Raw genomic sequence first — 72,089 nt, 5'->3', positions numbered from 1 at the left:
AGTCCTTGACAGGTTTTTAAAAAATAACTTTTTAATCCATAGAAGATAAAAGAAAATAGTGAACAGCTTTATAAAGCCCAATTCTAAAAGGTTTTTCCTCCCATCAAATTATTATGAATACTCAGATTTCTCCATAGTCACCATCTTAAGCCATACACAGTGTTTATGCCTAGATTGCAGCAATGCCAACATGTTCTCAGAAAGCTGACGGGGATGTTGGTAATCGCTTCTTTGATTCAGGCTTGGATTTCTGCCAAACACTGTGGGTTTTGTAGCATAAACTACACTCTTCACAAGTCTCCATGAGAAAAAAAAAAGGCAGAGGAAGGAGGGACCATGAGCATGATAATAGGTATAAGGCTTCCAGTTCTTTATAAACACTCAGGTTTTCCAGATCACTCCATGAAGCAGCATGCTACATTGCTGTTGAAATAAGTCCAAGCTGGGCGCCATTACTGCTTCCTGAAGCTTGCATGGATCAACCAAGGCTAGGAATAAGGCTGGTATTCTACCTTGGGGTATAAAAAAACTGAAGGGGTGAATTCTTAACCAAACAAAGAAGAGAGTTAATCACAAAGATCAAATAAATCATTTCAATTACATGATGTTGACAAGTTTTTGCATGAACAAAATAAGTGCAGCTAGGATTAGAAAGGAGACTATCAGAGGGAAAAATCTTCAGTCACATATCTCTGGTAGGGGTCTGATATTCAAGATATATAGGCAATTAATACAAATTAAAAAGATAAAGTACCATTCTCCAAAGACAAAGCACTGTTCTCCAATTGATGTGATCAAAAGATATGAATAAAGAATTTTCAAGGAAAGAATTACAAAGTATTAACCACCATATGAAAAATTATTCCAAATCAGTTGTAGTAAGAGGAACACAAATCAAAAGAACCTGAGGTTTTGCTTCACAGCTAGAAAATTTGCAAAAATGACAAAATATGGGGAAAGAGTTGGAGGGGCTTCGCAAAAGTGTGAAGGATGATTCATTTCCAATGGAGCTATCAGATGGTACAAAACATTCTAGAAAACAATTTGTAATTCTCCTTTAAAAAGTGACCAAAATGTCCCTTCCCTTTGATCCAGAGATTCCACTGCTGGGCATATGCCCCAAGAAAGACAAAAACCTCCAGAAAGCTTCAATATATACTAAAATATTCACTGTAACATTTTTCTTTTTTTGTGGTAGCAAAAACCTGAAAACAAAGTAGATGCCCAAGGATTGAGAAATGGCCAAAATTGTTACACATTAATGTAAAGGAATAAAAACTGCACTGTAAGAAATAAATCTGAAGAATTCAGAGAAACATGGGAAGACTAGCATGAACTGATGCAAAGTCAACTTGCCATGTAGTCTAAATAACTTTTAGGAAAACAATATACACGATTACAACAAATACATGGGAAGAAATAAAAATGAATTCTGTTTAATTATAATAACAAAGAGTAACCATACAAAAGAATTGAGAAAATGTACTTCCCTTGTTTACAGAGCTTGAGGCCTGTGGGTGTGGAATATTACATGCATTGTCAGACCTAACTTATGGGTTGGTTGGTTTTGCCAAACTGATTTTTCTCCCCCTCACCATTACAAAGTAAGGGTAGAGGATGAGGTGTGTTATAGTTGTAAATGAAGGTTATATAAAATTGATCAATCCATAAGCATTTATAGTAAAGTCTGCTATATTCCAGGCACTGGGAGTTCAAGTACAAAGAATTAAACAATCCTTACTCATAAGAAGTTTAAGATACAAATAAATACAAGATAAAAGTTGTTTTTTAATTTTGCTTACAAGGGATTGCTTACTTAGTAGGAACTGGGGAGCAATTCATTCAGAAATGAATGTGATGTTAAACAAAGCATCAATAAAATAAGATAAAACTATTAAAAGAAAAATATTCTGTGGGCTAAATACCTCCTAGACTGGGGTGAGCTGAGGCAAGTCCCTTTTACCCATAATCTTTTACCTAGAGACCCTATTTAAACCTCCAACCCAAAGAGATAGGTTTCTCACTTCTAACAGATGTCCACGATTTGTGTGGTACAAATTATTTGTGGTAGATGGAGTATCCCTTGGAATTTGGAAGCTGTGAAAAACAGCTATGCTATTTAGGGCCATTGAAATTGCTAATTTCTCTCTGTGCTTATGTATCTTTAAATAAAATCTACACAAGCAAATCAATCCAGAGCATGTTCCTTTGTCAGACTATGGAAATTCTATGAACCCAGTAGCTTGACTCAAAACTATGGTTTTTCCCATCTCAGAGCTATAAGAATTATTTTCCTATAAGACTATATACTACAAGTCCAAGTTAGAACCAGCTCTTGTTCCAAAGGTTCTTTTATCAGTTGGTTATTTAATAATAATAGTAATGCACATGCTGTTAGCATCTGACAGGTTATAAGACCTTCTCCTAGTGTAAGTATGATTATCTCCACTGTACAGACTAGAGGTATCAACCTTGTAGCCCTTGGGTCAGCTGGAGCTGTAAGACTCCTGAATGCTGTCCAAACTGGATTAAAATGTTATTGGCAAATATTTAATAAAAGCAACAGAAATTCAACAAGACATAGATAACGTTAATTTGTAGTTTTCCAAGTCAATCTTTTTCTGAATTTGACAATGAAACATGTTGAAACTTAGAAATAGTCATTGTATTGTGGTAATAAAAAATCTGGTTTTGGGGACCTAGTCTCTCTTTCTGTAGGTTGTCTCCATTGTAGATACACCCCCAACTTCCCAGTCCTTTTCTGGAAATTTGTGGAATCTTCTGTATGTGAGAACTTACACGCTAAAAACACTCTACTCTGGAGAACTGAAGCTGCTGGAACCAGATATGAAGGTGTATATGTGTTTTTTGGTGTGTGTGTATGTGTGTGTGTGTGTGTGTGTGTGTGTGTGTGTGTGTGTTTAAGGCAGGTGGGTGGGAAATAGGCAGCAGGGTTGGGTGGGGCAGAGGACAACACATTTCCATATTTCCATGCTGAAAGTTTCTATGCCCTCTGTTCACTGGTGTGAAGGTGATTAAAGTTCTAAACATCCCACCAATCAACTAGGAAGTAAATGGTGATACTTTGGTATAAATTGGGAGAACCTAGTTTGAGAGTTGTTTCTCATAGGCTCACATTAAACTCCATCCTTCTCCTGCCATGGCTTGAAGACTGTTATATCCAAGGTTCTAGTGACCTTTATGGTTACTCCTTCACTGCCCCATCCCTGGAGCCTATGCTTTCTGTTGTGTTAGTTAGAATGCACCTCATAAAAGCTTTTACTTTAATCTTTCACTGTCCTGCCTCCCTCCTCTGCTCTGTCTCGCATTTCTAGTTTCTTACAAAGCTCAGCTAATTCTGTTTTCTCTTCTACCCCTAATTTAAAACTTTTTACTTCTTTTTCTGATGTCCTCAGCTGTTAATGCCCCCTTCCTAAAAAATATTTTATTTACTTTTTCATGTGATTTATACATATATATATATATACACAGACCCACACACACATGTGTGTTCACTTGCTGTTTCTTTGATAACATATAAGCTTCTTTTAAAAATTAATTTATTTTGATTTATCAACAATCACTTTCAAATGCTTTTGAGTTTTAAATTTTTCTCTCCCTTCCTCCCCACCACCCTCTCTATGGCACACAATCTGATATGGGCTATACACACACACACACACACACACACACACACACACACACATATATATTCTTATTAAACATATTTTCAGATTAGTGATGTTGTAAGTAAAAATTAGAACCAGTAGGAGGAACCATCAGAAAGAGGAAACAAAACTCAACAGAAGACAAAAAAAATAGCAAATAGTATGCTTCAATCGGTGTTCAAATTCCATAGTTCTTTCTTTGGATGTGGATAGCATTTTCCATCACAAGGCCTTTGGAGATGTCTTAGATCCTTGTATTGCTGGGAAGGGTTAAGTTTATCAATATTAGTCATCGCACAACGTGGCTGTTATTGTGTACATCATTCTCTTGGTTCTGCTCACTTCACTCAGCATCAGACCATACAAGTCTTTCCAGGTTTTTTTGAAGTCAGCCTGTTCATCATTTCTTATAGCACAATAGCATTCCATTACATTCATATACCACAACTTGCTCATCCATTCCCCAATTGATGGGTATCCTCTCAATTCCCAGTTCTTTGCCACCACAAAAAGAGCTGCTATGAATATTTTTGTACATGTGGGTCCTTTTCCTGTTTGTAAGATCTCTTTGGTATATAGCCCTAGAAGTGCTATTGCTGGGTCAAAGGGTATGCACATTTTATATAGTCCTTTGGGCATAGTTCCAAATTGCTCTCCAAAATGGTTGGGTCATTTTACAACTCCACCAACAATGCATTAGTGTTCCAATTTTCCTACATCTTCTCCAACATTTATCATTTTCCTGTTTTGTCATGTTGGCCAATCTGATAGGTATAATGTGGTACCTCAGAGTTGTTTTGATTTGCATTTCTCTAATCAATAGTGACTTAGAGCATTTTTCATATGACTATAGATGGCTTTCATTTCTTCATCTGAGAAATGCCTGTTCATATCTTTTGACCATTTATCAATTGGAGAATGACTTGTATTCTTATAAATTTGACTTAATTCTGTATATATTTTAGAAATGAGGCCCTTATCAGAGAGACTGGTTGTAAAAATTCTTTCCCAATTTTCTACCTTCCTTCTAGTTTCTTTCAAAGCTCAGCTAATTCCATTTTCTACCCTACCCCTAATTTAAAACTTTCTCCTTCTTATTCTGATGTCCTCAGCTGTTAATGCCCCTTTCCTAAAAATATTTAATTTACTTTTTAATTTAATTTATATATACAAAGAACCACACACATATGTGTGTTCACTTGTTGTTTCCTTTGATAGAATATAAGCTTCTTTTTTGCATTGGCTTTGTTTGTGCAAAAACTTCAATTTAATGTAATCAAAGTTATCCATTTTGCTTTTTGTAATGTTCTCTGTCTCTGTTTGGTCATGAATTCTTCTATTCTCCATAGATCTGATAGGTAAACTGTTCCTTGCTTATAGTATCAGCCTTTATACCTAAATCATGAACCCATTTTGACTTTATTTTGATATATGGTGTGAGATTTTGGTCTATGCCTAGTTTCTGCCATACTCTTTTCCAGTTTTCCCAGCAGTTTTTTTTCAAAGAGTGGGTTCTTATCCCAGAAGCTGGGGTCTTTGGGTTTATCAAATAATAGATTAATATAGTCATATTTAACCTATTCCACTGATTCACCACTCTATTTCTTAACCAGTACCAAGCAGTTTTGATGATTGCTGCTAGCTTCTTCTTCTTTTTTTTTTTAATTTTTAGGTAATTAGGGTTAAGTGACTTGCCCAGGGTCACACAGCTAGTAAGTGTCAAGTGTTTGGTCTGAGGCCGGATTTGAACTCAGGTCCTCCTGACTTCAGGGTTGGTGCTTATCCACTGTGCCACCTAGCTGCCCTGAATACAAGCTTCTTGAAGGCAGGGATAACTTCATTTTTTGCCTTTGTATCCTCAGCACATAGTAGTTGGTGAGTTGGTTGGTTGAAGGGTCCCCCAGGAAAGTAGAATAGAAATATTTTAAGGGTCAGGATAGTGACAACAGTCAATAATTTGTAAGTTAGTCATAATTCAGATGGTGAATACAGGATCTGGAGTAAGAGAATCATGGTTCTATTATTTCCTACTTCTGTGACCTAGAACAAGTCAATTACTCCTATCTATAAAATGAAGAGATTCAACTATGTGTCTATAGGGTCCCTTCCACTCCAAAAATACAATTCCATGCTCTATATCTCTTAGACAGTCCCAGACTGAATCAGAATGAATGCTCTATTAAACATGTAATCAACTAACACAGTTTACATGGACAGTCCGGGTGGATTTTAATCCCCAGTCTCATACTGTAGTTTCTACATTCTCCTTGACAGAAGGATTCTGGAGAAGGGCCATTTGTAATCCTGGTTGACAGAACTGGCCCCAGGCAAAATTTTGAAGTATATGAAGTTTGCCTTTAGTCATCTTGGCCTTCCAGCTTTCCTTACTCTTTTCTCTTCCTTCAGGCACCCAATGTTCTCATACTCTTTCTCAGCTATCAAAACCAGCTGGAATATTCTTGATTCATACTAAGATGTAAATGACAACTACCAGCTTAGAGTCCTTTACTTCCCCCTTAAAGGAATATTTCAACTGCAAGGCATATACCACAAGGTGGTCAATGATCAAAGGAAAGGTCCCATATATGCCAAAATATTCCAGACAGCACCCTTTTTTTTTTTGGTGTAGCAAAGACTAGAAACAAATATATGCACATCTATTGGGGAATGGCTGAGCAAGTTGTAGAACATTAATCAATGCATGAAAGAAACAATGAATAAAATGAAACACGAAAAGACTTATGTGAACTGTGGCAAAATGGACCATGGATGATAAGGCTAGAGCTGGAAGAGGAAGGGGGCATTAACAGCTGAGGAGATCAGAATAAGAAGTAAAAAGTTTTAAATTATAGGATAGAAAATGGAATTAGCTGAGCTTTGAAAGAAACTAGAAATAAGAGACAGAGCAGAGGAGGGAGATAGGACAGTGAAAGATTAAAGCAAAAGCATTATGAAATTTTGAATGGCAATATCTCATTCACAGTTGGGAAACTGAGGCCCATTGAGGTTAGTGGCTAGCTCAAGTTTATGCAGGTAATAAGGGAGTAGAGCTGGGGTCCGAATACAGATTCTCTGACTCCTAAGCCTTTGTAAATTTCCTTACTGCCTCCTGCACAATAATTATAACGATATAAGTGGAGAGAAAAATAGAACATTGAAATTGAATGCTGTGAAATTATAATGACCAGGTAGTATGTGTCAGAGACTGGATTTCAATTCAAGTTTCTCTCTCTCTCTCTCTCTCTCTCTCTCTCTCTCTCTCTCTCTCTCTCTCTCTCTCTCTCTCCCTTAAGGCACACTTGACACTTACTAGCTGTGTGACCCTGGGCAAGTCACTTAACCCTAATTACCTAAAAATTAAAAAAAAAAGAAGCTAGCAGCAATCATCAAAACTGCTTGGTACTGGTTAAGGCATATGCAGGCAAATACAAGTGATATGAAAGTAGAAACTACCAATAAGATTTTTATACATACATACATACATACGTACATACATACATATATATGTATGTATATATATAATATGTATATATTAAAAACTAAGGATGTTTACATTAGGCCAAAGTGTTAAAATTCTAAACTAGGCTATTTTAATTATCAGCAAGGAGATGTGTGTGTGGGGTAGCATAGCATTTGGTGAGTAATAAGGAAGAAGTTTTAGGATATTTTCAGGTACAATGGAGGATAATCAGGGCAGCCCCCCTTTTCATCTGATGTGTGTGTGTGTATGGTAGACATATGATGATGTATGTATGATAGATGTGTGATAGAGGTATGATAGATATGTGACATATATGTATATATACACATATATTGGTGATATATACACATATATGTGATATATATATATATACATCTATCAACTGATCTATCTATCTATCTATCTATCTATCTATCTATCTATCTATCATCTATCATCTATATCTGTGACCTTTCCAATGGGTGTGGCCTCCTTGCTAAATGACAGACAAAACCAGACTCTTACAATTGGTACCTTGGTGCTCACTTTCTGGCTATTTCCTTGCCAGTTGCCTCCTAGGGTGAAGGAACTTCCACCTTGGAGTGCCTTACTCTCATAAGCGGTGACTGTCCCTCCTAGACCACTATTTCAGTAATGAAACAAAATAAAACAAGAAGATGCCAGCCTTTCTTCGCTTAACTCCAAAGTCTTTGAATATCTCCATCATCTCAGATACCTTTCCTTTTTTCCCCTCCTTCCTATCTCCTCACTCATTCTCCAGTTTTAGACTCATGAAACAGGATAAGATCAACTCTGCTGTTGTACCTGGATAGCATATATCATTCTACTCCCCTATAGCTTCACTCACCATCCATGCAACTTTCCCTGGTCACTACTCTTTCTGTATATTGTCTCCTCCTGTTAGAATGCAAGCTTCTTGAAGGCAGGAGTGTTTTTGCAAAAGTTTTACCTGTTGTATTTCTGTCTCTAGCCATTAGCACAGAGCTTGGCATATAGTGAGTACTTAATAAATGCTTTTTCATTAATTCATAATAAGCAATTGAGTGGGAAGAGCTGTCCACTCCGTAGACTTTAAAAGGAGAAACTGCTATAACTCTCTCTCTTTCCATCTGTTGACATGTTTGTCCAGACATTTTGAGTCTCTCCCTTTGATTTCCATGATGGAAGAGAGCAGGATTCTTTCTCCAAGTATAAAGTTCTGAGATCTAATGGGGGAGGTGCCTTTTCCTATGAAGGAAACCAGCTCTTGCTTCATTCAGACTAGGTTAATGTCCTGGAGGAGTGTGATCCTTCGGAGGGGAGTTCTCTTAGTACTCCTTGATTCCTTTATGCACCCACAAGTGGAATTCCAGGAAAAATCTCTTAGTCAAAGCTTAAAATTGGCTCAAGTCTACATTCTCCCCAAATGGGATCAGCAGAATCCCTTCTAGAAAGCTACTCGGGGTACAAAGTATTCAGGTATAGGGTAGTTATTTATTTTCTTCACCACAAAAGATATCTTTAAAACACACCAAAGACTCATAAACACATATTGACAAATACTTAAACTATGAAATAGTAACCCATAATTCCTCTTACACTCTCCTCAGAGGTTGGTACCTAAAAACTTTTTCAAAAAAACACTTTATGGGATGGTTGGACAGGCATTCTATTTTCCTATCAGTTCAGCACTGTCTGAGCACCTCACTCAATGTCCACATCTTTTTACGAGCCAGAGAATGGCTTAGGTTTATCTTCTGTTGGCTTGGGTTCATTCCCCTGGCAATGATCATCTTCTCCTTAAAGACATTATTTCAGAGACCATCTCCTTGTGGACCATCAGCACCAGAATCCAGGAGCTCCCAACCTCTCAAACTAATGTGGTTGTTGATACAGATCCATGTTTAGTTAGCTATGCTTAGGAAGGGAAACACCATCAAGCAGAAGAGAAAGCTATGAACTTGGACTCTAGTCTCAGGCCTACATAGGCAAGCCATGTGCATTGGCTGCCACGTATAAGCAGTTGTTATTGCTGTGTGAGATAAAGTGGGGAGGAGAGAGGAAAGGAATATCCCCTCCTTCACCACTCTCGGTAATGAAAGGGAGAGTTATGACACACTAGGTATATAGGAAGAGGGAGAGAAAGAACTTGTTTCTCCTTGTCTAAATAGGTAGCTCTTTGTCCACTAATCATTTTCAACCTAGCTACAAGTTATTGGGTGGGGGTGAGGTGGCACATAAGTGTAAATCTTTGGCTGTCCTTGTACTTTAGCAAAGGGCCAGGGCTCTTGCTCAATCCAGGAGAAGTGCCACCAGCAAAGCTGGTGGGCTTCCATGATTACTCCTGTTACATTTGTCTCCTATATCATTACACAAAGCAATTTGCCTTTTCTATTTCCTTTGCAAGCTGGCCTGGTTTGTTCGATTTCCCCCACTACAATATCAACATTCATTCTCTATGAGGAAAGCTGTTGAAAGGGAATGCTCTCTACAGTGGCCAGTTGTGTTTTGCTAGTTCCAAATTCTGAATGCTTCAATACACCAAACATGGAGATGTAACAAAAGAGTAGCATTTATGGCTTCAAATGAATAAGTCTGGTCATTGAAATGCCAGTAATTCTGGCACAAAATGAATTAGTTCAGTAACTGGGAGGTCTCGAATTATGTCACCAATGGAAATATCTCAAATGACACTTCAATGACAACTATGAAATAAGGAAACTTTTTATTCTGCACAGATTTCCCTTTCTGACTCCAGAAGCTTTTGGAGGGGAACTTTTTTTCCTTCCCTTTGTCCCATTCTTTGTTTGAATAGGACTTTAGAAGCCCTCTCGCCAATAACTCTTACAGTCATTCAGGAAAGCCAAGGTTAGCTTCTCTCAGGGGCTTGTACTCAATGTGCAAACAATCTTCCCTATGATCTACCTTTCATTAGGATAACTTCTAGACTTGTTAGACAACAGAAGTTGAGGTAGTGTTGTAAAATATTAAAATTGGAAGAGAACTTTGAGATAACCTATTTGAATCCTCCTAAACATCATGACCTTTACCTTTACTCTATTTCAGCCACATGCAGGGGTGGCTATATCTTTGACATGACTATTACCCTTAATCATTCCATCTTCATTATCTAGAACTCTGAAATCCCCTGAACTGATCATAACCTCCTATCCTTCCACTTCTCTCTATGCCTCACTTATCTTAAACCTCTTCTTCATACTCCTTAGGATTTCTGGTCCATGTACCCTTTCCAGGTTTCTTAGCCCATCACAACCAGTCTGGCCTTTCTTCCATCTCTTCACTGTTTTTAGCCTCTGATTGACTATTTCGACCATACTCTATGAGCTGCCCTTGAATCTCTTTCTCCCTGGCCCATCACCAGTCATGCATTGCCTAATGACAACCCTTGGCTTACCCTTACTATCTATTTTTTCTCTTCCTACTCACATGCTATCCAGGAGTTCACATGCAGTGGGAAGAGTGCTGGATTTGGAGTCAATCCTGGGTTCAAATCCTGACTCTGCTACTTAGTATCTGTGTGATCTTGGGCCAGTCGCTTAAACTCTCTGAGACTCACTTTCCTCATTTTAAAAATGAGTAAGTTAGACTAGATGACCTCTAAGATCCCTTATGGCATTAAATCCATGATCCTATAAATACATCTGGAGAAAGTCACATGATCATGTCAACTAGGTCACTACAAATTTGTGGTACCTAATTTCACCTTGGCTCCTTGTTGCTGCATAATGATCCTTTTACTCTTTCCAAAGTGACCTTTTCTCACACCCTCCAAAGCAGTTATCCCAGACCTTCTCCTCTCTCCTTGAACAATCTTCCCCACATCCCCCTAACCCCTCATCTCAGATTACTCACTGCTTTGTGATGTGGAGTATTGAGTGGGAGAAGCTTTAACCATCCAACACAACTGAAAAGGAAAAATCACACTTGTAATGAGGTGTTTGAAAAAAAATGTGAGTTGGCTTAAGATATGTTTTTCTTTTTAAAATCCCCCTGCAGTGACTATCATAATAATGACTTACATCGATAGAGTTAGCACTTAACAATTTACAGAATGCTTTCACATCTATTATTCCATTTGATTGATGTTAACAGCGGATTTAAGTGGCCTAACAGTATCAGTTATGCTGTTCTTTGAAAATGTCACTACTGGCCCATCATCCATTGGAAGAGGTGTTGGGTTGTTTTTGTAGTAACTGTGATAGATGTGGGCTGAACCATCCCTAAGCCAGCCCCACTGTAATAGTAATAGTTCACATTGACATAGCACTTCAAGTCTGACAAAGCACTTCGCATTTGGGACTCTGCTGGCCATAGCAGGGGCACAGTCTACTGCTCCAGGTAGGGTCAATACCACCAATTTGTTTTTCTTTACATCTGTATGATACCCAACTAGCCACAAACACATCACCATCCATTAATGCCTATGTATTGCCCAATGGATTTGACTACACCTTACTAGCTATGGGACCATGAATAAGTAACTTAACCTCCTTGAGCATCTATAAAATAGGGAATTAAATTCAACACCAGTTGTCTCCACTTCTCTCTCACCAAATGCCCAGGAATATTTGATATTTGGATCCCTTAGTACCACACAGCCTGTGAGTATGCCGTATTACTCAAAATGGCTCCTTATATTCTCATCTTTAATCTCAAAGTTCAAGCCTCTAATGAAGAGCTGTCCAGACACATTTGGAAACTGACTTCAACCTGAAGACAGTGGTCATGGATACATGTGATCCTTCTTCAACAGTGTTAAGTAATTAGCTAGAGTACCTCACCTAAATTTTCTCCAAGCTGTCTTTCAACCTCATCACTTACCTGAAACTGTCCTCTCCAAGGTGATGTCAATTACAAAATCTATCTCTAACAATCTCTATCTCTTTTTTTAATCTTTTTTAAATATTTTGACAGTGTTGACTCCTTCCCCTTGTGGATACTCTCTCTTCTCTGGGCTTTCATGACGTTGATCTCTCTTGCTCCTCCTACCTGTTTGATAATACCTCAGTTTCCTTTTTTGAAATATTGCCTATGTAAAGCCCTGTAACTGTGGTTGTCTACCAGGGTCTTAGCAGTTGCTTTTTTTCTCTTTTCCCTCTATACTCTCTCACTTTGTGACATCATGAGCTTCCATAAGTTTAATGATCATTTTTAAGAAAATGACTCCCTAGTCTCTCTCCTGAGGTCCAGTCCTGCATTACTGCCTAGGGGATATTTTGAACCAGATGTTCCATAGGTATCTTAAACTCAACATATTCAAATCCAAATTCATTGTCTCTCCCTTTCAATCCACTTCTTTTCTGAACTTTCTTACTTCTGTTGAGGACACACCATCCTTCCACTTACCCAAGCTTACAACCTCCTGTTATCTGGCAGCTAGGTGATAACAGTGATCAGTATTGGACCTGGAGTTCAAATCCAGCCTCAGGCATTTTACTAGCTGTGTGTCTCTGAGCAAATCACTTAACCTAACTGCCTCAGTTTACTCATCTGAAAATGGCAATTATAATAGCCCCTACCTCCCTGGGTTGTTGTGAGGATCAAATGAAATATTTTTTAAAGTGCTTTTCAAATCTTAAAGCTCCAGGATGGTCTGTGTATATGTACAGAGGTAAGGCTGTGTGTGAAGCATTGGGTTTGGAATATAGCTATTAATTCAGTTTGGCTGGAGCATAGAGTTCATGGAAGGCAATAGTTTTTTGATATGCTGTACCTACCTCACAGAGTTTTGAAGAGCAAATGAGACAAAGGACATAAAAATGTTTTCCAACCTTAAAACACTTTCTAAACATTAACAGTGATTGTTCCATGCTGTGACAATAATGTGGCTGAGTACCATAAGCTATGTACATTTATTTCTTTATAGTCATGCTTGGTGTATTCTATGAGTTTCCATGTCAATGCTTTCTGATGACAATTTTGAGTTCCTGGAGGACAAGGGTGGCCTCCATTTTGACCAATTTTGTGTAGTCCAACATCACACATCACTGGATGGCTTAGAATGCACCAACTGTGATCCAGAGCTACAATTAGGAATTGTGTCTAGGTCAAATTGGGGCAGGACAAAATGGGTGGGGGCAGGAGAGATAGACTTAACCTTCTGTATGAATGCTGATGAAGAAGCAGCATGAATTCTAGGAGATTATGAGGCTTCTTATGCTGCTGAAGGGTTTTTGAATGTTGAAGAGGCTAGGGATCAGGGCTGGGGTATAGCCAGAGGGTGGAATAAGCACACCCCAGGTCAATACTGGTGGCACCTTCTAAATTTCAAAATCCTGAAGGAAAGCCCCAGTTACACTGCCTTAGTTACAGCTTTTTTTTTTTTCCAGGGCATTTGCATGTTGGGGAGATGCTATTCTCTTGGTTTTCAGCTCAGCCAGTCAATTTGACTACCTTAAAAGCTACTTGGAGTAGCTTTTGAAGAGTATGCATCTTCCACTCTTTTCCCTTTGCTTCTTTTTAATCCTAAGTTCCAGGGCCACGCTTTTCTTCTGGGAATGAAATGATGCCTGTGGAAAGACAAGAACTCACACCCAGACAACTGAGGCTGTTATGTAATATGGATAAATGGTGCTCAGCTCTCTTCTTTGGCTCAGTCTCTCTCAAGGTCTGATGAGCCAGGTCACTGATTTATTTCCACACTGTACAAGTTGCTAGCTCCTCAGAAAAGCAAAATAAATCCTCAGAACATGACAAAATAAAGTTGTCACCAGCTGGGGGAAGCAACTGCTGAAGGACTAAGCATTTCTCCTGCTCACTTTGGCTCAATGGCACTATGTGTCTTTCTATCAAAAGGAGAGACACTGCATATGTCAGCAAAAAGGCAGTTAATTGGCTTTACAATTTAGCACGAGCAGAAAGAACTGGATGCTCTTAATTTGGGCCTTCCACAAGTGCTTTCTTTGGTGTCTGACATCAAAGGGACAGTGCTGTGTCATAAAGAGAGGACTGAGATTGGAGTCAGAAGATCTGGGTTCAAATCTCAACACTGACCCATAACCACAACATGGTTGACCATGACCTGGGGCAATAATATTGACACGGCTTACCTCAATAAAGTTGTTGCAAGGGAAGACCAAATGTGAGTTATTACTCCCTCTGGTTAGTTCATAGACCCTTGCTGTGTTTGGTTTACCATCTCTTGGATAAATAGGGAGATTTTTAATTTCTAGATTAGGAAAGCATTTTGAGATACTCAGAGGAGGGTTCCTAGATAAATACAATAAGCTGCATTTCTTTCTAAAGTAACTAATTGGTCTTTCAGTGGCAGAGTCAGCATTGAGCCTCTTTCTAAGATCAGGGCCTCATAACCCAGGACAGGGCTCCTGAGATCTCTGTTCTTTTATTTCTCATTTATTCCTTTTGTTATTTTGGACATAGGTGTACCTAGCACCTAAATCATCCCTCCATTGGCCAGATGATTTCTTGCCCCCTTTACAGAATGAAATTTCTATGAACCTGAGTTCTACAGAAGGATTGGGCTTCTCATTTCACTCAACATCTGTTTCACAGTTGATAAAAATTGAGCCATTCTAGGTTTTGGGTTTCAGAACTAAATGTATGAACTCACTGTAAGTTTCCATTGTGTTGGTAGGTAAGCCAGTAGCTACTAGAGAAACAAACTGAATTTAGATCAAGGACCTGGTTCAAATTCTAGCTCTGCTTATGATCTGTAAAACTTTGGGTAGATACTTTTCCTTCTCTAAGCCTTAATTTCTTCTTCTATAAAGAAGGGGTTGCACTAGATCAGTGGTTTTTAATTTTTCTTTGAATCATCAGCCCCTTTGGCCATCTGGTAAAACCTATGGAACCCATCACGGGATATTTTCATCTTAATTAATGATTGAATGAAATGCTAAATTTCAGTGTGTAATAAGTGAAAATGAAGATGTGGTTTTTTTTCCCATTCAAGTTCATGGACGCCCTGGCATCTATCCATGGATGCTTCTGCCCCCACATTTAGAACCCCTATACCAAATGATATCTAAGGTCCCTTCTTCTTTGGATCTTATGATCTTGCGTATGTGACACCAACATTTAGAAGATGTACATGGGAAGAACAAAATCTTTTCCACTTCCCCTCCTAGACCTGCCACATTGCAGAGTTCTCTCAAATCAGGGTCAGCTTTAGTGCCTCCATACACTTACTTGTGTCACAGTCTCCCACTTGGTTCCTGATGCCAGAATTATAGACATTAAAAAGTACTTTATTACACCTAAGCATGGTGCTGAGTACCACATAAAATGAGGTAAACAATCCCAGGCCTTAACCTCTAAGATCTGACAATTTAAGACAGATAAATACTAACACAAATGTAAACAAGTGAACAAAGATTAACCAGAGACATAAAATACCAAATTATTAACATTATTTTTGATGGTGGTGGGGAGAAAATGCAAACTGTCAGGTAGGAAATGAATGGGGTCAGAGTAAATTCTTTGCTTTTCCAATATAAGGCATAGCAGAAACATCATGGTACTCAGAATCAGGCATCCTTGACTCAGATAAATCCCAGTGCTGCCATATTCTAGCCTGACAACTCATTTCTTTATGCCTCTTTTCTCATCTGTGGAATGAGAGGATGGACTAAATCTCTATCTCCGAGATTCATCTATCTCTGAGATTCTATGATTGTAATTAGCCAGGAAAAGCAGATTTCAAGAGTGATTTGGGGATGGGAGTGATGGCGGGACAGAATGAGCTATCTAAGCATTCAGTATAGATTTCAGTAAGGCACAAGAATGATGATCTGAAGGACAGAGGAAATTGCATAGAGGCAGGTAGGTGATGCAGTAAATTGAGTGTTGGACCTGGAATCAGGAAGAACTGAGTTCAAATCCAGCCTCAGATACTTACTAGCTATGTCACCCTGGGCAAGTCATTTATCCTCCACCTGCCTCAGTTTTCTCATCTGTAAAATGAGGATAGTAATAGTACCTAACTTTCAGGGTTGTTGCAAGGATAGAGTGAGTTAATATTTGTAAAGTGCTTTGTAAACTTTAAAGTGTTATACTTCTCTTCCTCCTCCTCCTCCTCCTCCTCTTCCTCCTTTTTCTTCCTATTATATTATTATAGAGACTGAGAGATGAGGGAAATTACATAGCCAGTGGTAGCCTTGAGCAGACTTAGGGACAAGATTCTGCAGGAAGCTGTAACCTTCATTCCCTGTCTTGTTACTGAAAATTTGTACAAGAAGGACAACAAACATAACTTTATAAACTGCTGTCTTTTTGTATTCACAATCCTTGTCCCAAAACTAAAGAGAAGGAAATTGAGGGGAAAAAAAACCTAAGCTGAGTCCTTCCTTCAGTTCCATGTCTTGTTCTCTCCTGCCAGAACACTAGATGAGGTACAACTACGGTTTTGTGTGTATGTGTATGTGTTGTATGTATGTATAAAAAAGAGAGAGGGTAGATGTTTTATTTAATCTGTTTCATAAATTATAAGACATTATTTTGTTCCCTCTAAACCTTCAAAAAAGGTTTTTTTCCTTTTACAAACTGTATTTTTTCTTTTTGCAAACTCTTTCTTCTTTTACAACATGACTAATACAGAAATAGGTTTTACATGATTATACAGATACAACCTATATCAAATTGCTTACTATCTTAGGGAGGGGGGAAGGAAAAGAGAGAGGGAGAAAATTTGGAACTCAAAATTTTATAAAAAATGGATATTCAAAATTATCTTTACATGTAATTAGAAAAAATAAAACACTATTAAGAAATAAGCCTTCACAAAAGTCCTTCAATGATACCTCATCTTTAGCTGGAAACAACCTTAGGTCCTTATTGTCTATACCAGCTATGTTCATGTTTACCAAGTGAGAAAGCTGTCAAGTAGGAGACTGTCCATGGACTGTGGCTCTGTAAGTTCCTTGAGTGCAACGATTGTTTCATGTTTTTCTTTATATCTCTAGCAACTAACAGAATGTCTGGCATATAATAGGTGCTTAATAAATGCTGATCGATTAACTGAAGGGCCAACCTAGCCAAGTTCTGAGAGGCTTAACAACATGTTGATGGTGAATTTTCTTTTTGGCAATAGTGCATCCTGAAGAATGTTTACTAAGGCAAAGATGGGTTGAGATCAACACAGGAGGGCAAGTAACCCCAAGAAAGAAATTATGGATTCCTTTCATATAGTAAGTATCTATAAATGTAGCCAAAGGTTATTTGGTAACTTGCACACCTCAAAGGGTTGGAAAAGTGAGAAGAGGGGGCAGCTAGGTGGCGCAGTGGATAGAGGACTGGACCTGGAGTCAGGAGGACCTGAGTTCAAATCCAGCCTCAGACACAAAATACCCACTAGCTGTGTGACCCTGGGCAAGTCACTTAACCTCATTGCCTAGAGCAAAAAAAAAAAACCAAACAAAACAGAAAAAAGAAAAAAAAGAAAAAGGAGGAGAGGCAACAAACAACAAAGCCCAGAAATAAAGAGAACTTGTTGTATTATAGTCTAAAAAGCACATAATAGTTCAAAGGGAAGAAAAGGATAATCATAAAACAAATTGTATGGAATAAAGGCTGTCTTGTGAAATGAAGTTGTGTATAAGCTGTTGAAATCAATATGAAAATGACTTCTATTGTGTTAGGCAAAAGAAATGCCCCTAGATACTATAGCTCACAAGAAAGTCAGATTTTGTAAAATATCTAAGCTTCACATTGATGAATGTATGACCTTTGCTCTGTCTCCCCCTCCAAGTTACCCATTTTGGACTATTTACATTTGACCAAAGTTAAATGATGTACTTCATTTGAGAAATCCTCAGTGCCTAAGGGACACCACAATTCAAATTGCTTCGGGGGAAGGTCTGTGGAGCCAATGAACAGAAATATAAAGGGCCAATTATGATTTTTTACAGTCAATCCTTGGAGCTGAGCTGTAGAAGAAAACTAGCAACAGGCTCCTTGTACACTGATCTCTGGCATCTGATCACAGTCACTCAGTCATGCTCAAAATAATTGTCTCTGGCTGATGCTACAAATAGAGCTTACCTTCTTATACTTTTGTCTACAATGAAGACAAAATACTCTGGTGTTTGTCATTTAAATAAAGTGCCCTGGGACTTTATCATCCCAAGGAAAGGGGCAGCCCTGTCTTCACCTCCCTCACCTTCTTTATCCAGTTTTGACTAATTTCAAAGGTTAGCCCACTGATTTAGGGAGCAGGAGTAAGTGGTGGTCAGAGCTTTGTAGCTTTACAGCGTCTTTACTTAATACCACATTCTTTTGACCTATACCTCAAGTGATTCATTTTGTGTGTTCTCAAGGGACTGGACCAACTTCTTTCTGTTCCCTGAATAATATATTGAGTTGAAAATGCCACCACCACTAACAATCAATCCAACATGTGATTTGCCCAGGTGATGAGGTAGGTAGCTAATATTAGTCACTGTAATTTATCAGGAGAATAACTCACTGATGATACATTTCATGAATGTATCATCAAACCATCTATCACTCTAATGATGAATTTTTCTTATCTAAGAATCCATTGCGACTGTCCTGAGAGGGAACTGAGGGAAGTCAAATCCATTTCTATTATGCTTCTAGAAAAAAAAAGGAAGCAGATATTTTACCCTTTTGAGCAAAGAAGCAACAAAAGTAGAGGTAATTATACATTTCTAGGCCAAGGTTATTCAAAACATCCAATTATTTTCTTGTGCTGTGGAAGCTTAGTCCCTCAAATCTTCTTTCTCATACTGTCCCCCAGACTAAAAACAGAGATATCTTTCCTCATCCTTTCTCTTTTGTTAAGCACACACACACATATATTGAAAGAGTTATTATGAGCACCTATCATCATACCTACATGGAAACATACTTTGTACTCTAGACAATTGTAATTTATTCTTCTGCCAAATTAGTGGAGCACAAATTGGGCCTTCAGAGATATATCTATGCTGGGTTGAAGCTATCGCTCTTTCCTCAGGACATGATCACCAGGAAACTAGATAAAAAGGGAGAGGAAACTCTAAAATAATTAATCAGATAATTCAGGCCAAATAATCATAATCATAATTGCTAACATTTATAGAGATATTTAAGGTTTGCAAAGTGTTTTTCATAGAACAACCCCAGGTATTTCAAGAAAGTGTTTTGTTTTTCAAAAAGTCAGCAGCTCACATTTATATATCTTTAATATTTAAAATGGGCTCCTCTCTCAGCTCTGATTCACAGAGATAAAATCACTGGCATATCATCTAACTCTGTGCTTCGCTTGTTCTGGATAGACCCTGAGTAGGCCTCCCAGTCTGTGTTATGCTCAGAAAAGATCCACAACCCACCACATTTCCAGTTGTTTCCTTGTTTCTGCTGTTCTCTTCTCTCTTTCTCCCCTCCTCTGCTTGCCTTCTACAGCAGACCGAGTAGGGTTCTATGCTCACAATGTCAGGCAACAGCTACTCCCTACTCCAGAGGCGTTTATCTAATGGCCTAACTGGTGGTTGAAAGCCAGCCTGTAGTAGACCCAGGCAGGGCTGTCTGTAAAACATGCCCTGAGGGTGGGGGAGGAAGGATATATATATATGTGTGTGTGTGTGTGTGTGTGTGTGTGTGTGTGTGTGTGTGTGTGTGTTTTGCTCCCCAAACTCCAGCTGAGCTGCAGCTCCATGGCCATCAATTACCAGACCTTGATCGCCCAGCTCAGCCTGCTCTGTCAGCTCTGAATGGTAATTTGATTAGTTTAGTGAGCATAGGGCCAGTGTTTTCCAAGACTAATTACTGCTGACTTTCCATAAAAGTAATTTCTCTCCCTGATTCAGCCTCCCTCGCAAGGGGAAAGCCCCTGATAATCACCAAACATGTGGCCCTCGCCTTACACTTGATTGGGGCTTCCTTCTCCAGATCTGGAGGAGATTATTCCTTGGGCCCATAGGTCATTTCCCCAGTGAGAAGAAATGAAGGAGTGAGAGGAGGAGATGAACAGAAGGAAAAGACCTTTTCAGAATGCTCTCAAGAAATTCTGGAAGTGAAGTTCCTCAACATCTTTTCTCACTAGTGGACTGCTGATACAGCTTTGGACTTGGAGTGTTTCCTTGACATTCCTAACTATTGCTCACCCTGATGAGGCCCCTCCAGTTTCATTTGACAGCATTCCCACCCCAGAGATCCTTTCTGAAAGAGGGCTCAAGACACTTAATGGTCAAGTCACTCAAGCTTTATGGGCCTCAGTTTTCTCTTCTTTAATGAAAGGAATTGAACTGAATAAATAATCCGAGGTCCCTTCTAGTTCTAACACTATGATTCTCAAGGCCCAGCATTCAATGCTCCCCATGATTTGGCTCTGACCTACATTTCTTGTACACACACACACACACACCACCACACACACACACACACACTCACACACACTCACACTATACTGTCTACTTTGGTTCCCTCAGATATAAAATGAATATAATAACAGCACTTACCTCCCAGCGTTGTTATGAAGATCAAATGAGATATTATTTATAAAGTGCTTAGCACAGTGGCTGATATATAGGAGGTACTTAAATACTTCTTGTTTCTTTGTTTCTTCTCGAAATTACTTTGCATGACTATAAATGTGTTTGGGGTAGCTAGGTGATACAGTGGATACAGTGCTGGACCTGGAGTCAGGAAGACCTGAACTTCAAATCCAGTCTATGTACTAGCTGTGTGACCTTGGTCACATCACTTAAACTCTCTTTGCCTTAGTTTTCTCAACTGTAAAAAATGGGGATAATAGCATCTATCTCTCAAGGCTGTCACAAGGAGAAAATGAGACAATTAAGCATAGCTCCTTGCACACAGTAAGCCCCATATGAATGCTAGTTATTATTATTATTAATTTCAAACCTATAGGACTTGGTGTTCTAGCCAAATTGGCCTACCTTAATCTCATTCAGCCCTCAGAGCCTTTGCTGAGATGGTTCCTCAAAGCTTAGAAGACCACCACCCCAATCTTCCTATTTCCATCTATTAACATCTTAACTATCCTTTAAGATGCATCCAAGATGAGACTTCCATGATGACTTGTTTGATCACAGGTTTTAGAACTGAAAGAGCCATAAGATTTCATCAAGCTCAGCCTTCTCCATTTACAGATAACTGAAACTGAGCTATCACTACCAACCATTACTACCACAAGCATCATCACCATCTGGGAGTGATCCCTCCCCACTTGAACTTCTCAAGCATCAGATCTGGAGCCTAGAGGACTGGGGTTCCAATTCTGGCTTTGCTCCTTGATAATTGTTTCACCCAGTCTCTTGGATTCAGTGCCCCTATCTGCAAAATTATAACCTTAGAGATGAGTTCTAAAATATCCAGCTCTAAGTGCTATGAATCCCATGCATTTAATAATTTTCTAAATTGTACCATAGCAATTTCTATTCTAGTTTCATCCTCAATTTCAAACTCCTTGAGATTAAGGATGAGATCAGGAAATTATGTCCCCTCTCTTTTTTCATCGTTGTATCCCTATGGCCTAATACAATACCTTGTACAGAGTGTTTAAACAAATGGGTTTTTTTTGGTTAAATCCAACAGCCCAAAGGAGAGAGGAGTTCCTTTTGTAGGTACCTGGAGGAATTGAAGTTCAAATATAAGAAAAAACAAACAAACCTGGTAATAAGATTGGCACACCTTTAGAATGGGTTATTGGCTAATGAAACCTTGAAGAACAAAAATATTAATTAGCCTAAGCTCATTGAAGGCAGGGGAAAAAGACAATGAACTCTGGAATATTTATCTCAGCCTAGAATTCTAGAGTGAAGAAACTGATACTCAAGGGTAAGCTAAAACCAGGTCCAGCTGGCTTGCAAGAACCCACTGTTAAATTTTCAGTGTGAGCATTTACACCTCAGAAATCAACACCATGAATCAGGGCTTGATTTATTATTTTGTTGATTGTTTAGATTTAAGAATGCATTAATAATGCAGATTGGACTTAAAGGCATGTGTGCCTACTTTTCTTTCAGAGAACCTGGTTGTTAAACATTTACCAGCATACCCCAGTATTGCTTGAGATTATCAAGAGTGCGGTAAAAGGTTTAGGAAATAAAGTCATCACCAGACTGGAGGCCTGGTGACTCTAGGACGATGCTGCTGCTGCTGATGACAATGACAATGAAAATGACAATGACAACTGATATTTATATAGTGCCTTAAGGTTTACAGAGTTTCATCCATTATCTCATTTGAGCTTCACAGTATCCATTCCTATATTTCAGCCTTACCTGCTCTCTATCTTCTCAAAGGAGACCTTTTGGACCAGGGGGAGGTAAGTACAACTGTTTAGAACAAAGGTCAGAGGGCTGGGGGAGCTCTCATTTGCTCCTCACTTACCTCCTGAACTGGAACCAGAGTTGGTAGGTAGAGCCCTGAGGCCAGTGTTCAGAATGCCCCTATGTGGGCCACTGAGATCACCTATTCCAAAAAATAGCCTTATAAATACAAAGGAGTTCTGGATGGACTGGGAAGCAAAATCTGTTAAGACTGAAGCTCCTTTTTTCCTTACCTTTAGAAAAAGGAAATAAAATAGAAAAAAAATAAATTTAAATTGCCTCAAATATGTCAGTCTCCTGTGTTTAGAAAGTTGGGGGGAACATTGTTGACTCAGGGACATATCCTTGGGACAATTCTTTTCTGCCAGGTCACTTGAAATAGTGAAGAAGAGCCTTTATCTGCGACCAACAGCCCCAGCTTCCACTTTCTTCTGGGAACATTAAATCCTGATGCTATTTTTACTCTACCTCTTCTTCCTCTCCCCACCTCTCCCAATCACAAGGAACCCCTCCCCTGGGGAAGAAAGGCATTACAGCCCATGTGCTTCTCCTCTTTCATGTGTGGGGTAGGGGAGCAGTTGGGCTGGCTGGCAGTTGCACCTTCTGAGATCCACAGGGTTAGCAGGCCACTAGGAGTCAGGTAAGAGATGCCAGGGGTCCAAAGACTCAAATTTTAGCTCTTCATCCAAAATGTGTGGGTAGAAGAGTGCAGCTAGGTGGTGCAGTAGAAATAGCACCGGCCCTTAAGTCAGGAGGACCTGAGTTCAAATCTGGCCTCAGACCAAACACTTGACACCTGCTAGCTGTGTGTTACTTAACCCCAGTAGCCTAAAAGGAAAAAAAAATTAAATGTGTGGGTAGGGAGGATTTGTAAAGAAGCAGGAGATACCTCTGTTTGATTCCATTTTTTTCCAGGGCCAGTTTTGGGCAGAGAACCAGAGAGGGGAAAAGGAAGAGAGAAATTGTGGGTGCAGCTATGGATCAAGGGCATCCATTTTGAGAAGACAGGAAGTAAACTATCTTTCCCAAGCTACCTATTAGCACTTTGTCAGAGGTGCTTAGAAAACTCTAGGCTAAAACAAAGAAATAATTTGGTAGATGGGCAGACATAGAGACAATAAATCCATAGATGGATTTATTGATGACTTTTTCTGTCCCTTTGGTTTAATGATAGATAGAAATCTGTTTTTTTTCTGAATTCTTTGAATTCTTGTTTCTCTCCTCTCCCTTCTTGTCTTTCTTCTCTCTTTCCCCTTTTTCTTTCTTTCCCCTTGTCCTTTTTCTTCTTTAGCTCTCCTCTACCTCTTCTTTCTTATCTCTCCCCCTTCTTTCTCTCCTATTTCTCTCCCTTTCCCTTCTTTCTCTTCTCTATCTCATTTCCCCTCCTTCTTTATTCTCTCCCTCAAGTCTCATTGTCCTATCTCTCTCCCCTAGTTCTTTTTTCTCATCTTCTTCTCCATTTCTTTCTTCCCTCACCCTTGTCTTCTTTCACCTCCCTCTCTCTCTTCTACTTCCCCTTTACCCCTCTCCCTTATGCCTTCTTCTTGCTCTTCCTTTTTCTTCACCTTTTCCTATGTCTACCCTACCCAGGTGAGAAGGCTGACAACTCTCTGGGGGGTTAAGAAGCTGGCCTTTACAAATTTAATAAGAAGTGAAAACAATTACTAGCTTAAAATAGAAAATGAGGCCCTTTGATTGCTCCCCATAGCCATTTACATCAGAAAGTGAGGTGCCACTCAAATCTTTTCCACTTCAGAAGTCCCATAACTAGTTTCCCAGAGTTGCCTGACCCACGAATTCCTGAATTCTGAGATGCCCCATGAAAATTTCACATGTGCAGAGAGATGAAGAGGGAAGGAATTGGGGCAGGGTGGGAATAACTTTAGAAGCAAATACCACTTCCTTCCTTGCAAAATGAGCTCAGAAATTTGCAGAGCCCAGTTGGAGCTGTCTATTTTCACAATATACATCTGGGATGGAAACAGAAATAACAGTCAAGGCACTCAAAAACAATAATATCGATTAAATAGCATCTGGAGGTATCATCATCATCAAATAGCAAATTAGAATATGACAGTATAATTATAACAAACAACCATCACAATAAGAAGAAATGTTCTGGAATGAGCCAGATGTTTCATTAGGCGCTAATTGCATTTCCAGGGGTGGATCCTTTGGGATTCTTCCTAGACACCCAGAAATGTACTCTCACATGACCCAGAAGGTGAACTTGATCAGAGGCTCAGCTGAGAATGCCAGCCACTTTTTAGGACCATATCCCTCAGTATTTAAACTCAAGCTTTGTCTGTTGCCTTAAAGGAGGTAAGGTACCCGAATAGAATAGACCTGGTTTAGGTAGAGCCAGCGGGAAAGGTGTCCATCAGGAAGACGCAGCTGTACATCGCAGACAGCTGCAGCTGGAACCGCTGGGGCACCTTGGGTTTCCCCATGAGAGCACACCTCTACTGGAAATAAGTCAACAAATAGATAAACGAAAGAGCAAACAACCTCGACCCTTTACCACCCTTTCGTGGTTCCCCGCTCCCTCCCTTGGGCAAGTACCACGTGTGCTGTCTGGGCTGAAGAATAAAGGCCATCTTGGGGTACGGGGGGGCGGGGCTGTGACTGTTCCCTTCTTTTCAGAACCTTACCTTTCCACAAGCAGCCCATTCCCTAGGAGATAGTCTTAACTAGCAACTTTCTTTTCACTTTGAAGGATCTTATCACTACAGTAACACCAGGAAAACTGGTTCTTATTCTGCTTAGGGGCAATATGCTTCTAGGACTAAAATGAGGAAAGAAAATCCTCTTCTTCCTCTCCTCCCTTTCAGAGGGATTTAATAGACATTTATTTAAAACAAGTTCAGTCTTGTTTAAATGGAATGCCTAAGGCTGCTGCTCAGATTAATGTCGTGTGATTTACCTTTGGACAAGAAGGAAAAAATAAACCCCAGATAACAACCCTTTGCTTATACGAACTCTTACAAACAATTAAAATCTGATGATATAACAAGAACAAAGATTGGGTTCCTCTTCTCACCTTTTGTGATCTTCCAGTATAAACCTCTGGATTCTTCTTTCCTTCCCCTTGATGGTGGGCATGAGGGACTTTTGGCTGGTGAACGTGGCATGGACAATCTGGATCAGAATCCTACCACTCAGAAGATGCTGAACTTCTCCAGGATTCTTTACGTATAATCTGTTTTATCATTAAAAATTAACATTGCTTCCAGTGCTCGAAGTTCAGAGCTCCAGATCAAGGACACATGTGTTTCGGGGATTCAATCCGTTGGGGAAATGCAGATTGGACTGCAACCTACTGTGTTTGATTTATGAGCTGTTACCCAGCTATTGTTTACACATTACATTTCGCAACTACTGTACAGGACTTGGTTGAGGGGGAGAATGGGGGAAGTTAACTACAGAGGAAGGCGGCACACAACCATATAATCTCTCTCTCTCTCTCTCTCTCTCTCTCTCTCTCTCTCTCTCTCTCTCTCCCTTTTCCTCTCCCTCTCTCCTTTAAAAGCTATGATCCTTGGCTAGCTCCCTTCCATCACTCCATTTCTCCACACCTGCCTCCTGTATCCTTAAAGCTCCCTGAATTCCGACTTAGATTTCTCTTCAAAAGGGAAAAACAAAAACAAAAGAAAAAAAAATCCCAAATCCTAAACTAGCTTCAGATTCACCCAGTCCCTCTGTCTGACAGATTTCAGTGCAGGTCCTTAGAGGCCTTGTTTACTCTTCAGTGTTTACTTCTTTATGAAGACACAAGGAACCTATAAACAGAAGAGGCAAAAGCAGCCACTGCTGCCAGATCAATAGGGCCCCACCATTTCAGCTGAGTTCTCTTATTAATTATGAAAGGATTCATCTGATCCCTGCCAGAGAAGACAGCCTTTCTGTCCCCCTTCTGCAGCCCTTAATGGTGGTTCCTTTTCTAGCTCAGAACAGCCTTTTCCCCACCACAAAGCATTCTATCTTATCCTGCACGTGGGCTTACAGAAAAGTGTTTTGAGTTCTACTGTGTAGCTATTGCAGTGCCAGCTATTTTAACCAATAGTGTTAGGCCCTGGGGAGATGGGGAAATATAAGCTCAATACTCTAGTCTTTGTGGGCTGGGTTTTGTTTTTCCCTTCTTAAATCCTGAAAAAACTTAATTTCCTTTAACCTCTCCTGTTTATATTGTTTCTTTCTTTGTTTTTTTTTAATAAACCAAACCCCTAAAAAACAAGTGTTGTTTTTTTCTTAATTGAATTCGCAAGGAAGTGTTTGACCCTGTCGAGTCAACAGATCACAGCATCTCTTTTTAGGAACTGTTGTGACTTTTTTAAGAGTAAAAGTTGTTGAATAGACAAAGCTTTTAAATATTTGCCTTTCTACCCTAGACAGTAAATAAACTGCATTTTTCCAGTTATGATCCTCTCCTCCTGAGCCCTGGCGTCTCTTTAATCAGAGAAATCAGTGTAAAGAAAGCAGGCATGATGTAGGAAACAAATGACACCCTCATTTCAAACAATAATTTTTATTTTATACTTCTCTATACTTTGTAGCAAATCTTTTTTTGCTGAATTTAATTTATAATAAACTTTTTAAAATTACATCTCTCTTTTATTATTATTTTTTTAAATCAAGGCTCTTTATGTCAAAATTGTTATACTGTATTTTAGGATAACATTTAAGCCCCCTTCGTGATCTATACCGTTGGATATTCAGGTATTACTGTATGTGTAACATCTAAAACAAGAGAGGAGGGAAAATAAAGGCAGTGAACTTGGAAAGATGCATTGACAACAGCAGGTAAAGCTAATCTCCCAGCAACCTTAGCAGCATTCGGTTCCTGTGGTCATTTGATACATCTCTTCCCCTCCCTCCCCTTCCCCCATCACTTAAAAAAATTAAATCTGTCCTTTTTCTTTTCTTGAGAAGAAATTCGCAGTGGAAATGATCAAAACAAGATTCTATGGAAGAAAGATGCGATAGAGACTGTGAATTATTCACTAGATGCTTCGCACGTGGACATCGATCTTGAATTCACTCCCTGTGGCATTCTCTCCACATTTTCTTTCCTATTAAGAGGAGCCCACCATTTCTCACGTATTATCATGATTAATATATTAGGCGGCCCAGGGCCGTTCCTGAGATTCTTTTGGAAAAAAAAAAGGAAAAGAAAAAGAAAGAAAAAAAGCAGGGGGGGGGGCGCTTTTTGTATTTCCGTTTGAAGACTTAATAAAGCTGAGGTCCGGTTTGGCTGTTGTTGCTCACTGTTTGGTAACATTTGGCAAATAAAACACAAGCAGGGGGAAAAAATAAAAGAGAATAACGTGGTGCTTTTTCCCCCCACAATCCTATATGAATGTTTTCAGCATCACAGAGAATCACAACGTCCCCAAAAAACGGATGGATACTTCCTCTATAAATCCAGTAATATGATGTGAGTGTGTGTCTGCCGGGGGCGCCTGGTGCCCCTCCCTCAGAAGGAAAGCCAGGCTGCTAAAGCTGCAGAGAGAGACGCCAAGAGCAAAGGGAAGGTCGGGAGCAGGAGCGAAGGAGCCGACCCATTGCTGTTTCCGCATAGTTCAAATAAGCTGCCTTGGATATTGAGGTTTTTGGATTCTTTTCTCAGTTTATCCCACATATCTTTCGCCCCTTCCTGGCAATCCGTAAGGGCTGTGACGGTGCAGCTGTGGAAATCCTCCCAGTATCTGGCGAGGAGCAAAGCAGAACAAAGCAGGGGAGAACACGTTCACTTTCGGTACCTTGAGCTGAACCCACAGCTACCAGCCAGCTCCCCACCCTAGGCGGCTGCTCAGTAGCTTAACTGCTCCAACCCCAACCCTCAGTCACCGAGCCTCCTGTTAAGCTCGCCCTCAAATTTTTCTGTCTCTTCAGCAGGCCCTAGCTGTCTTCACTGCCGTTTCCCCAAATTTGGGAGCGGTCCGTTCACTCACCCAGCCCGTCCCTTTTCGGCTTGCTCAGGAGCCGCCTCATCCCTCACCCTCTCGCCTCTCTAACTCCCACCTTCCGCAGTCTAGTTGCAAGAGCTCAAAGAAGTCGTGACGCCTGGGACTGTCACAATAGTCACAGCATCTTCCTTTCTTTGTCGCACGCGCTGTGGTTTCCTCCACCCCACCCACCTCTACTCGATTCTGGGCTGTGTCTATCAAAGAGTGCAGTGTAGGGCAGGTCAGGACCAAACCAATCGCGAGGCTCTGGCACAGTGGCCTCGGCAAACAGATTGCTAGTCTTCCTTGGGGAAAGCAAGGAAAACATTGCTAAGCCCTGCAAGCTGGCTCCTATTAATGCCTCTTAACTCTCAAGATGTGTCGCTCACTCCCTCACTCGCCTGCTCTGTGCGTGTCTCTCTCCCATGGTTTTTTCCCCCATCTCCTCCCCCTCAACTCCCTCTGCCTCTCTCTTTCGTTGTCCTTGCTCTTCTCTCGCCTTCCTTCCTTTTTTCTATTTCTCTCTCCTTTTTTCTTTGTCTCCCTTTCTCTTCTCTTTCTTACCTTCATTGATCTTCCCTCCCTGATTTCCGACTCCTCCTCTTTTCCCTTTCCCTCCCCTCCCTTCCCCTACTTTTTTCCCTCCCTCTGTCCTTTCCTCTTTCCATTTTATCCTTTTCTGTTCCCTTCCCTCCTTTCCCACCTCTCTCCCTATTTCTCTTTCCTCACTTTTTTTTTCCTTCCCGGATTTCTCTACCTCGTCTTTATTTTCTCCCATTTTGTTTCCCTCCTTCTCTCCTTCGGTTTCCCCCCACCTTTGCCCTCAGCGTTGCTGTATTTCTCGACTTGTTGCTCCTCAACTCTTCCATTTGTGTATTCCATGAGCTGCCAGACTATAGCCTACTTATGGAAACGGGGGCCATTGCAGATCATCTTCCCAGCTTCCCACAGATTTTAGATAACAGGCCATCTCCAATTCCTCTGAAAAAACCGGGATTCCAAAACTGATAGTCAGAGGTGATTATATCCCTCATGTCTAGAAACCTCTAGCTACCCCGGCTGGGTTACCTTGGGACAGAGGCTGTGCAGGTCCTTAGAGGGCTTTCGCTCTTCCTCCCCTTCACCTGTCCTTCCTGGACACCTTTCATGAATTCATAAACCACTTCTCCCCCCCACCCCCAGTCTGTCCTTTTTCGTTCCCCCCCCCCTTTCCTTTGAAAACCAAAAATAGATCAAGGAACCAAATATAATCCCAACCCGTGATCGATTACTGGAGCGCTGTCTCCTTAAGGACCTGGATCATTTCCATCTCCCCAACTCTAGGGGTCTGACAGCCGACTCTCCTTGAATGCATCAAATAGCATTGCTTGTCTGTATTTTCATTCCACTCTCCACCGTAAAATAGCCCCCTCTCCCTTAAAATAATTGTACACCATGTATTTACATATGTGCGTACGCATACATATATTTATATATGTGTGCATATATGCATGTATACGAAATATTCTCTATTTGTGTTAGAAGTCTGAATAGTTCTAGCCACTAATTTATGAGCACTCCATGCTTGGTAGCGGGGGTGGGGTGGGGTGCAGTGGGCTTCAACATGAACTTTTTTGATTTCTCAATTTACAATAAATGAAATATTGAGATGCCGGAAGGGCCAAGCCTGTACCTCCTGCGGTGTTTTTGCAGTAATTGCGCCTCCCATAGGGCTAGTAAATCTCTCCCCATCTTCTTTTATTAATGCTGGTGGGGAGAAGGAAGACATCAGGGACTGGGTCTGTGGGGGAGTAGGTAGGGCAGACAAGGGACCCCTGGGTGAGATAGGGACTGGAGGTTATGTGAGTGCGTGTGTGTGTGTGTGTGTGTGTGTGTGTGTGTGTGTGTGTGTGGTAATTGGAACCAAGTGGAACTCAAGTATTCATTGAAAGAAACCAGCTCTTCTTTAACTGAGCTGTATTTAGGACCCCAAACAAGGCATTAGACCTCAGGGTAGAACGACAACATTCATTTCCCCATTTCACGAAATAGCTAATGAGGTCGTTGTCCTACTGAATAATTCAACAGCCTGGCAAATCAACGAAATCCTTGAAAATAACCGAGGATTTGGGCTGCTCTCTATATTTAGTTACTTGTCGATAGAGCTATAGATAGACCCCATCTTCCACTATACGTTTGGAGAGAGGTGTGTGCATGTGAGGAAGGAGCCTCGAGTTTTCGTCCCTTTCCACTTTCTTAGTTATAGCTTTTGGAATTACTGTATCGGGTCTCTGTTGGCACTAGGGATATTTCGAAAAGAACGCAGCGATTTGGGGACCTGGTTTATTAGTAAAAAAAAAAATCTCAGGCGTGGGGGAGCAGAGGAGGTGGGGACGGAAGGATAGGATTTGATTTTTGTAGAATGGAAGAAATCACAGACCGCTGCGATTTTTAGCGGTCGGATTCTACCTCTAGGCTACATTACTGTTATGTGAAAGGGCAAACTCTACGGATGCATGGAAAATTCCCTCTTTAAAAATGCAGGGGGAGGGGGAAGCGAAGATGTACAGAGCAGCTCCATCTAACGCATTCCCTGCAGAAAAGCGCAATCCTTCAATTTGTTACGAGTGCTGTCCGAGCTAAAGGAAAAAGCTACCCCAGGAGCCACACTTGATTATCTCAAGGGCAGCGGTTATTTTATAAAGAAAAGCCCTTATTCACACTCCAGGTTCTAGACCTTGTTGGGGAGAAAGAAACGGGAAGCTAAAGTGAGTCCAACAACCTGGTTCTTCTTCCTTGGAGAAATCTCTACCGAGTTCGAGTTTGTTTTCTCAATCAGTGTTTGCACACCCTCCCCCACCCCCACCTCACTTCCTCTCCTTATTAGCGAAGCCTACGGCAATTACTATAGTACAAAACAAAGCTAAACAGACAAAAATGGAGACCATTTGGTAACAACAGATCACAAAACAGGAGGGAATATCAGATTATTTCCTCTTTTTCTCCCTGTGGCATTTAACATCCTTTTGGCCACTGTTGTAATAATTAAATGGTTATACTTTTTTTTTTTTAATGACCTTAAGCAGCTAAACAACAGAAACACTAGGCAGACACCGTTATAGCTATGCGGGAAGACAGTAGAAATGGAATTTCCCACTCTCTACGTGGAAACAGACATCCTAATAAAGCAGGGCACCCTCATCTTCACATATACTCCTGGATTCAAGCCTACCTTCGAGCTGGTGTACTTCCCCCTCCCCTTGAGATACAGAGAATGCACGATACCCTGAAGAGGGCAGTGAATCAAAAGTGGGAGAAATTCTAATGACTCTCTGAGTGCGTTGTACTACAATCATAGACGGAAACTTCAAAGGGCGTGGGGAATGATCAGTTGGACAACTGGACTCAGGACCTTAGCACTGTGTGGCACACCTTTTCTTAAAGAAAAAAAGGAAGGGGGAGGGGAGGAAAGAGAATGAGAGAGGAAAAAGAAGGAGACATGGGAGGAAGGAGGAGAAGAGAGAGAGAGAGAGAGAGAGAGAGAGAGAGAGAGAGAGAGAGAGAGAGGAGAGAGAGAGAGATTGGAGGTAGGAGAGAGAAGGTTGAGAGATTGAGAGAGGACAAGGAAGAAAAAGAAGACGGAGATAATGGACAGGGAGGGGAAGAAATGAATTTTGTAGTAGCAGAGAGAAGGAGATGGTTGGATGGAGTGAGGAGTAGAGTTTTCAAAGTTATGTGCAATGTTTTGAAAGTAAAGAAAAACAATAGCAGGGAAACTTACGCGCAGACCGTTTTGATGTTTGTCTTGTCGTCCAGGCCCTGCGGGTAGTTGGCCATGCTGTCGCCCAGCTTGAGCAAACAGTCGGAAAACCCCTTAAAGACCGCATCGCACTTCCCTGCAGCTCTCACCGATTGCACCAGGTACGCTGCGGGGGAGGAGGGGAAGGGAAGGGGACACATATCAGCACCTCAGAGGCGGAGACAGCTTCCAGCACAATCAAATCCCGCACTGCAGAAGCAGGGGCCTCGGTGCCCCCAGAGGTATGCCCCAGGTCCAAGGTACCAATCTCGGAACCTTGCTTCTGGATAGGGTCTTGCAGCCGCCGCTGCTGCCTTAAACGCCAGGGAGAGGTCCCAGGCTCTCTTTCTTTTTCCTCCAACTCATCCGTATAGCCCGCTCCCATTAGCATTCCAGCCACCAGACCGGATTAATTTTAAATGAGAAACGTGTGTTGAGAATGACAGATTTGAAAACCCAGACAGGGACCAAGCCATCAGTCTTATTCAGATTTGGGGCTAGGGTGGGAGATGTAGAGAAACGCTGGAGGTGGAAGAGGAATCTTTTTTTTTTTTTGTAGACTCTCCCTCAAATCTCGCTTCCTGTTTGCCTCACCCGCCCAACCCCTCCCCCCAAACCCAGCACCTTCACCCCTAAGCCACTATAACATTTTGTTAATTTTTGTTTCTGAAGCCTGAGAGAGGGGTCTAGAAAAGCTGGGGATATATAACCTATTAGTGGGAAGAAGGGAGAGACAGATGGAATATACGAATATATGGAAAGGACTCCCATCATCCAATTCATCTCAACCTTACAAATTTCTTCTTTGAACAATGAAATGTCGGAGATGTCAGATCACATTTCTAGACTTGTAAGGTCCTTACGAACCCTATGTTCCTAGTTGAAAGGATGCTTTCTGCCCAACTAAACGTACAATTAGTATATGGCCCACCTAATACGGAAAAGAGGGCTCATCAAAAATAGTGTTGATGTGGTTTTAAATTTTTCTGTGAACCAATGTGGCATGGTATGTGTGTGCGTGCGTGTGTGTGTGTGTGCTCGAGGGTGTGAAGGAGGGGGGAGATAGCTCACTCTCTCCGTCATTCACTGGACTTGACGTTAAAACACCACCACCAGGGTAAAGCTTGGACAGATTCAAGTCCTACCCAACAACTAGCTGCGTGACCTTGGGCAAATCACTTCACCTCCATCTATAAAAGGAGGGAGCTGTACTACATTATCTTAGAAATCTGAGAGATAGACATAGAAAGACCTGGATGCTACAGTATATTCTGGAGAAAATAAAAATTTCTAATTTCATGTCCCTAGTAGGCTTCCATCAGAAACGTAAAACACTTATTTTTATTATAAAATCATTTTCTGCAATCAAGCCTGTGTGACCGCGCGTGCGTGCTTTTGTGTATTTAGGTTGGAGGGGGCAATGTTTACTGGAGGGTTAAGATGTGTAAGGAGAGGTTGCTAGGTGCTTTGGGTTCACAGCCTTTGTATGTGTGTCTCCTTGGGACTCCCTGGTGTCAGGTCCACCGAGGCTAGTACTGCGGTCATGTGGAAACAAGGGTAGGGTGACTGGTTTACCCATCTCACCTCTACGTAGTGCAGAGGAAAGGATTTTATTTCTAGGCATTCCCCACTCTCACCCCGGAAAAACAAAAACCTGCCTATCTCTACAATCCTAACATAGGTCTATGACAGCTTCCTCTCCCAGGGATCCTTGGCGCCGCCGGCAATCCCATTTGAGCTCAGAAAAACCTGGCTACAAAGGGATGCAACGTGTCTTCCTTCGCTCTTCTCTGGTCTATGCACATAGTTCCAAAATCACTCATAGAAGATGGAGGAAGGGTCCGCAACTCGGAGGCGAGAGACTATGGGAGCTTTTTAGCTCCTTGGAGTGGTGGTTTGGGGATGGATGTGTCTGGGGTTGGAAAATCCCCGCAAAACAGAATGGAACAATAGCAGCTGATGATACATCCCAAGTTCTTTCTCTCTCCAGAAAAATTGGAGTGGGGGGAAGGTCTCTGTGGAACGAGAGGAGGGGGGAAGAATCTGCAGAGGAAGAGAAAGGCGGTTTTTTTCTCCCACTTTGGATCACTATTGGATCCCAGGGAGGCAAATTACAATAGGTGAACCCCAGAATTTCAAATCTCTGGCTTTCATTTCCCGGTGGTCACCACCGCTGCAAACTGAAAGTGAACTGGAAGCTTGTGCCTGTAATTTAATACGCTTTGATTCTGGACAACAGAAAGAAACCAGAGTCCCAGAGGGTCTCCTGCATCCACTCCCACCGCAGCCCCTGCTGTGTTAGTGTGGCCTTGTGGCTGGAGGGTACGGTGGATTTAGAAGCGATAGAGGTGAAATGGAGGTGAGAACCCTAATTTTCCAGGTCACAAGTAAAATCACCCTTTAGGGCAAACTCGGAAGGAACATTCCTAGGGCTTCAGTTTTGACTCTAGTCATACCTCTCGGAGCTCGGAGCTCTGCTCCTTACCTCCTCTTTTCAGAAGGACTTTCCAAGATTTTCCTATTCCCCCACTAGGAAGCCCCTTCCTTGTCCCGGACTAACCCACTCTCCTAGCATTGGGCCTAAGGAGACGGACATAGCTGACAGGGAACTGTCCAGCTTGGAGCCGGTTATCTAAATCAGACTAAGAATTCATTCACACTGCTGGAAAGAGACTGTGACTGTGGGACAAATAGCCCTGACCTCTAGGAGAAATAGAGAGAGGGAGATGAGAGAGGGGAGAGGGGAGAGGGAAGGGGAGAGAGAGAGAGAGAGAGAGAGAGAGAGAGAGAGAGAGAGAGAGAGAGAGAGACAGACAGACAGACAGACAGACAGAGAGACAGAGACAGAGGCAGAGACAGAGACAGAGAAAGCGAGCGCGTTGGGGCCTAGGTTTTAAATAGGACTCAGCAAAAATGTCACGAATCACCCAGAAATTCATCAGAACAGAAAATGCCAGGAAATGCAACGCTATACTTGAAAGAAAATAAAACATTCGTTCTTCTCTCTTCGTACGGATACCTTCCCCTCACTTGGACAAACTCAGTTGAAAAACAGCCAACTCGATTTGCTTTTATCTTTAAAGAATAAAGTTAGAGGAGAAGGGGGATGGCGGGGGGAGAGGGAGGGCACTTATCACATTAGCCAGAGCTGCTGCACGAAAAGACCCACAAGAATACACATGTTATCTATTTAAAATAAGAAAGCCCCAAACAATTCTCTGTATTTTCTTTTCTTTATTTGAGCATGAGAAAATTAGAAAGCCCATTTTAGAACAGGTCAATGGACTCTTCTTAGTTGAGCCTCTAATTGGGTTTCCCCAAGCCAAAAAAAAAAATTGCTTCCCTGTGTTTAAACCTTTTGCCCTCTGTCTTTCTTGATTCTTAAAAAAAAATCTTCATTCATCGCTTCATTCGTTCCAAGATTTTTCATTCTTAATACCTCTCACTCCTCATCCCAACCCCCTCCCCTCTGTCTTTTCCCTCCCACTTCATTTCCACTTTTCTTGCCAAATGTCAAAGATTCCGGAGAGCCCCCAATCTTGAATTAATAAAGAACAAGGATCTACTGGGGATAAGGATATACATTTATGATCAAATATTAGCCCAGATTTCAATTCCAGTTCCAACATATGGTCATTTCTGAGCAGTTACTAATACACTCGAAAAGCATTTGCACCATCCCATTTGAACCCCAACCCTGTCCATTTACAAAGGTCTTTCCCCACAAGATTTCTTAATAGAAAGCTTGCAACATGTGATTTTTTTGGAGGGGATACAGGAAACAGATTCTAAAATTGCCTCCATATGATGAAAACCAACTCAAAATCAACTGCCTTCTCATGCTTTTTGAAAATTCATGGGTCTAACTGGAGACTGACCGATGCATTTATTTTTAGCTTCAACAAATTTCCTCACAATTAGAAAAGCTCCTTATTGTGGATATGTGAAGGAATGGCAGGATTTTAAAGCATCAAAATTCTTAGAAGAAATTGACATAACCCACAGGACACACACACACACACACACACACACACACACACACACACAACATCCCTCTGGCATTCATCCACTCTCCAATCCCAAAAAGCTTTATGAGAAAATGGATTAGTAATACGAGACCATTTCAAACACTTTAAAACATCCATCTGAAAACAGTTTGTCTTCGTTTACAAATTGCACACAACCAATGTCTCCTTCAGATTTCTCCGGAAGACAAAATGTTATTTATCATGTGAAACTTCCCCCTTCCTCGCCTTAAATCCTACTCTCTTAACTCTCCTCATCACCCTCCTCCCAATACTGCAAAGATCTGTCTGCAAGGAATGCTTCAGACTGCAAAGATCTGAGGCAACGAATCCCTCTGTCTGCAGAAAACCCGTTTGAAGAGTTTTTTTAAAAAAAATCTATTTCTAGGTCTATTAGTAATCTGCTTCCCTTTCACTTTAGATAAAATTTAATTAATAATTGAACTAAACAGTACAGTCCGGGATTCCATTAAATCTTTCTATAGCATTTTCTTCATTGTGGATGCCAAAATGTTTGACAAGTATAACTACGGAGAAACATTCCTTGACACAAAATGGTGAACAAAGACATCTCACCTCCTTAAACAAGAGGGTACTTTAGAAACTCAGGTACCTTAAACTCCTTTCTCACATATAATATAGAATACACACAGATGTGTCTGGAGAGACCATACAATAACAGGCATATATGCAACTAATCCAATTCTTATCAAAAGCATATTCAAATGTTAATTATATTTCTAAATGCACATATGCGTTGCACGCAACATTTTAATATATTGAATGGTACTCCTTTTCTGTTTTCAGTCTGTGAAATTACCTATTATTTTAACACCCCCCTCCCCATACAGCACTGTGCAAATACTGCAGCAAGGATAAATAAACCGTGCACCTAATGTGGTTCCCTGGGCAAACACTGCAGCTGGGAGATGGGGGCGGGGAAGGAGGGAATGACAAAGTTCTATATGCAGCAGCTGGAACCCCACATATCTTTGCTTTCAGGCACACAAACTTTCCAATTCTCTCTCTTCATCTCCTTCCTTCCCTTTCTTACCCGTTTGTCCCGTCAAAAATTTGCCTTTTCGTATGCTGGGGAATCAATGCCATTCCGCCAGCGTTCAAGACATACCATAAGAGTCTAGATACAGAAGCAAATATAGATTACGAGATAAAAAGAAGAAAAGCAACCAACCACATACAAACATTTCCTGGCAAGCCCAAGGTAGCCTATTCATCTAGGAAAAGGGGAATGGGACAGAGAATATCTAAGCAGCGAACTGATGACCAATTTATCCCTTCTGGATTTTACCAGCTCTGCAAGAAAACCCTAATGCAATCAGCGGAGTGGGAGCTACCTGTCACCTCTGCACCCATCAAACCAGTCCGATTAAGTTATTTAGACAGTTGATGTCTTACAAGTACCGATTGGGTTTTGGGTGCATAAAACTCGAGACATTATTTTGCCGTCCACTTACCTATTTGCACAGCGAGGATCAGTGAAATGTATCTGCCGTTCAACTTAAGTCCCATCCTACATTTAGTAAAACCATTTGCGACTGCAGATCTTTAAATAGTTAGTTTGGAGAACGTGGGGGAAAGCTGAAAAATAGGCATTGCCAACAAGTTCCAGCAGCAGCAGAAGACTACTTTGTAGAGAGGGGAGGCAGAGGGAGGAGAGAGATGGAGAGAGAGAGTGAGAGTGAGAGAGACACAGAGAGAGGGAGAGAGCTGGGAATGGTTCACTCCGTTAGGAGGGGGCGGAGGAAGTACAGCCTCACGCCCACGAGAAGGCCTGACGTGGGGGATGACACGGAATGATTTTTTTTTTTATATAGGCACCTTGGAAGAGAATCGCCATTTATAGTCATCAGAAGCTGGAATTATCCAGATATCTCCCGTTAATGTGCAAGTCGAACGAAATCTCTCCTCCCCATGGTGAAAATGTCCACGCTACCACCACCACTATCCACATCTTCCATTTTCACTTTCTCCATCTTCTGCCCGTCATTGCGCCAGGCGTGGGCTGTGTTACCACCCCCCTCACACCCACCCCCCTCAGCTGGGGAGTCCTTGCGCTCCCAGTTCACTATTTCTTGATCGTTTTTTAACCTGCCTCTTCATTCCTCCTCCCTCCCCCATCCTCACTTTCTTCCCTCCTCCCCAGTACACACCAGTAATTTCGCTCATCGAAAAATCCTTTCTCCACCTTAGCATTTTAATACTGCAGGGGAGTTTCTAGAGAAAAAGAAAGGAAAGGAAAAAAGCCAAGCAAGCTCTATTAATCCTGGAGGGTCGTTCCTCCTTTCCTCTCCGCCTCCCTCACCGAACAAACACGAACTGGCCTACCCCCTCCTTTTCTCCAACTCAACAGCTGAGCTCAGTATGCAGCCTGGAGCACCAGCAAGCACAAGGCACGCATACACACGTCCACACACACACACACACACACACACACACACACACACACATACATGTCCCCACACACATCCACACACTCCCACGAGAGCGCGCCGGCATATTCATGCACGAGCGTGCACTCACACGCAATCTGAAGTATTTCATCTTTGGGCTAATAAATACACGAATTCCATCCAGTTCCCTCAGCAGAGAAGAGGGAGGCCTCATTCACTTTTTTTGGGGGGGAGGGGATAGAAGGGATAGAAGGAGAGAGTGAAGGGGTGATAGGTTTTCCGCAAAGATTATTTTCTGGTATAACAGATTTAATAACTATTGTGACGCTGTGAAATTTGAAGGGTAGTAGTTTGTAGTTTTTTGGGATTCAGATCAGTTTCTGAATGCTCAAGTATGCTTTTTTGATGGGTGCAATACAGTGTCCAGTTTGTTATTCAAGTCAACGTTTCTGCAGATACATCTTGAGCTAGGCACAGTGTGAAAGATAAGACGAACAAAGGCAGGTCTGTAAATTAGAGATATTATAAATGATCAATATAAGTAGGCCATTTCACTTCTCCAGTATTTTCCCCCTGCTTTGGATACAAATCCATATCTATTTGAGATCAAATGAGATATTTGTTAAGCTCTTAGCGCACTGCCTGGCACAAAGTAGGTGCTTAATAAATGCGTTTCCCCTTCTTTTCCCTTCTCCATATATTCCTTTCCTCTCTTCTCTTCTCCTCTCCTCTCCCCTTCCTTTCTCTCTTATCCTCTCCTTTTCATCTCTCTTCTTGTTTTTCAACAAATAGGTTATATAGACTGAGATTTTATAATACATACAAACTGGGGAAAAACAATTTCATGAACGTACGTATCACAAAGGTAACCAAAGAGGATAATCTAATTCAGTCTTTCGAGGAACTATCCGCAATCTACCCCTGTACCTAATTCAGTTTCTTAAGACTCAGTTTTTTAAAGAAGCAGAAGGTGGGGGAGGGGGCAATGTAAAATAAAGGAAGGGGAATGAGTGGCTGCAACATGCTCTAACTGTGGAAGTGGAAGAGGAGACACTTGCAGTGGAGAAGGGGAACCAAGGTATATAATTTTGGGTTTAATACAATCTGTCCTGTTGCTGTTCTCCCTTCCCTTTAGGGATAGCTCTAAAGAAAACTCTCTCAAGGTGCTCTGTCCAGCAGGCTAAGATTCTCCGGGTGTGTGTGTGTGTGTGTGTGTGTGTGTGTGTGTGTGTGTGTGTGTGTGTGTGTGTGTGTGTGTGGTGTGTGTGTGTGTCCCCGTCCTGGTGTGTGTGTATGTGTATATGCGCTTGTGGGTGTGCACGCGCGCGCACTCGCGTTCTGTTTGTTGCAGGAGGAGGAGCCGGGAAAGGAGGCAGGAGGAGTTGGCTTCTCTCCCCACCCCGTCTTACATGACGTCACCGGGGCGGGACCACTTGACCTGGGTCTGCTCCCCCCCTCACCCCTGGCGGGGACGTGGGCGGGAGAGGAGTTGGGGGATTACCTTCTCCACATCCAAATGCAGAGCAGCAACCTAGGGTGTTTCCTTTGCCTGAACTCTGGAGGTTCTAAGAAAGGCAGGAACCGGGGGCGGGACGCGGGGAGGCCGGGAGATGGGGGCGCAGGTAGCTCTCAGATCCACCTCCAGAGTTGGGGCTCACCGTGGGATCGCGCGGGCCCTCTCTCCGCTCCGAGGCACTAACCCTTCCCTCTCCTTCACCCTGGTATAGGGGCTGCAGAGCCTGAGCTTTAGAGCTGAGGGGCACCCACCGCCCCCCAGCCTCTGCCCCCTCCCTCTGCTGCTCCAGCCTCAGCGGACTTTTAGGTTTACAGTATTTGTTTAGCTTGGGAGGAGGGCGGGGTGAGGCTATTGGTACCCTCGGGCCAGCCCCGCGTGCCTGTTCTCCCCTTCTTCCACTTCCCAGCCAGTATTTGGAGAACATCTCTCACTTGCCCCGAAGCTGCGGCTTCTAATGCCGTTCAATATCCTGACAGGGCACGGGAGTATATTTCCCCAGGCACAGAGGGGTGTGTGTGTGTGTGTGTGTGTGTGTGTGTGTGTGTGTGTGTGTGTGTGTGTGTGTGTGTGTGTGTGTGTGTGTGCGCGCAGCAGCCTGACATCTGCTCATTCTGTACCCCAAACACGGACGCACATGCGCACTGAGATGGTCCGAGCCGCTCCAGCGCAGGCTGCAGGTGTGCAATGCTGCAAGATCAGTGGGACTGCCTTCTGTCCAGCGTCTAACAAATCCGTCTTTCATTAAATAGTTTTCACTCTGGCAGTACTGCATAGCGCAGCTCCTAAAACCTGTCACCTCGCCTTCTCGTCCTCCCTCCCTCCTCCTCCACTCTCCCCTCCCCACATAGGTTCCCCGAACTGGTTTTCTCTGGTTGGTATTCTCACTACAGAAAAAAAAAATTGAGAAAAAGGCTGCACTAAAACAGGGAAGGAGCAGAAGGCTACATATACTGCAGCCTCGTCTTGCAGAAGAGCTCCCAGGGTGAGTGATGGGAAGCACATGCCAAATGTTTTAAGGCACAGGTCCTTCTTCGGCCTGAACACTAATTAGCTGGACGTAGTGCTTTTGGTCTTTGTATACAAGGAAAATGAAATCCCCTTTTGTCAAAGCATGCCGATTATTTGGGAATTTTGGGAGCAGTTCCCATTATTAAAGGTGTGCCCAGAAGATGCTGGAGAAATTCCTTTGAGGAAACACAAAACAAAGCAAAACTAGGAGCTGCTTTGAACAGACTCAATACATAAGATCAGACTCTCTGACCAAGCTACTGATAACAATTCTTCTAACCACTGGGACAGAAGGGTAGTCTATCACATCTGCCTTTAATAAGTAATTTTCTTTGATATCAATATGCTAATACATAAAAATACACATTTTCATTGTGCTTAGTATTTGCAAAATCCTTTGGCGCTATATAATTGTTTTTAACCATTTTAGACTGTAGTGAGTGGTCTGCATAATCAACTCTTAGAGATGCAAGATTTCTTTGAATTACTGAAGAGATCATGTTGAATTCTGAATCTGTTTGGCACAGGAGATAGGGTACCTTTTACACTTGTGGGAACTGTTGCTTTGCTGCAGTCTCAAAATCACCAACTGAACATTTTAAAGGATGCAGTGTCATTAACTAAGTCAATCCCTCAGCTAACCCTTCCAATCAGAACTAAACTTGCTGAAAGCTATCTCCTCAGATAGCATCACTGGCCTATCAATGTGTCTCTTTCTTGCAATTGTCTGCCATTTCATATGCCTTTAGCTAAAAACTTTTAAGTCATCAACATGAATTTATAAAGCTCATTTATTTCAAAGAATCTTTTCCTTCCTTCCTTCCTTCCTTCCTTCCTTCCTTCCTTCTCCTTCCTTCCTTCCTTCCTTCCTTCCTTCCTTCCTTCCTTTTCTTTCTTTCTTTTTCTCTTCCTTCCTTCCTTTTCTTTCTTTCTTTCTTCTTTCTTTCTTTCTTTCTTTCTTTCTTTCTTTCTTTCTTTCTTTCTTTCTTTCTTTCTTTCTTTCTTTCCTTCTTTCCTTCTTTCCTTCTTTCTTTCCTTCTTTCCTTCTTTCTTTCTTTCTTTCTTTCTTTCTTTCTTTCTTTCTTTCTTTCTTTCTTTTTCTTTCTTTCTTTCTTTCTTTCTTTCTTTCTTTCTTTCTTTCTTTCTTTCTTTCTCCAATTCATTTATCCCAGTAATCACTATGTAGGCCAAGGAAGAGAATAGCTCAGAATGATGATAAACTGAGGCCTTTACAAGTTAAGTAGCTTGCCCAAGGTCACATAATCACACGATCAAGTTCAGAGAAGAATCAATGCTCCTAATTTCCTAATCTGGTGTTTTCCTTTTCAAAACACACTAGATTTAGTTTGGGACACTTTACTAGATCTCATTTTCCTTGTTAAAATGGGAGCACTGCTTCATCTCTAAGGTCCCTTCCATCTCTAAAATTCTATGACTATGAGTCTCATTGTGTCCTCAACCATCTTTCCTTTCTTTTGCCTCAGAGGAAAGGATGGTTGTCCTTGTCAGGGTTCCCCCCACCCCTTTGCACTTATGTTATTGATCTTGTGCTTTTCTGCCTCCCCTAGAACTTTTCTCTATGAGTGTCCTCATCTCTAAATGAGGGGGTTGGAGTAGGTGATCTCAAATATTCTTTCCAACTCCAGACCACATGATTTATGTTCTTTGAATCACCTCTCTATATGACATCTTTATTCTTTCCCTCTCCACTGACTCCTTCCCCTCTGTTCACTAACATCTTTCAGTTTCCTCTACTGTAAAAAAAAATGTAGGCTTCTCCTGACTCTACTACCACCTTGAACCACTATCCCCTCTTCTCCCTCACTGATGATTTGAATGAATAATCTCTCTTCGCTGCCTCTACTCCTCATTCCTGAGCCTTCTGCAATCTAGCTTCCACTTCTACCACTTTACAGAAACTATCCTTTCCAAAGTCACTAGTAATCTAGTTACCAAATACAATAGCTTTCAATCATTCATTCTTTCCTGGAATAGGATCAGGAGACCTATGTCCTTTCTCATTATTATCATAGTGCTATGAGTGGAAGGAAGGGGATGAGCTTAATAGATGTTGTGAATGAATCAATAAGACTTGAAAATTGATTGGACATAGGGAATGAGGGAGGGTTAAGGATGACTGAGGTTTTGATGACTCTGCGATTAGGACAGTGGTAGGGTTCTCCACAGAAATAAGGGATATGGAGTTGTCTAGCAAGCAGTTTAAGATAACATTGGGTTTCAGGGGAGAAATCTGGGCTGGATATGGAGTTTTGGGAATCTTCTGCATAGAGATAAGTGGACCTATCTATGGAAATGAATTAAATCACCAACAGAGAGAGTGTAGAGAAGATGAGCTTAGGGGAATATTTATGCCTCAGGGAGATGATCCCACTAAGGGACCTGAGAAGGAAGGCTCAGAAAGTTGGAGTGTGATAGAAGCTATAAGCTGTGTCTAAGAGGAGGAAGTAGTCAATTGTGTAAAAAATTACAGAGAAGTCAAGGAAGATATGGACTGAGGAAAGGCCATTAAACTTAGCCATCAATACTGGGGCAGCTAGGTGGTATAGTAGATAGAGTGCTGGGCCTGGAGTCAGACTCATTTTCTTGAGTTAAAATCTGGCCGTAGACACTGACTAGCTGTGTGACCCTGGGCAAGTCACTTAACTGTTTGCTTCAGTTTTCTCATCTGTAAAATGAGCTGGAGAAGGAAATGGCAAACTACTCCAGTATCTTTGCCAAGATAATCCCAAATGGGGTCATGAAGAGTCAGACACAATTGAAAATGGCTGAACAACAAATGTATGATCTTAGAGTTGGGACATTTGACCAAGGATTGGAAGATTTTAGCTTTATGACTAGCATTGCCTCCTCTGGCAGATTATCTAGAATGGGACATTGTACTTTATCACATTTTGGTTTCTTTCTCCATTTATTACAATGGGAATTTTACACACTGGATCCTCAATATCACAATTCATAGACATAGAATTTAAGTGTTACAAGAAACTTTAGATAAAATGTTAGAGCTGAATGTTAGGTCTTAGAGACCATCTATTCCAATCCCTTCATTTAAAGACGAGGAAACTGTTGCTTATCTTATAAATGAAGTTGTCTTCCCAAAGGTCTTACTGGTACTTCAGTAACTAATCTCCTGTTTTTGGCTTAAAGACTCGTTCTTGTGTGTGAGAGACATCCATCACACAGCTCTTTCAGCAATCAGAGTTCTTGAGTACAGTTTAGTAAGAAGTTGGAGGAATGAAATGGGAAAAGCTAAAGCCGATGTGGTGAACCAGGGGCTTAGCAGAGGCACAGAGGAAGTTGTTGTTGTTTGTCTTTTGTTCTTGAAGAGGACTATGACATCAGCAAAGGCCATGATTTGCAAACGAATTGGATTTAAGTCACCAGCCTCATTTTCTCCTCTGGAGCTATCTGGGTACAGCTGTGAGGTATAGATCAGGATGACTGGAGATGGTCCCCCCTTGGAGGAAGTGAGAGATTCCTGGAGGGTCTGGATGGTCACTCTTGAAGGAGTCAGTTGGTCTGATTTGGAGGAAGTGCTGCATGGACCTCCATAATAGGTGTGTGGGTGGGGTTTCAGGACCTAGATGAGGATTACAGGCTCAAACTGAAGGAAATCCAGGAATTTTTTGCCCACTCATGGTTTGTGTAGGCTTGGGGTTATTTTTCTTTTTTGGCTGCTTCTAAAGGAATGAGGGCTAAGACCATTCTCTAGGGAATCCTTCTATCTTTGTCTTAAAGTATTTTCCTTGTGTGAATGAATGAATGAAAGAGCACTTATGCACTTATTATGTGCCAAGCAATGCTAAGCAGTAGAGATATGACTAGAAAAAATGAGACAGTCTCTGAGTTCAACTGGTAGAGTGAACTGAAAGGCCTAAATGTCTTAAGGGTCTAGCTGCAGGACCCAGGGCACATCATCAGGTCAGATGACAATGTCCTGGGGTTTGCAGGGCATATGTACAGGGCAAGCAGTAAGAGCTTCAGGACTTGAGCTCAGAACAGATGATGGTCTAGGGTTCCCATTCTCAATGGAAAGCTTGTAGTTGGTTCCTTTCAGCTCATGAAAATGTCAGGAGGAGTCATATCACTTTCCTCACCATGCTAGGATCCCCACCAGCATCTAGGCTCCTAGGGCCTATGATAATCTTTTATTAATATCTATTAAATATGATATAATATTAAATATATTAAATATTTATCTAACAATTATAAACATATATATAACTAAATATATGAATAATAATATAATATTAATATTATAAATAAATATTAAACTATATTAAGTATGATGTTTAACTGGCCATTTCTTGTGAAACCTTTGTATGGGGATTTACTCTCTCCAGTGCTCTATAAAGATTTAGCCTGTAGTTGAGCTAACGTCTGTGATTAACACTTCACAAATACATCTTCTAAGAGTGGAAAACTGTACATGTGAGATGTATGTTTAAAATGAATATTTTTTTTGTTGATAGCTTTTGGTGATGCATATATGTTAGAGCTGACCGAATTCAGGAAAATGTTTAGTTATCTAATTAGGAGAGAGCTTCTTACAATGGATTTCTGTCATAATTTTCTTACAATGCATTTGTGTTCCATGGAGTGCTACATTTATTTTTAATCTGGACATTAGTTAAATTTTGCCAAATTATAGGGCAAAGGGAACACAATGGGTTAGGGTCCTAATGTTTCCTGTAGACAGCCGGGGAGAGGGGGTTTCTGTGGATGGTTGAGAGGGAGTCTGAGGTAGATTTATTTTGTGTCAAAAATTCTGCTTGATAGCAGACAGTGTTTCAGCAAGATTCCAGAGTCCAGGATCCTACTGCCAGATGATGTTTGTGAAATCCTTAGATGAAATATTCTATGTAAACACCAAAAATAGCTGCACAGCTTTGGATTTCTTCCTGAATGTTTAGCTAAAATAATGCTTTCTCTAATGCAATCTCCTCCAGTAAGTGGTGAAATGATAAATCTCTGTCCTCTCATGTTCATATTTCCTAGTATCCTCTAAGAAGAATAGCTTCTTTTCAAGGCATGTCAGCACCTTTTCTCACTCCTCGGTCAGGGGTGTGGTAACCTTCCTCCAAATGGAAGCCTACCTATTTGTGTCAAGTCTGTGATTCTTGTTGAAATCCTTGAACAGGAAATTTCAGGTGCAGAATGAATTATGATTAGAAAGATGACATTTTGGCTTTTTTAAAAAAATTTTACCACATATTTTATCTTTCACAGAGTATGATGTTTATTCTTCATGGACATGATAAACTAAAATACTGAGCTTAACTTGCAAGATAAGTATTTAGACATCATCTTTCTATCTGGCCAATGCAATTAAAATTGGAGTCTTATAAGTTCTAGCTGCAATGCATGGACTAATGTTGAGTGGACTAATGTTTTCAGATGCTTTCTTAAAATGTTTAACATTTTGCTCAAGTTGTATTGATACCTCTTGTTCTTACATCATTTCCAGATCTTTCTTTCCTCCACAGTGAGCCTTCCCTTATAACAAAGAAAAACCAACCGAACAGGTAAGTAAAACCAAGTCACATATCCATCCTGTCTGATATGCATACTCAATCATTTTTTTCCCCAAGAAAAGAAAAAAAGGTATTTTCCTATGTAAAGCAGCAGTATGGCACAGTGGAAAGAACTCTGGCTCTGAAGTCAGAAGATCTGAGCTCAAACCTTGTCTCTGACACCACTTGTATGACACTGGGCAAGTCACTTAACCTTCCATGGCCTCAGTTTCCTCACCTGTAAATTGAGGGGTTAATTAAATTGCCTCTGAGCTCCCTTCTAGTTTCAGATCAATAATTGTGCTTGGGACTTCCCTAGGACCAAACAGTCATTATAATTGCAAAGCCTTCAGCTTTGTTGTTAGAAAGATGTCATTTCTCAGAGTTGCAGCCATATCTTTGCACTGGGTGATTGAGGTACCTATGGAAATGAGCCCAAAAAAGCTCACAGCATTCATTCAGACAGGGAATACTACCCACCAAAAATATGTTTGCTGCACATTGAATGCAGGTTGGTAATGGGTAATTGGAGTAACGAATAAAGGACAGTAAAGTTGTCCCTCAGCTATGTTCAGAAGTTTCAGGGAAGCTAGATTAGCTTGTGCTAAAGTACATTCTCAGGAGAACAGATTTCATGAGTATAGCAATAGGGAAGTGTCTTTCTTTTAGCAGCTCTTCCCCAGATGCTAGTGTGAGCAAAAGCTGCTAGAATTTTTCTGTCTTGGGAACTTAGAGGAAGGGGAAAATGCAAGAAATGGATGTACACGGTGTACAGGGTTGGCTGATTAGGGCCCAAGACATAAAAGGATTGCAGATCTCTCCTGTGACTAAATGCATACCTCTGATCAAGAAATTCCACATAGGATTTCTATAAATGCTCTCCTATATAGACAGTCCAATTTACCTTACAATTTAAGAAAGCCTTTGCTGTGTTGGATGTAACTGGGGCATTGCTACCTCCTACAATTCCCAACAAAAGGAATGTATGATTTCTGAAAGGTGAAATAGGTCTGTCAAACTTTCTCTTGCTTAGTAATAAAGGGTGGGGAATCTGCAGCCTTGAGGCCACATGTGGCCGGGATTTGTTCTGTGAAGTTTGGATTCAGTCAAAGGGCTGCATTTGAGGACCTAGAGGGCCACATGTGGCCTCAAGGCTGAAGGTTTCTCACCCCTGATCTTGTCATATCACCAAAGATGATTTATCTTACATAAGACGGAAAACACTGTCCACAGCCAAGCAAGGATCCTAGTAAGCATGAGTCATACATGTCTTTGACCCACTGGTCACATATCTATTTGGGTTCCCCAGGGGTAATGTGTAGTCACATGATGATGCAAAACATAACATATCCATAGATGAAGACAACACAGTTTTCCAATCCTTCTTTATCATTTAAAGCTTTTTGATCTTTGCTTTGGGCTTCTCTGCATTTTAGTTGGTGAGAAGAAGAGGAGCTGTGTTTGTTTCTTGCTTTCAAAAAGAGCTAGCATTTATATAGCATTTTATCTCCTATGATCCTCACAACAATCTATGAAACAAGTGTTATTATTATCATCCCCATTTTATAGATGAAGAAACTGAGGCTGAGAGAAGTTAAATGACTTGTCCAAGGTCACACAGCTAGTGTCTGAGGTGGGATTTGAAGTGAAATCTTTCTGACTTAAATTCATTATGCCACCTCAATGTTCCTAATCTTTAGATCTATGCTTTAAGACTTTTTGCCTTTTTCATTGATTATGGCCTTGTTTGGGGGATGGCATAATGACACACAGTCTGGGTCTGCATAGCATAGCCCTGTAAAAACTTATTATCTTTTAGAGGATGGACCCTCTTGACTATGTCAATAATATTAAATTCAATTCATAAGATTATAGATTTAGGGTTGGAAAGGCTTTTATAGGTATTCTAGTCTACCTCGCCCATTTTATAGATGAGGAAACTGAGATCTAAAGAAATCAAATGACTTGCCCAAGATCACATAGTTAGTCAGTATCAGAGATGAACTTCAAAATCTGGCCCCAAATCTGGCTTTCCATTGTATTATAATTCCTCTAGCATTTATTAAGTGCCTACTATGTGCAAGGTATGATGTTAGGCACTGAGAATACAAAGGTAAAAAAACCCATCCCTGCCCTCTTGAGTTTACATTCTAATGGGGGGAGGAAAATCTTTACCTACATAAATAAGACTACACAATCTACTCAGTAAATGCAAAGTCTTTTTTTTTGGAGGAAGAGTGCTAACATTTGTGGGGTTCAGGAAAGGCCTTGTGTAGGAGTCACCTGAGCTGTGAATCATAAAGGAGAGCTAAACATTCCAAGAGGAAAGAATGAGGAGGGAGACACTTCTTTGCATGGGAAACAAGCTGTGCAAAGGCATAAAAAGAAATGGAATCTCATGTGCATGGAAAAGTAGGTTGGTTTGGCTGGAGTTTGAGCACACTAGGGGGAATAACATAGAATAAGTCTGGAAAGGTAGATGGGAGACAAATGTTGGGGGGCTTTAAACTTCAATGCTCTTATTTGATGCTTCAGGACTAGCTCATCAAACAAGAAGTGGGCGCATTGTGTTATTTCTACACAAAGAGGAATGTAGCATCCTTTGGTGGTGTAGACCCTGAAGACGGGAGCACATTGTTTCAACTTGATGGAACACTTATCCATTGTCACAGTGGGCTCATCGTCCCTAAGCATATTCTGGCAATGTCAGTGCTGATAGCCGAGAGAGGTGATTTCCAACCTTCCCCCATGTCTTATCATTGTTTGATTTTGTCTTTCACAGAAGTCTTGTGTGACACATATGAGGTTAAAGTGTGACCATAGGGCAAAGAGACTGATTTCTTTCTTTTTACTCAACAAACCAAAAGGAATAAATCCAACTGAGTCTTATCCTCTTCCAAGTAGTCCACCTAGAGGACTGGACACTTATTCTAATGAAGCTGCTATTGCTCAACATTTGTTGAGGATTTGTACATTAGGAACATTCCTCTTCCGAAAGTCCTTTTGGAATGGTTGTATATTCTTTTTAGTAACCTCAGTGGTAGCAAAACTTCATTCTTTGAGGGTAGATTTGAAATTTTGGAAAGGACAAAAGTAATTTGAAGTCAAGTCTGATGAATAAAGTAATGATCAAACTGGCTAATACTGTTTTGGGGAAAAAAATTATGTGTGAGCATAAGGTAGTGAGGCTCATACATTGATTCCAAAGACAGTTCCAAAAGAAGAGTTCCAAAGACATGCACCTGTTGGGAAGGTGAGCTTGGCTAGTCAGAGGGTGTCATAGTGTGATGTCTTAGTCTGTTGGAGGACAACCAACCAGAATTTTGTTGTCGTTATCAAAAAAGATAATAGCTTTCATTTATATTTATCTCCATTTATCTCCATAGAAGGTGTCCATGAGAGCAGAGGGGTGAATCCTTCCTTCTGTCCTCTTTTTCTTATCTCTTTGTGAGGAATTGGGGAGAAGGAAGAAGAAAAGGGTGTACTACCATAGATATTTCCTCAGTAGAAAAAAGATTTTATTTTCCAGAATACTAGGCTAAAAGAGGTATGCTTAGAAAGGACTATTGCAAGGAATGCTGGGAAAAGACCCAGAAACAAGGAGAAGAAACCATTCTGGGTACTTTCTAAATCATGCCTCTTATTAAATACAAGTGATCAGAAGTATGAGATGCAAGTTAATAATTATGGAGCAAGAAATGGAAGTAGCAAGGGTCACAGTAACCTGTGTGGCCTGTGTTTGTGAATGGCTGAATGATGGAGAATACAGAACCTCTACTGACCATGGGACCAACTGTCACAGTGCACTCGAGTGGTTGGGACTTTCCACAGACTTCCTCTGTTGTTGAAGTGAGCAACAAGACTTGTTCTGGGGATAGGAAAGTAAACAGCATTATGTATATGGAGGAGAGATAGATTTCTTATTGCTTCACTAAAGGGGTTATGACACAAACCCCCTTCCCTGTTCATTACTGTCCTCAAGGAACATTCTTTGTTTAAATGCTGATTGAAAGCCTTGGGTTGTTTGCAGCAAGGGAGTCTAATAACCTCAGCAAAGAGCTACCCTGAGCCCGGTTACTATTTTCTAGAGAGAAAACCTGGCTAGATAAATGATATCATCACATTGTTAGTACCAATATGTTTCCAAGATTGAACCTAGTCCATCTGGTCTCGGCTGACGCAGGGATTCATCTCATTGTATCCTCACAACAATTCTGAAAAGAAAGTAGTGAAAATATTATCCTCATTTTACAGATGAGGAAACTGAGGGCCAGAGAGTTTTAAGACACTCACCCAAGGTTATATAAGTTGCAATAATTGAAATCTTCAAAGGCGGATAGTGGTCCAAGGGGCTGGAGGAAGATAGAGTGAAAGGAAGTTCTGCTTTTGTAAGTGAAAAAGACAGGACTTTTTGATATTGCTGTGCTTTGTATAGGGAAAAAGTTATAAGGGTATAGGGTAGGCTTGAGTGGGACTTATCTCTCTCCAATGCTATGGACAATACATGATACCTTTCATAGGCATTATTATCTTTCAACTAGGCTTGTAAGACCTGGAAGGGATTGGATAATTCAATCCATTCATTTTACAGATGAGAAAGCTGAGGGCCAGGGAAGTGAAGTGACTTGATGACGTCCCAATGTCAAGGTCGAAGGCATGTCAAAGGCTACAATTCATACATACTAATCTATAGTCCTGTGTTTTTCAGAGATGACAGTTGTGTGCCAATTAAATGCAATAGATTTAATCATCTAATATCTTTGCCATCTCTCATGACAGACAGATTAGTCAGCCTCCCTTCTGCAAAATGTAGATTTTATGCCTTGATAACCTTCAAATCATTCAACATGACCTTAGTCTGATGGGGAAGAAAGTCAGAAGGAACAAGTATTTATACTGGTATAGAGTGGGTAGTCTGCTATTTGATGGAAGGCAGGAATAGAAGGAGCTGCATAGTTTCACAGACTGATCAGGCCACTGTAGGGTGTATTCTTGAGATCTTTATAAAAGACTGGATGAGAGTTATATGGGTTGAAAGGATAATCCAGACTGAATTCCATCATCTGTGGCATGTTGGTAACAGCAATATGAATGGCTTGCAGCAAGGCAGCTAAGAAAAAAAAATCATCATTGCTAGATCCTTCTCACTAAACACTGGGGTAGAAACTTCTCAGGGCATCATTAAACAGATTCCATCTCTCTTGCCCCAAGCACAAGCTGCCAACATCTCTGAGCTATGGAATGGCACTCATCTGTTCATCTTGGGGTAGCATGAATGCCCAAGTTCCATATCTATCTCTAAGCTCTTCATGGGGCCTAGTAGGCCAGTGGCATCTAATGAATGTTAAAAACAAAAACATCTGAGTTAGTGACCTTCTCATAAAAGGCTTCAGAGCCTGCTGCCAATATAATTTCTTCTCCACAGGACCAACCTGATCCATTCCAGGCAACGCTGGCCTGAAAGAAAACCAGAAGGAAGGGAATTTTCATGTTATCATGCAGTAATTTTCTGCTTAAGTGTTTTGGAAAAATTTAGATCATTAAAATCACAGATTTCTATTTGGACACCAAAGAAGTTTATCCCATTCTCAAATTATAGCACTTCTACTCTTCCTTTTGCTGAGCCAAGAAGAAAAGACAGCATTGGCCAGTGAGAGGAACAAACAGCTTTGGAGCTTTCTTGCCATCATTCATTTGCATCCACTGGAGACCAGTACTGGCTAGGAAAAAAAAAACCAACAACAAAAAACAACTTCTTACTTCTAACTTCTAAAATTTCTAACTCTTTAATGAACCAAGTCATCTCAGGCTAAACCTGGACTTAAAGCCATAGGACTTTCAGAATAAAACTCTTCTTTCTTTGTCCCTTACTTCTGTTGTCCCAATTTTCAAGCTCAGCTTCCTCATTCCATTCTTATCATGGCAGGGGAGACTGGGGTTTTCTAAGTGGTCAGCTTTTGGAAATTTTAGAAGTTCATCCACTTTTCCCCTTAGGCGAATCTCTCAAATAGGTGGCAGAATCATAGAGCCCTGGGCTCACTCTCTCTCTCTCTCTCTCTCTCTCTCTCTCTCTCTCTCTCTCTCTCTCTCTCTTTCTCTCTCTCTCTCTCTCTCTCTCTCTCTCTCTCTTTCTCTCTCTCTCTGTCACTTTCTCCTTCTTCCCCCCCCTTTCCATTTAAAAAAAATCTTTATTCTGCTTTCTGATTCAGTACATGTATCAAAGACTAATAAACACAAAGCATCAAAAAAGCCTTATATCTTTTAAATTCTGACCAAGCAAGAATATTAATATTGCCACTGCATCTCCAAATCTACTCAATGTGTAGGGCCAATCTGTAGTGACTTTGGTGAGTCACTAACATTGGGCACTGAGATATCAAGTGAGAAAACATGATCTTTTCCTTGGTGAATTCCTTCCACATCTCCAGTTTACTTTCTTATAACTTCTTAAGGACCAAAGAAAGTCCAAAAGACACTTGGGGTTGACCTGATTAAGTCATATTCTGAGGAATCCATTCTTTTGTTGCTGTTCCTGAAGCTTTTTGTTTTAGGGGGAAGGGAGGCAGTTTGGCCAGAATGAAGTTCAGATTGAAAAAAACCATACAAACTACTTGACAGGGCAGACTAAGTTGAGAACTAAATTTGAGCAGTAACCAGAGTTAAGGTGTGAATGAACTCATAGACACACAGAGACACCACACACGCACATGCACACATAGCTCCCACATCCTTAGGAATAGTGGATACTCTCCATCCCCTAACAAGAGGCAGTCCAGACTTGTTAGTTCATCACTACAAAAACTGCTAAGCACATGGGAAAATGCTCACCATGACTTTAGGCTGACAGCTGTGTGTAATGTTTCATTTTTTGTTGTTATTGTTGTTAAAAAAAACTCCCTTAATTTGTTATAATGGCTCTTGAGTATGAAACTCATGTAGCAGCTGAAATGGCTGGCTCACTAATCATTTGGAAATAAACTACCACTTTGTTATGTACTGCTTTGGTAGTCCACATAACAATGTTTTCAATGTTGGTTACCTATAAGACAACACAAGCTACACAGAGACTTCTGTACTACTAAGCAAAAAAAATGAGATCTCAAAGCACAAATAACTCTTTGTCTTTCTTGAGTCTGAGACTTTCTTTCCTGGCAAGTCTTCCGGTGGAGAAAAAAATCTCATATCTTTGGGAGGGGGAGGGGGAGGTACAACATAGAATCTCTAATTCCTTACAGTTGTGTAACGTTTGGGGATACTTGACAAAACTAATTTTGGTCCTACTGTAGAAAGGCCAATCAATCATGGGAGGATAGCACTTGGTGTCAAAGTCACATTTGGGTCACGTATGCATTCCATGATTGTTGGTAATTATCTTCTGAGCTCATCAGTTTAAAACTCAAATTTGACAGGATGGCAAAGGGCATGAAAACATAAGAATTTCTACCTTCTACCAAGCCACCAGAATTCTGCAAAGGGAGACAACACAGAACCCTGATACCTACTAGACCACTTCTCTGCCATCTGTAAAAAAAATATGATGACATACATTTATCTAATTGTGATGGCTACACTCTCAGTATGGTGAGTATCAAGGGTCTGTTCACATATGCCACAGGTTGTCTGTAGGAAAAATAGCTCTATGACTAAAAGAGACGTTTGTAAAGTGCTTATCACAGTGCACGGCACACTGTAGGCTTTTAATCAATACTTGTTTCCTCCATTCTGTATCTCTGCTGATTCCCTGTAATTCAAGGGAGGAGGAACAATTTCTACTGTCCATCTTCTTGGCTCCTTTGTGCAGCTTCTCCTCTACTGCAGTAGACTGATCCAGTTTTTTCACTTCCCACTTATAGTAATAATAGTAGCTTACATATGTGTGTGCATGATTATATATATATTTATTTATAATGCTATATATAGTATAGCACTCTACAAAGTGAGATGGCCATGTAGGGTGACAGATTGGAGGAAAGGAAAGAGAAAGTTTAGTTAGAGTCATGGGAAGAGGTGTGTGTGTGTGTGTGTGTGTGTGTGTGTGTGTGTGTGTATGTAGGAAATAGCTAGAGTAAAAAAGTGTTGGGAAGGGACCAGAAAAGGGGCGGGGGGAATGAGAGGGTCTTGGGAAGACGTAGGAGAAGGGAGAGGGAAAATCACTTTTTAATAGGAAGTAGGCTGTAGAAGATGAATTCCATTCCCAGAGACTACTTAAAATACTCCCTTCTCTCCAATTCTGTCATTGTTCTTCTCCTTCTCCTGGAGAATGCTGGTAGCTGGTGAGATGGGTTGTTTGGTAAATTAACCAAAAAAGCTCCATGACCTTGAAATAATTTTACTTACACAGCTACAATGAGTTCCAGAATCATAGATAATAAGTTCACATATTTAGAGCTCAAAGTGCTCTTAGAGGTCATTTAGTTAACCCCCCTTGTTTTATAGATGAGGAAACTGAGGGCCTGGCTGGAAGTGCAGTGGCCCATTCATGGGTCTCATTTCTCTACTGATTGGCATAGGACCTTTGCTAGCTCCATTTCCAACCTGGAATTTGTCCTTTTTTTAAGCAACCTAGTGGCCTCACCCCTTTGCCCCACTCCAGAGGGCTCACCATGTTGGTGTTTGTCTTATTGCTAACACTCAATCAGCTTAGTCTACTGAAGCTCAGAACTCTTAAACTCGAGTGATCCACCAGCCTCAGCCTCCCCAGCAACAGGGATCACCATGTGTTCCACTGTGCCCAGAGAGAGGAGTTCATCTTTAGCAAATGTTGTTTGATCTTGACCATTAGGTAAGACTATGACTATACCACACCCTATGACAGATTTTTTCCCCACATCTTCAGTCTTTAATGGCATAAGCTACATTGCAAATGGAATTTTAGAAAGGGATAATCTTGTGATTTAGGCTTAATAAGACCATACTTATTTAGATTCACATGCGTGAATTTGATGAATTAAAATAAGACTTTTTTCTTGTAATTAATTAAACAAGATAAGAAATGACCAACTTCTTCAGTTCAACTTTAATGAAATCCACTCTTGACCTAAAGAAACTTCTCTAATGTTTGGGGGTAGAAAGTGACTTGGTAAAATTTTGGAAGTGAATCTGTCTGGCACTGGGAAAGTAACAACCCCAATACCACCTCTAATTGCTTTTCTATTCCTTATGATTATTCATGAGTCATTAATTATGATAAAATGGAATCATCTTGACTATGCACATTTGTTACAAGGAATTTCTTTTCTCTCTTTTTTTTCCAATGGAGTGAGGGGCAAGAGGTAGAAAAATATTTATGTTAATTAAAAACACTTTAAAAATGGAGAAGTTGGGGAACTACAGTTTAGAATGTTGTATGCACTTTCAGATGAAGTCACTCATGGACAGACATACATATTTTGATTCAAAATCCAGTATACACTTATGCTATCCCTTGAGATGACCTGAAAAGACATCTAGTTCATTCTAAGCAGCAACTCCCCTTCACAACAGCCCTAAGAGGTGATTTAAACCACTGGTTAAATACTTCTAGTGATAAAGAATTCATTACTTTCAAGAGCAGCTAATTCTATTGCTGGACAGCTCCAACTGAAAATGTCTTTTTCTATTGAGCCAAAATTAGCTTCTACCCATTGGTCCTAGTTCTTTCCTAACCCTAATCTACCAGATAGCTCTTCAATTATTTCAAGATAATTGTCAGCTCCCCCTAAGTTTTCTCCTTCAAGTAACCATGGTTAAATTATATCTAACATAATTTAAGGAAAATATGTACTAGGTTTTAAGAGAAGGTCAAAGTCGGAAAAAACTTTGCTGGCACATATACATACAGCCACATACCACACATACATACATGTATGCATAAACATAATAGCTAACATTTATATAGTGCCTACTACGTGCCAAGTGCTATGCACTTTTCCAATATTATCTCATTTGACTCTTACAATAACCCTGGGAGGTAGGTACTATTATTATCTCCATTTGATAGATGAGGAAACTGAGGCAAACAGTTTAAGTGACTTTCCCAGGGTCACATTGTTAAGGCAGAGTATGGTGGGAGCAAAAGAGAGATCCAGACATAATTCGGCTTAAATCTGAAGAAGAAGAAAACACTTTCAGTTTTGAGGGATCAAAGAAGGCTTTTGTGAGGAGATAGCATCTGAGCTGAATTTTGAATTAGAAGTATTTTGAAAGGAAGAGATGAGAAAAGAGTGCACTACAGTTGTGTGGGACATCTTGGTGAATGTCTTGAGGTGAAAAAAGGCATGTTGAGTCCAGTAATACAACTTGGCTTGAAGATAGAGTACATGAAGGAGTATGTGTATATGTGTGTGTATGGAGTATAGGGGAGGGATAGAAACATGTGAAATAAAACTACAAAGGTAACTTGGATACAGACCAGGGAGAGCTTTAAATGTGAGAATAAGCAGTTGGCATTTTATTCTCAAGGTAATAGGGAGCCACAAAAAATTTTTGAGTGAGGAAGCAATGGGGTAAGATTTAAAAATACAATTTTTGACAGATTTACAAAGAATAATTTGTAGAAAGAAAAGATGTAGTCTGAGACACCCATTATAAGACCATTACAATAGACTAGGTTGAACTAGAGGACAGATGTGAGGCATCATGGATGGAGAAGTAGCAGGTTTTCACAACTGATTGGCTATGATTGGGGAAAAGGGAAGAGTCAAAAATCAGTCCAAAGTTCTGAGCTTGAGTGACAAGGAAGGAGGTAATACCACAGAGAGAAAGAAGTGCCTTATTAGAATGAGAATAAGAGCCCATTGAGAAGGAGGGAGTGAAAAGGAGAGAGAGGGAATGATCCATAGGGTAAAGCTTTGAAGAAGATGACGACAGATGAGCAAGGGCACAAGTGGAGGGTTAATCTTGCCAAGAAGAAGGCCCATAGCACACTCTGAGACTGGAGCAACGGGGGAGAGAATGGGTGGAGATGTAGGAAGTCTTTGAGGTGTCAAGGAGGGGAGATAAAAGAACTCATGATGGGCATTCTTAGTAAGTAATATATATAAAAAAGATTTCTACTAAAAAATGATTAAAATAAATTTCTGTTACTTGGAAGACCCAATTATGTGGCATAGCTCTCATTTACATAGCCCTTTAAGGTTTGCAAAAGCACTTTCTTCACAGAAATCTTGTAAGGGGTTTGCATAAGTATTATTAAACCCATTTCACTGATAAAGCAGCTAAGACTCAGGGAGGTTATATGAAACACTATGGTCATACCACTAATAAAAGTCTAAGGTGGAATTTGAAAATATATTCTTCCGCAAAACCACATAGAGGCTATACTATTGTAACTATGATTTGGGTCTATTTCTCATAAATGGTTCTCAGAGCAAGCTCATTAAATCTCTAGGTACTTGTTCTGTCAATTTAAGAAAATCTTGCCTTGGAATAAGAAAAAAAATTTTGGAAAAATTCAGGAGAAATGAAAGCCTGATTTTATTTCTTCAAGTATTTGACCAAAATGATATTGAACTAATTCTCCTGTCTGTCTTCTAAAAGATGACCAGGGTGAGTAAACCTGGTATTCTGTTGACTTTGTCATATGAATAGTCCCTCTGCAGATGCAGATTATGATGTTTTTGTGCTTAGCACTTTCATGAGTTTGTGTAACTAAAAAAAAAGTCCCTTTGAATCCTCATCACCTTTAGGTTCAAGTCTTAGGTGATAGTGAGCCTCTTTGAACTTAGCTAACATCTTTTATGTACATGTATGGATTTCTTTACATGTTGTTTTCTCATTGACCTGCAAGCTCCTCCAAGTTAGGAGCTGCTTTTTCCTTTCCTTGTATTCCCCGTGCTTAGCACAGTGCTTGGCATATATAATAAATCGCTGTTGATTGATTTACTGATAATCAGGGTTGAACTGGGAAAAAGTGGCATTCATGGACTCCATTTGGTGATGAGGACAATGGTATGGTGGAGGTCAAGGGAAAAAGACTTTGCCTAAAATGGAAAAGCAGCTGGTTCGCGGGGGGGAGAGGCAGTGGCAGTAGGATTTATAACTATATTCTACCTAGACTAAAAGTTATTTCAGATTCCTATTATATTTAGTTATTTTTGGGGGTGGGTGGTGGAATGGAAGGCCAGAGAATGACAGGATCTGGTTACTGGTACATCCTAATTCTTGTAATAATGAGCCATGTTATTTTGGGATCCACTGTATTTCTGGCTGTTCTCTTTTTTCCCCCTTTTAACCTGACCTTGGTTATAATGAAACTTGACTTTATCAGGCACCCCAGAAACCAGGAAAATTGGCTGCATGCTAAAGGCATGTCTTTAGTACAAGGTCCCCAAATTGGATGTCATGGAAACATTTTAAAAACAGCCACCAAAGACCTAGAGCTGGCCAATCAGTGTAGGTTCTCATATCACAGGCTGGCAGGGGACAATGGGGAGAGAAAACTTTCTTTTTCTTTTGGGCAGTAAGCCAATGCCAGTTTTGACATCTAAATAAATGAAATCATTTTGGGATTGCTGAGGGTCTCCTTTCCTTTCTTGTGACACCCCTAGCTAGCCTGGTGATTTATTACAACATATTTCATTAGTCTTCTCCAACTCCCACCTTCTCACCTGGCTTTCTGATTCCCCTAAAGAGATGATTTTGGAATGAAAGTGCCACCTCTTGCCAGAAAAGGCCTTGAGCCAGTCCAGCTGCTAAAAGGCAGGGATTACAGAAGAATTTCTCAAAGGAGCTTCAGCAGTATTAAGAGGTGGTTCTGCATCACAATGAGTCTAATTGAAGCAGAAATGTCATTGATTTTCTCTTCTTCCCTCCCCATTGCTTGAAGCAACAATTCTGAAAGTCCTTTATCCAAGCCAACTAGCAGAAATTTAGGGTCAATTACAGATGGGAGAAATCTTGGGGAGAGGGTGCAAGGCATTCTTAGAGATTAGAATTAGCACTCCCATTTTCCATAGTTGAAGACAAATAGACTTTGTTTGAGCTTGGAAATCTAGATGCAGAAAAGTATGACACTTTGTAAAGGGACATTTTGGGTACAGTGCTAGAAAGATACCAAGTGAATCATGGGATTGGAGTTTAATAGGCATGATGGAAATAAACCACTAACTAACTTGGCTGATTCCAGGAGGCACCATACTTGAGCTACTTCTAAGGACACATGTACTCTGGTCCCTTGCTAAAAAGCATGTGCAACCAGAGGGTCTTGGTTGGTCCATCCCCGTGAGGAGGAGAGATGCCAAAAAGGATTGGCCACTGAGCCAGAAGGAGTCACACACTTAAAGTACATAGAAATGGATCACTTTCTTCTCTCTTCCTTAGAAGGGTTAAATTCACTACATATACATGCTAATGAATACATAGGCTTACCTGAGACAGGATCTTGAGTGTCTAGCTGCCTCTTCTGAGTTGTGTTTCTTTCTTGGAACACTGGTGACCAATCAGTGACCCCAAGATAGATGTGTTTAGCCTCAGAAACAATCTTGTGAGTATAGGAGGTTCTGATTCATTGAAATGTCTTGGTGATGCTAGAAGTAGGTATTTCCTACAATAGTGAAGAGAAGATCACCGACAAGAAGTTAAGTTGAGTGAGTTGCTCTGACTACTTCTGATCCTATCCGAGTGACCTTGGGCACATCATTTTGCTTTTCTGGGTTTCACTTTCCTCACTGGTAAAATGAGGTTTTGGACTAGATTACCTCTAAGGTCCTTATGCTCCTACCCTTTAAAAAGTGAAAACTCAGAAATATTTACCAGAGGACTTAAAAATGCTGAGATGACAGATTTCCAAACAGTTAAACATTTGCTTAGAGGCCAATGAAACAATTGAATAGAGAAAGTACATAAATTAGGTGGAGAAAAGTACATAAATATATATATGTGTAGGTGTCCTCAGGGTTATGTTTTGGCCCCTCTTCTCTTCTTCTTCTATACTACTTGTTTGGTGATGTCATCAGCTCCCATGAATTTAATGACCATCTCTATGCTGATGATTCTCAAATGTATTGTTCCTCAGTCTCTCTGCTGACCTCTAATCTCACATTTCAAAATGACTTTCAGGCATCTCAAACTAGATGTTCAGTAGACATAAACTCAATATGTCTGAAACTTAACTCATAATCTTTCCTCATAAACCCTGCCACCTGCTGCCTTCCCTATTACTATGGAAGGTAATGCCATCCTCCCAGTCCCTCAGGCTTGCAAGCTAAGAGTCACTTTGAATTACTCAATATCTTTCACCATCCCTTCCTCCATATCCAAATTGCTGCCCATTTCACCTTCACAATATCTCTTGGATATACCTCCTTCTCTCCTCTGACACTGCCACCACTCTGATACAGACCCTCATCACATCATGTCTTGATTAATGCAACAGCCTTCTGGTTGGCTTGCCTGCTTCAAGTCTCTCTCAACTCCAATCTATTCTCTATTCAGCCACTAAAGTGATTTTTCCAAAAATGCAGGTCCAATAATGTCACTCCCCTATGCAATAAACTCAATAAATAAACTCCAGTGGCTCCCTATTGCTTCCAGGATCAAATACAAAATGGCCTGTTTAGCCTTCAAAGCCCCCTTCTACCTTTCCAATCTTCTTACACTTTACTCCCCCACAATACTCATTGATCCAGTGAGATTTGCCTTCTGGCTGTTCCATGAATAAGACACTCCATCTCTGATCTCTGGGCATTTTCTCTGGCTGTCCTTCATGCTTGGAATACTCTCCTCTGATCTAAATACTGACCTCCTTGGCTTCCTTTAAGTCCCAACTAAAATCTCACCTTCTGCCGCAAGCCTTCCCTAACCCCTTTTAATTCCAGTGCTTTCCTTCTTTTAATTATTTCCTATTTATCCTATATATGGCTTTCTTTTATATATATGTATATATATATATTTTTTTTGCATGTTGACTATGCCATTAGAGTGTAAGGTCCTAGAGCATAGGGACTGTATTTTGCCTCTTTTTGTATCCCTAGCACTTAGCAAGGTGCCTGGCACATAGTAGATGGTTAACAAATGTTTATTGATGTATGTATATTTATATGGTATGCATGCATAATATAGAAGCTAATATATATGTGCATATATGGGTATAGATATACTAATATATGCAGACATACATATACACACATACATATATGAATACACACACACACACACACACGATTGATCTTGTCCCTTCTAGACTTAAAGCATATATAATATACATATATGTACACATCCACACACATATACATCTATCTATCTATATCTATATTTATATCTATATCTATAGCTATCTCAACAAGTACCCGGCACATCTAGGCAGTAGAGGAAAGAGAGGAGAAGTTGGGAGAAGAGAAAGACAAGATATCTGATTGCCCTCCTAGAGGAGTTTTGTAATCTTGCTTACTATGCAAAAACTGACTAAATAGCCATATAAAGCCACATGCCCTGGTGGATAGAAAATGAAGGCAAGGGAGGCCTGAATGCAAGTCCTGCTTGTGAAACATACTGGCTGTGTGACCTTAGACAAATCACCTAACCTCTCAGTGTCCTAAAGCAATGAGAGAGTATCAGTTTCAGAGAAGGTGCCAACTGGCATTGTGGTAGGGTGGGTTTCTTCACCCAGGGTTCCCTATACTAATGAAATCACAGGGACAGTCCCTATTTCTTCTAAGACACATAATTTAATGTTGGATTATGTAGGATGAATAATAGAATCCCATTTGAGTCATAGAAGGAAGAAATCAGTGTGGGCTGAAGTAATTGAAGAAGGAATTTTCATGGTGGAGGCTGAGCTTGAACTGAGCCCTTGTGCAGGGTTTGAGGAGATGGAAAGATCTGGAAAACATTCCAATCTCAGTAACATGCAAAGACATAGAAACAGTAATATGCTTGGAGTATACAGAGGATGGTATGGAGACTGGCCGGGCTTGAATAGAGGGTCTGTGTAGGAGAGTAGTGGGAAATAAAGTTGGATACATTAGGTAGAAATAAGATTATAGAATGCCATAAAAACCAGGCAATAGAATAAACAATAGACAGCCCTTGTAGGTTCTTGATCCAGGTAGTGGTATGATCAAAGTGGTATTTTAAGGAAGATATGTCTATCCGTCACCTACAGGATGCTGAAATTGGGAAGCAAAAAAGACACTGGGTTTAGAACAAGAAGACATAGGTTCAAATCCCTCATTACTTGTGTGGTCTTAGACAAAGTCATTTTATCTCTCTGGGCCTCAGTTTCCTTACCTGTAAAACTGAAAGAATTGGACCAGATAACCTCTAGGATTTCTCAAAGTTATAAATCCAATGAACATCCAGGTTATTGAAATGATCCAGTTGTGAGGTGATGAAGTCTTGGATGAAAGTGATGGCAGTGAGAACGGAGAAGAAATGACAACGGTTCCTACTTTGATAAGCTTGATTGGATGGCTGGGTGGCTTTGGTTGGCAGGAAATCATCAGACCCACTGATGTTGACACATTAAGCAGTTGGTAATTTTCAGAAGCAAGTTGCCAGAAGCACAGCTGACTTTGCTGATGCCATTATGATTTTTATACATATCTTGCAGCTTTCTTTTTCTTCTTCAAAGCTTCTTTGAAGTTAGAAAAACAGGTTTGAAAGTGCAATGGGAGAGGATGGCAAACTCCTTTCTAGAACCTATTCAACATCCAATGTTAGCCTCTATCCAATAAACAGAGGCTTTCAAAGTGAAGCCTGGTTGGTATTAGAGTTCCTGGATGACACATTCTTTCCCCAAAGGTTGAAACCTACAGAGAATTCAGAGTTCACACAGACGGCTCCAGGTGAGCTGCCTGTCTGCTCTTTTGGTCCCTTCTTGGTCTGCTATTGATGGTGCAGCAATATCTTTAGTCACAGAGGAAATTCTGAAAGACACTGAATTTTAAAGGACAAATCCACATGTCCATTACTTGTCAATGGACTACAAACAGAATTTGAATGACAATTCTTTTAAAGGCATATCAATTTACTTACATGAGTTCCCATCCCTTCTCCCCCACCCCAATAGAAACACAGGATTTTATTGCGGGAAGAGACTATAGAGATCATTAGTTCAAATCCCCAACTTTACTAATGAGGAAATGGAAGCCCAGAGAGGTTACACTATAACTTGCCTACAGTTAGCAGCAACAGTAATAATAATGGACATGCATATATGTTTAATGTTTGCAAGCCTTTGGGAAACTGTCTGGTATGGTGGAAATAATTCTGGATTTGGAGTCGAAGGAGCTAGGTTTGAATGTAGTCTCTGCCACATCATAACTGTTTCACCTAGAACAATTCATTTAACTTTTCTGGGCTTTGGTTTCCTTATCTGTAAAGAAGAAGTTTAGACTAAATAACCTCTACTGTCCCTTCCAGCTTTAAATCTCTGATCCTATGTTCCCCATTTGATAGATGAGTAAACGGAGGCACAAAGAGGCTAAAGAGGCATGCTCACAGCCATACAGCTAATCAGTGTCTGAGGTAACCTTGATCCTTCTGACTCCAAGTCACATCATTTACTACACCATGTCACTTCTTAGATTGAGTCTGGCTTCATTAGGACCGTGCTCCAAGCACCTGAGGCAACCATTCAGCTTTATTAGACAAATATCCCATTTTCTATGACATTCATTCTTGGTTACTATGAAACCCTCCCACACAAATCCCACTCAAGTGCACTGGTTTTTAAATTATTATTACTGTTATTATTATTTTCCTGTTTAATGGGCTTGGTCTGATATTCATCCCCCTTCTGTCATCTTCTGTCCTTCGTTCTCCAGCCCCAATTCCCAAAGAGATGAGTTCGGAAGCCCAGATGGCCTTGGTTTCTCAAGAAGCACACCAACATGGTGAATCTGTTTGGACAGGCCCATAATTCACAAGTGCCCTGCAATGAAGCCTCGCCTCTGTCATCCTTCCAAGCAGCAAACTCTCTCTTCTGTGAAGCATTCTGGCTGTAAAGGCTATGAGCTAGCTACTTTGTGTTTGTCGAGATCTGTTTGGTGCTGCCTTGCTCTGTACTGCACCCTTCCGTGCAGTTGGATTGAAAAGGCTTTGGGGGAGGCATTTGTTTGTTCAGCAGGTGCTATGTATAGTAAATTGCTGTATGCATTTATGTTGCTATATAAATAATGAACGATCCTGCATTCGTAGGCATTTTGATAGCCATGGTGATAATATATGTATCCCTTAGGTTGGAGGAGAAATTTACATGAAATTGTTATCTGGCTACAGCAAGTAAGGCATAGCAAGCAGGTCAGCACACCTGAACCTATTTCCCCTCTTAGTTTTTGGACTGTATGCTCCTTGAGGGTATGGATTGTTTCATTTGGGGGGTATCCAATCCAATAAACCTTTGGTAAGTGCCTACTAGGTACCCCATACTGTGCTAAGCACTGGGGATTTGTTGTTGTGCAGTCATTTTCAGTTTCCTTCTCCAGCTTATTTTACAGATGAGGAAACTGAGACAAACAAGTTAAGTGACGTGCCTAGGGTCACAAAGTTAGGAAGTATCTGAGGCAGGATTCAAACTCAGCTATTCCTGATTCTTTTTTTCTTTTAAGGCGATAGGGGTTAAGTGATGTGCCCAGGCTCACACAGCTAGTAAGTGTCAAGTGTTGTCTGAGGCTGGATTTGAACTCAGGTCCTCCTGCCTTCAGGGCAGGTTCTCTATCCACTGTGCCACCTAGTTGCCTCTAGCTCTTCCTGATTCTGAGATGAACATTCTAGCATGCTGCCATGTTGTGGTTGTTTGGTCATTTCTGACTCTTTGTGACCTCATTTGGGGTTTTCTTGGCACAGATATAGGAGTGGTTTGCCACCTACTTCTCTCGTTTCTTTTACAGATGAGGAAACTGAGGCAAACAGGGTAAAGTGATTTGTCCAGGGCCAAAAGCATTAGGGATACAATTAATAAAAAAAAAGTCAATGCCCTCAAGCATCTTACATTCTAATGGGGTGAGGGGGAGGAGGAGATAACACATAGAAAGTGACAGGAAAGGGGAGACAGGAAACCAGGGAATACCTGGCATAAGGGCATCTTCTTCCTTGGAGTTGAAACCAGGTAAAGCAGCAGATGCAGAGTGGGCTGAACCAAAAAGTCCCATTTCTGCCCTGTATAAAGGAAGGTATTGGGAGAAGTTTGGTGCTCTACCCTCCAGTCCTCTAATCAGAAGGAAGAGGAGGCTGAGGGAGGCCATGTAAATCAAAGCTTGAGTTAGCAGTGTAGCGATGAGAATAGTGATGAGGGGCTTAACTTGGTGGAGCAAAGACCAGGCAGAGCTGCAGATGCATTGTCTAGCTAGCACAGTGCCTGGCATATAGACGATATTAATAATAGCAGGCACATAACCAGCTGAAAACTCACAATAGTAGGCACATACCTAGTCAGTTGCCAAATCTTGCTATTTTTTCCCTAATATATTTCACATCTGACCCCTTCAGCTCTACTGACACAGACATCACTTTAGTTCAGGCCCTCATCACCTCTCACCTAGATTATTGTAACAGCCTCTTAATTGGTTTTCCTGCCTCCACTCTGTCCCCTCTCCAGTCTATTCCACACACAGCTGCCAAAGGAATTTTCTTTAAGCATGGATCTGACTACATGATTTCCCTACTGACTCAAGTTCAGTGACTCTCCATTGCCTCAGGGATAAAAATATGAATTCTTCCATTTGGCTTTTTTAAGCTCTTCTCACTTGTCCTTACATATCTCCCCAACCTTATTGGATGTGAAATGTTCAATATGGATATTGGAAATATCCATATGGATATCAAACCTCCTTCACTCTGCAATCCAGCCAAACTGGCCTTCTCTCTGTTCCTCACTAATTTACCATTGCCTCTATGCTTCTACATTGGTTGACCCCCATGCCTGGAATATGCACCGTCCTCATCTTTGTAAACTACAGTCCTCTTTTATGACAAAGCTCAAGCCTCATCTTCTACATGAAACCTTTCCTGCTCCTCACAATGGCTAGTTACCCCTCCCCAAAATACCTCGTGTTTAACTACTTTGTATTTATTCACTTTATGTTTATTCTCTATGTAATTATACACGGCCTTGTTGTGTCTGCCATTAGAATATAAGCTCTTTAGGAGTAGGGATTGTTTTATTTCTTATTGTCATATCCCCTCTGCCTGGCTCATAGTAGGCATCTAATAATGTGTATTAATTTATTGATTAATAAATTCTTGAATACCAGGTATTCAAAGAGGACTAGCACCTTTGGTGTAAAGGCTTGTGAAACCCTTTTCAGGCCTAGCTGCTTATCCACCTCTGGTGTCCAACTCTCACCTATGGCTCCAAAAAGCAAGCATGCAATGGCCACACTCCTAAACCATCTTGGCAGATGGACTAAACCAGGTTGAGTGTAACTGACAGGCCTTAAACCTGTCAATGAGTGAGGGAGGCGTTTACCCCAAACATGTGAAAACTTCCTCAGCAGAATGGGCAGATGAGAACAATTTGTTCCAATGAAGATGAAGGTGGTGGAAGCAGGCTCTGTGCAGCACTTAGAGCTCAGTCAGACATTGAAGCCACCAACATCATCCAATTCATCCCTGGCCATCACCAGCCGTCCTGACTTTTGTCTTGTTGCTGGACTGGATGATTCTGGAAGAGAGTGAAGCTGATGACTTTGTGCAACTCTGCCTCCCTTAAATCCAATTCACTCATGAGTTAAGCCTTCGCCCTGTGTTGTCATTCTTTACAAAGACTGGTCTTCAAAAACAAAGGACGAACAGCAACGCCAACAGCAACTCCTTGTTGCTTGATTAAAATATGATGATTCCTTTCCAAGTGAGAGTGGTTTTTACCCATTTAGTCCCAAAGACCATCCTTGCTTTCTCCTCCTTGTTATCAACCCAGTTTGGAATTAGCTAGTGGGCGTACTAATCCATCCTCCATTGAGCTGCCAGAGTGTTTTTCTCTGAAGTATGGGTCTCTTCACATCACTCCCTTAATAAACTCCAGTGGATCCTTATCATCTCCAGGATCAAATGTCAAATCCTCTGGTTTTTACAGGCATTCACAGCTTTCTTATTTTCTCCAGTCTTCTTGTGCTTTATTCTCCTCTCCATGTGTTTTACAATCTAGCAACATTTGCCTCCTTCCACTCCATCTCCCACCTCCACACCTTTTTACTGACCATCCCTCACGCTTGAAATGCTCTACCTTGCCACCTCTGCCTCTGGGATTTCCTGGCTTCTTTTAAGACAGTTCAAATCCTACCTCATGCAAGAAGTCTTTCCTAGGTTCCCCACCCCTACCCCCCACTGCTAATGCTTTCTCTTCTAAATTAATTCTGCATATCCATAGTTATTTGCATTTTGTCTCTTGAATTAGATTATGAGCTCTCAGAGGTTAGGGACTGTTTTTCCCCCCCCCTTTGTATCCCTAGCACTTTGCACAGTGCCTGGTACAAGGTAAATGCCTTTTGACTGACCAGCATAGTTTCCAAAGGTGGCATGCAGGAATCTTCCTCTAAATATGCAAATGTGTGCTATCCCACAAACCCCTAAATTACTATTTTTTTGGGGTGGGTGTGTAAAGGCTTCTACCTTTGTCCCTTTTCCCCAATAACATCAGAAGCAGCTCCTAGTTATACGTATAATACAAAGATCCCAAATTGCAAAAGAGTAAAACCAAAATTTTCCATGTAACAACCAAAAATCTGTTTCCAATGGACACATTACACAAAACAGAGACACTTGGATTTGGAAGCAGGAAGGCCTGGGTTCAAGTCCTGCCTTGGACATATACTGCATAGGTGACTGAATGTCTCAGTTCCCCAGGCCAGTGGTGTCAGACTATAGAAACAGGGCCATTAATCCATACCTAAAGGTCCCTGCAGGCCTCATGTTGACTTAGTTTTAAAAGACAATATTATCTATATTTCATTGTGTATTTGTTTATTTTGTTGTGAGCCATGGGAGACACTGGCACAGGGCTGTCATGCATGGCATGCCTACATCAAAGAAGGTGCTGTGCTCTAAGCAAAGCAGAATTGCAGCAGCTCAAAAGAAATGTGAGATGTGCAGATTTAGAGAATCTACCCCAAAGGTTTATATGGACTATTTGTGCCCAACCTGTGGTACAGCCTTCTGAGCTTGTATTGGTCTGATCAGCCAAAGTGGGACATACCATACCTTGACCCCAACATAGTGATGTCATTCTGGTCCTCTTCAAGCATGAAGGACAAACAACAAACAAATTTATTTTGTTGAATATTTCCCAATTACAATTTTTTTTGATGAGGCAATTGGGGTTAAGTGACTTGCCCAGAGTCACACAGCTAGTGAGTATTATATGTCTGAGGCTGTATTTGAATTCAGGTCCTCCTGACTCCAGGGCCCATTCTCTATTCACTGCATCACCTAGCTGCCCCCCACCCCATTACAATTTAATCTGGTTTAGGCTACACTTGATAATGTTGCTTTCTCTGAGTGTTTGACACCTTCCTCAGGCAATTCTGTAAATCTATAGATTACAGTTGAGTTGTCCTATCAATTTCTACGCTACTATTAGTAGTAGTGATAATAAGGAAAATACTAATGAGAATGATAACTGACCTTCACGTAGGGCTTTTTATAGGCTTCTGTATATGGAATATGTATATTTCAAAGCTCTTAATATATTCATTTGCTCCTACATGGAGGAAAACACATGTCTGGAACAAAGAAATGCCAAAATGGTTAAGTTCCATAAGTCCAAACAGTTTCACTCGCTTTTCCCGCTGAATGCTGTTACCCAAGTCAGTCTAAATCCAGTGTCTCTGCAGAGACTGTGGCCCTGCCCTTGTCTGAGTCTCCATTTTTAAACTTTTAAAGGGAGGTGTTTCCCCCCTTTTTCTTGTGCTTGTTCACATTTGGAAACAATAGGTCATGTTTCAACATTTCACATCTGAAGGTTATTTAGACTTATCAGTTTACAGCAAAGGATTACAATGAGTTTCTTATGAATGTTTAATAATTCTTGACATTTGAGCAAGGAAAAAAATATATTAGCAACTGCACTTTTAAAAAATTCAAAGATCAAATGCACTGTGCTAATTGTATCGTTGCCAGAAACACAGGTTAACTCATTGCAGTGAGCTGTGACCTGGGTTTTAGTGTGGACAGGGAATGTTGTATTCCAGGTGGAGGCACCTTCAGGCCAAGAGATTTACCATACACCTATATAAATTACCCTTTTTCCAAAGGGTTAAAATATAGTAAAATATGTCTCACTAAAGCTAACACAAACAGGATATATTCCTTTTTTTTCTGATGATTCAAGAGACATTTGAATGACTCCATTTCATCATCATGAATGAGTTGTCATTGTACTGCAGATGTGCAGGAAGTTCTAGTTCTTAACAGAGAGTTCCAGTTAGTCAAAAGCCATAGACCAGAGAGTTTACTGTAAAGTAATTCATTTAGCTTGTTTAGATCATAAGGAGTGAATGAGAGAAGAGGTTCATGGAATAGCTTCCTGTCCTTATCAACAGTACTGCCCCCCTAATCCTAGCTTGAGAGGGGTGGTGGTGAAATTCTTTTATTTAATAACAATTGCTAACTTTTATATAGCACCTTAAGGTTTGTCAAGGACTTTACATACACTATCTCATTTGAACCTCACAACTTCATAAGACTATTATCCCTACTTTCAGGTGAGGTAAATGAGTCTGAGGGAGGTTAAATGACTTGCCCAGGGTCATGAAGCTATTGTTTGATGTAGGATTTTCTGACTCTTGATTGCAGGGCTCTATTCACTTTACCCTGCTGCCTTTAGCTTAATAGAGTAGAAAGAACATTGGAATTGGAATCAGGAGACCTGGGTTTGAATCCTGATTCTGACACTTAACTAGTTGGATTACTAAGGGCACAAGCCTGTCCAAGCCTGTCTCCTTTTTTTTTTTTGGTGAGGCAATTGGGGTTAAGTGACTTGCCCAGGGTCACACAGCTAGTTAATTATCAAGTGTCTGAGGCCACATTTGAACTCAGATCCTCCTGACTCCAGAGCTGGTGCTCTATCCATTGTACCATCTAGCTATCCCTGTTTCCTCATTTGTTATGTCCATCTCTATTTCTTAATAATATTAATACAGCCAGATTCCAATTAGTGTGAACAATGAATTTCCTTGAAGTAGTCACATGTATTTGAATTCACACCATTTGAAGTTATATTTATGTAAAATATAGTACTTGGTTCCAGCTCGATGGAAATATAGTGTAATTTTGAGTAATGTAACCACTTCAGGAAATTCATTATTTGCACTATTTTGGACCTGGATGTAATGGTTCCGGTACATATGTCATAAGATTGTTGGGGGAAAGGTACTACTTTGTAAGCCTTAAAGTGTTGTATAAATATGAGCTATTCTGCATTGCCTCTACTGGCAATGGCTGTGAAGTCGAATAAGAAACTTGATTTGGCTAACAGTTATGGAGGCTGCTGTCCTAAGCTAAACAATTCTGTTCTTGGTTTAGGCATGAGCCCAGGTTGAGGAGAGAACATCTGCAAGGCATTTCGATGATGTGTTTCCTCCACCTCTTAATGTCAGGGAGTCCAGAGCTGCTTACTTTTGTAGCATGAAGGGAACACTGAGCAGAATGCCTTTTATTGGTAGTTTTTAGTGTCAAATTTGTCATTGTTTAACTTATATATGACTTGGGCCATCAGGGTATTAGGATCAAGTTCTGTTATGCACTTTATAAATATAATAACTTTTTTTTGGAGGCAATTGGGGTTAAGTAATTTGCCCAGGGTCACATAGCTCGCAAGTCTGAAGCCCTTCTGACTGCCAGGATGATGGTCTATCCACTGCCTCACCTAGCTGCCCATAGCAATATAATTGTAAAAAAAAGTCTTGAGAAGGGCTTTGAATGGCTTCAGAAAAAAATGCATACGCAGCAATAAGGGCTATTTGCTCCATCAAACATGTAAATGATATTTACAGCCTTAAAATGTCATACTTTTTCTGGTGATTGGATTTGTTTTTTAGGTTCTATACCAGGTAGAAGAGCATGCGGGAGGAAAGATTTATTACTTTTTTGGCCTCTGATTGACTTCCATAACAAAGATTGCATTTTAGGGGACTCCTTTTTTTCTTTCCTTCTTCTCAAGGAAAGAGATGGTGTAACGTGTAACAGGAAAGAAAGCCTAAAGAATTGTGGGGAAGAAAAGCAGTTTCACTTGTGGAAGAGCATCCCATCAAACAGAGCTGCCTAACAAAGGAAAGAGCTGTCTAGTGAGGGAGTGGTCCCATCACTTTAGATGTTCAAGCAGTGGCTGAATTACTATTTGTCAGGAATGCTCAGAGGGAACTCATGTTTTGGGCAGGTACCAAGCTAAGAATACTTCCGAAGTCTTTTCCAAGTCTAAGGGTCTATGATTCAATAAGGCTTTTGGAGTAGAAAATAATAGAGTAAAAATTAGTCCTAAAACCAATAAAGGGTCCATTATGACAATTTTATAGCATATTAGAAAAATCTTTATAAATAATAACAGCCAACATTTA

General features: G+C 40.8%; 1 protein-coding gene across 1 annotated transcript; it reads right to left on the bottom strand.

Annotated features, from left to right (window-relative positions):
* Nucleotides 1-26,912: 26,912 nt before the first annotated feature.
* On the bottom strand, nucleotides 26,913-37,920 carry NRN1 (neuritin 1). Its single transcript, XM_020973828.2, has 3 exons — nucleotides 37,627-37,920; nucleotides 32,109-32,253; nucleotides 26,913-28,108 (listed from the first exon to the last, which is right to left on the bottom strand). The coding sequence occupies exons 1-3, from the start codon at nucleotides 37,679-37,681 to the stop codon at nucleotides 27,877-27,879; spliced, it is 432 nt and encodes a 143-aa protein (XP_020829487.1). The 5' UTR covers nucleotides 37,682-37,920; the 3' UTR covers nucleotides 26,913-27,876.
* Nucleotides 37,921-72,089: the final 34,169 nt, after the last annotated feature.

This window comes from Phascolarctos cinereus, unplaced genomic scaffold, assembly GCF_003287225.1.
Source record: "Phascolarctos cinereus isolate Bilbo 61053 unplaced genomic scaffold, phaCin_HiC Scaffold_4;HRSCAF=312, whole genome shotgun sequence".
Lineage (NCBI taxonomy): Eukaryota > Metazoa > Chordata > Mammalia > Diprotodontia > Phascolarctidae > Phascolarctos > Phascolarctos cinereus.
The sequence above is the reverse complement of the archived record's forward strand: the minus strand, read 5'-3'. Positions and strand labels throughout refer to the sequence as shown.

What these genes read in the sequence shown, in the direction of transcription:
- NRN1 (XM_020973828.2), bottom strand. Translation starts at nt 37,681, where the DNA reads ATGGGACTTAAGTTGAACGGCAGATACATTTCACTGATCCTCGCTGTG. An exon ending in GATCCTCGCTGTGCAAATAG is followed by an intron (nt 32,254 to 37,626) that starts GTAAGTGGACGG and finishes CCTCCCCCGCAG; the next exon opens with CGTACCTGGTGCAATCGGTG. An exon ending in AACATCAAAACGGTCTGCGC is followed by an intron (nt 28,109 to 32,108) that starts GTAAGTTTCCCT and finishes GCTCCTCGCCAG; the next exon opens with ATACTGGGAGGATTTCCACA.